Source organism: Cyclopterus lumpus, chromosome 11 (assembly GCF_009769545.1).
Source record: "Cyclopterus lumpus isolate fCycLum1 chromosome 11, fCycLum1.pri, whole genome shotgun sequence".
Lineage (NCBI taxonomy): Eukaryota > Metazoa > Chordata > Actinopteri > Perciformes > Cyclopteridae > Cyclopterus > Cyclopterus lumpus.
In genome coordinates this window covers 82,994-143,941 of record NC_046976.1, presented here as the reverse complement: position 1 = coordinate 143,941, position 60,948 = coordinate 82,994, and the positions used below count along the sequence as shown (strand labels likewise).

Sequence of the window (60,948 nt, the reverse complement as noted above, 5' to 3'; positions counted from 1 at the left end):
GAAGATCCCATGGAAAGTGGACAGCAAAAAACAAAACTCAAAGTTCTTCAGATGGGCTTTGTAGCCATCAGCACAGCGCACAGATTCATCGTCGTACTCATCATGGTGCTCCACAATGCGATCAAAAAGCTCCTGCAGGGCAGCTCTCTTTTCAAAGACTGTGTTGACCAGTCTGGAGCTATATTGCCACCGGGTTGGTGCCACACGAGGAAGACGCCACTGGCAGATGTCATTGAGCAGCTGTGTACGCTTTGGAGACCTGGAAAAAACGCAGCGAGGCCGCTGAAATGTGAAAAAAAAATTCTACATTCTTTCAGCTTTGAGACCCCTTGAGTCAGCACTAAATTCAGCCGATGGGCATAACAGTGTATAAATAAAGCATTAGGAGTCTTCTCTTTAACTTTTGCCTGCACTCCATTAAGCCCAGACGCCATGACTGCGGCGGCATCATAACACTGAGCCACGACTTTGTCCAGACAATTGTAGTTCTCCAGGAATCATATGAGAAGAGCAGCAATGTCGTTGGCTCTCTTGTGGCCGGTAACATCGTCAAATCTGACAAATCTTTCCTTGACGCTGGTATCCGTCACATAGCGGAGCACCAGTGACAGCTGCGCTGTGTTATTGACGTCCGTTGTTTCGACTACCATAACAGCGACAAGGGGCACTTGATTTACTTCACGGCGGATCTCCTCTCCCATTGCTTCAGCTACAGCACTGATCAGGTCATTTTGTATTTTGCCCGATGTCCCGGTAAACACTTTGTTCGTGGAAGTGCAAGTCTGTGTCGTGCGTGGCCACAAAGGAAAGGAACTCCACATAGTTCACCTTATTTGTAGACTCTCTAGGTTCGTCGTGTCCCCTGAATGAGAGTTCCTGTTTGCCTAAAAAGATGACGCAATCTATCAGTCTTTTTAGCATCTCCCTGTTCTTCTTAACTTTTGTGTTGTGAAGCTCCGTTTCCCTGCGAACTTGCTTGTTGATCTGAAGATCCACGCGGGTCTCTCCAAACGTGTTCAAGTGCACCATAGCTTGCAAGTGTCCTGCCGTTCTTTCGTGTCACGTAGCAGCCTTATCGTTCGTAGTTGGCGAACTGGAATTGACGCATACATGTTTTTCCTTGCTGGGTCAAGGCTGTTAGCTGTGGGGTGTCGTGGTAGTGAAATCAGGACTTGAGACGAGCTAATTAAAATCAATCAATTAACATTTATTCAATTGTAACAGGAGTATTCTGTCCAGCAGTTAAACATACATGCACGGTTCCAAATCTAGCTAAAATAGCAAGGAAAAGGGCAACTTAGCAGAGTGCGCACTCAGCCTATATCGTCCTTAAGGGCATTTTTGATTGGTCGACTATAAGGTGGAGGCGGCTCTTGGTTTAGACTTTCCGAGAGCCTCATTGGAGCACAGGATGGTCCCAGGATCATCTGACCTCCAGGTGGCGTAGCAGATCCATGTGTGTGTATGTTGTGCAATCCTATCATTGTCTCTCAGTTTCAAGGAGTAGGTCAGCAGGTGCGAGCAGCCTCCTGCCCTCTATCTGACTCCCTGAGAACTGTGCGGGGGAGAGTTCTCGTTGTGGTATTTATGGCGTGCATATCTATCTGTGTCCCTGAGAACTGTGTGGAGGAGAGTCTCCATCCATCCATCCATCCATTATCACCCGCTTATCCGGGGTCGGGTCGCGGTGGAAGCGGGTTCAGCAGGCCGACCCAGGCTTCCCTCTCACCCGCAACACTTTCCAGCTCATTCTGGGGGATCCCGAGGCGTTCCAAGGCCAGCCAGGAGATATAATCCCTCCAGCGTGTCCTCGGTCTTCCCCAGGGCCTCCTGCCAGTAGGACGTGCCCGGAAAACCTCTAATGGGAGGCGTCCAGGAGGCATCCTGACTAGATGCCCGAACCACCTCAGCTGACTCCTTTGGACACGAAGGAGCAGCGACTCGACTCCGAGCTCCCCCCTGATGTCCGAACTCCTTACCCTATCTCTAAGGCTGAGCCCGGCCACCCTACGGAGGAAGCTCATTTCGGCCGCTTGTATCCGAGATCTCGTTATTTCGGTCACGACCCAGAGTTCGTGACCATAGGTGAGGGTTGGAACTTAGACCGACCAGTAAATGGAGAGTTTTGCCTTCAGTCTCAGCTCCCTCTTCACCAAGACGGACCGGTACAGCGCCTGTTTTACTGCTGCAGCCGCACCGATCCGCCTGTTGATCTCCCGCTCCACCTTACCCTCACTCGTGAACAAGACCGCAAGATACTTGAACTCCTTCGCTTGGGGCAGGCAGTTTGCCCCCACCTGGAGGGAGCAATCCACCGGTTTCCGGCAGAGCACCATGGCCTCAGATTTGGAGGTGCTAACTCATCCCTGCCGCTTCGCACTCGGCTGCAAAACGGAGGAGAGTCTTCGTAGTATAATTTATACGTGTGCTATCTACCTAATTGGCATTTTAAGGCCTTCCTTGATGGTTTCTATCCTAGTTTCTAAGTATAACATTCTCATCAAAGTTTCAAGGCCTCCCTATGTGTCTGGTTTCCATCCTAGTTTTTAAGTATAATATTCTCAACAAATCCCCCTTTTCACACCTGCTAGGTGTGACCTAATATGAAGTGATAAATTGGGGCTCGTCGGTGTTGTCATTCTGTGGGTCGTTGTCCATGTCAAGTCTGTCAGAGTCATATGCTAGTAAGGGGCACTGCTCTTACGGGGGTGGAGGGCATTTTTCTTTGGTCAGGGCAGTGGTAATCAATCTGTTAGTCATGGTTCTTATACAGGGAATGCTATTGGATAATCATGGTCCCCAAAACATCTTCTAAGAGCTTGTTGCATCTTACAAATTAGTTCTGTCTTCTGTCAGAGTTCTCGTTGGAACTGGGGTACAATGTGTCAGGTGGTGCCAGGGCGTTCCTGATTTACCTTTGACCTGGACCGAGTGTGAAGTAACCTCCTTCACTTCGTACGGACCAGTCCACCTGGGGTCTGTCCACTTTCGTTTGTGAACCTTGACCCTGAACCAGTCACCTACTTTCACCTGTGGCAGCTTCGTCTCCGCCGGATCAATCGTCTGGGCACGAACAACCTGGTTGGAGAGAGCTTCAGTAAGGCATGTTAGCACCTTCACATATTCACTCATTTCTATTTTGTGTACGTCCAGGGCTGGCATATGACCTCCATCCCTGGGCGGACCTGGCATCACTCTACCAGTCAATAACTCATGTGGCGAAAGGTGCGTCTTACCACCTGGGGATGACCTCATTGCCATCAATACCAAAGGCAGGGCTTCAACCCATGTCATCCTTGTACCTGCGCACATCTTTGCCAGCTTTCCCTTAATTGTTTGATTGGCCCTTTCGACCAGACCTTGTGACTGTGGGTGATACACCAAACCAAACTTGTGGTTTATGCCCAGAGCTAGTTCCACTTTCTGTAGTAACTTGTTATTGAAATGTGTTCCGTTGTCGGACCTGATGCGTCTAGGTACCCCATATCTAGTTATGAGTTCTGTCTGTAGCCATTTGACTACTGTCTGAGCGTCTTCGCTCTTGGTGGGGATTGCTTCCACCCATTTTGAAAATCTGTCTACCATTACTAACACATATCTTTTCCCTTGCACTCTGTTCTCGGCTCCCATGTCTGTATAATCTATACTGATGTCTTGGAAACAGGCTGCAGGTACTGGATACGCTCCCATTGGCGTTTGATATGGTTTTCGTGGATTGTGGTTACCACAAGTGGAACATTCGTCACAGAAGAGGTTGGTCATACTTTCAAGGTGGGGGTGCCACCACAAGTAGGCAATTCTTTCGAGTGTTCGTTTCTTTCCTTCATGTGTTTTTCCGTGTGCTTCTTTCAATAGGACTTGGCATAGTTCGGCTGGTGCTACGAGACGTCCGTCATGAGCTCTCCATAGTCCTTTTCCATCCTTTGTGGCTCCTTTTCTTCTCCATTCTGACCATTCATATGGTCCTGCTTTCTGTTGGAGCTGTTGGATGTGTTCTTCTGTCAGTTCTGGTTGCTGAGTGACATCTTTCAGTGGTTTCATGATCATTTGGGTGGGGGTGTATCCTCCTGCTTGTTTTGCTGCTGCGTCTGCTGCTTCATTTCCAGAGCTCACTCTTGTTTTGATTTTGTCGTGTCCTTTGCACTTCATTACGGATAATGTGGCTGGGAGTAATATTGCATCGAGTAGTTTTATCATTGCAGCTTTGTGTCTGATGGGTTGATGATTAGATGTTGTGAAACCTCTTCTGATCCATGAGGGTCCATCTATGTGCACTGCTCCGTGCGCATAGGCTGAGTCTGAAAATGTTCACTCTTTTGTCTTTTGCCCATTCAAGTGCTTTTGTTAGGGCTGTTACTTCGGCCAATTGTGCTGAGGCAGGCTGTTCAATGATGCCTTCATCCAAGGTGATGTGTTGTCCGTCTGGTAGTTGCTGTACCACTGCATATGCTGCTATATTTCCTTCACTTCCTTTGTAGCAACATACGTCAGTGTAGAGCCAGGCATCCACTTCTGTTCCTGGTTCATTTTTCAGGTCCACTCTGATCTTTGTTTCTTTTATGGCCAGCTCTTCACACACATGCGGATCTCCATTTTGCATTTTGTTGGCCACATTGTTGCTTGATGGCTCAAACGTGATGTGAGTCTGAGTGCATTGTGCTTGCAGTTTTGTTTTTCTTGCCACACTGAACGCAAATTCTTTGCTTTGCAGGTACGCTGTGACTCCGTGGTTGGTGTGGATTTCGAGTGGATGACACATTACCACGTGACTGGTTTTTTCAATAGCTGTGGCCACTGCTGCAACGTATCTTGCACATGTTGGTTGGCCTGTTTCAACTGCATCAAGTTTTGAAGAGTGGTATAATAGCACTTGTCTCTCCCCCCCTTTTTTCTGATACAGCATAGCATTGACAAATGCTTTCTGTTCAGAAACATCCAAATGGAACGGGTGAGTGTAGTCAGGTGACATCAGTGCAGCAGCCTGTGACAGTGACTGTTTTGTTTTTATGAAGGCACTCTCAGCTTCAGGAGTCCAAGTCAGGGTTACTGAGAGGTTCCTGTTGCCAACCTCTTTGATCATGTCTCTTAGTCGCTGAGTGAGACCACTGTAGTCAGGGACATGTGCACGACTATATCCGGTGAGACCCAGGAAGGACAGCATGGTTGATACTGAAATTGGCTTGGGGTAATGCAGGATGTTGTGTCTGTGGGCACGGGACACTCCTAACCCATCAGAGGATGTTGCTCTTCCCAGGAAGACAACTTATCTTCTTCCACATTGTACTTTTTCTCTTTTGACTTTGTAGCTTTTGTCTGCCAGCAGGGTCAACAGAGCTGATGTGGTGTTGAGGCATAGGCTAGCTGTAGAGGCGGCCAGTAGAAGATCACCTGTAACCTTGGGGCAGGCACGAGTAGGTGTATTGCTGTCCGTTATATGTGAATGCGAACAAGTGTTGACTCTTTTCGTCAAGGGGAATGCTAAAGAAGGCATTTGCAAGATCAATCACTGTAAAATAGGTGAGACTTGGGGACAGATTGGTCAGTGAGATGTGAGGATCTGGCACTAGATGAGTGTCTGGAATGGTGACATTGTTTATGGGTTTGAAATCTTGCACCAATCTCTATCCTTTACCTCCTGTTTTTTGGACTGGCAAAATGGCTGTGTTGTAGTCAGATTCTGGGATATATTACTCCTGTTGATAACAATCCCTCGATCTAGTCTCAGGCGGTATTGTGGACGGTAGATGGGCCTCATCTGTGGGTCTGTCAGGGTGATCATGATAGGTTCAGTTCTGAGTCTTCCTACGTCATATGGAGATGTGGTCCATATGGTTGCTGGGACTGAATCCAGCATTCATTTTGTGTCTGGGTGATTTGTGCATGAGAGACCATGATGTCTGGGCAGGGGCAGATGTTCAGGAATGGCGGTGTCTTCTGTGTTGACGTTAGTAAATCTCGACATTCTTTCGCTCTTTGTAAGGCAGGGTCTGTGGTGGGGAGCCACGTGAGTGTAGCGGCTCTTTTTATCATGGGGCCAAGACTTCTAGCTTCATGACCAAATCCCACGGCAAGTATGACATGGGGTGCCGAATCTTCGGACAGTTTGTACCAGTCTTGGAGGAAAGGGGTTAGTTGGACGCTTGCAGCTACACCTTCTTTTCCACAATACAAGTGGTGACATTGCAGTTTTGGTTTCAAGTGGGACATGTTTTCATCCCAATCTTCCTGATATATTTCATCTGGGTTGGAGGCAACATGGAGGGTACAGTGTACATGATCAAGGGGTGTCTTGTATGGGTGGAGAGAGAAGATCCTTGATTTCAGAATGTTGAAACAATATTGAATGGCAGGTGTCAGTGGTACTGTGGGAATGAGTCTTAACCAGAACACTTCTTGATCCGTCGGCAGAGGAGGGGTGGACACACGTTTGTTACTTCAAGACTAGATTACTGCAACTCCTTATTATCAGGCTGCTCTAATAAGTCTCTTAAGTCCCTCCAGTTGATCCAGAATGCTGCAGCTTGTGTACTCACAAAAACTAAGAAAAGAGATCACATTACTCCTGTATTAGCTGCTCTGCACTGGCTCCCTGTAAAATCAAGAATCACATTTAAAATTCTTCTCCTCACCTACAAAGCCTTGATTGGTAATGCACCTTCATATCTTAAGGAGCTTGTAGTACCATATTGGATGGGAGCAAGAGCCTTCAGTTATCAAGCTCCTCTTTTATGGAACCAGCTTCCACTTTCAGTCCGGGAGGCAGACACAGTCACCTCATTCAAGAATAGACTTAAGATTTTCCTGTTTGATAGTGCCTATAGTTAGGGCTGAATCAGGTTTGCCCTGGTCGAGCCCCTTGATATGCTGCTATAGGCTTATAGGCTGCTGGGGGATGTTTTAGGACACACTGAGCACCTATCTCCTCTTCTCTCTCTCCTTATGGATGAATTTACATCTCTCCATTGCACCTTATTAACTCTGCTTCTTCCCCGGAGTCGTTGTGACTTCACGTCTCATAGGGTCCATTTATTTTGTACAGCCCAATATCGCAAATTACAAATTTGCCTCAGAGGGCTTTACAATCTGTACACATACGACATCCCTGTCCCAGGACCTCACATTGGATCAGGAAAAACTCCCCAAAAATAGCCTTTAACAGGGAAAAAAGGGAAGAAACCTTCAGGAGAGCAACAGAGGAGGATCCCTCTCCCCGGATGGACAGAAGCAATAGATGTCATGTGTACAGAATGAACAGCATTTACAAAGTTACATAAACACGTTACATGAATATGACAATGTATGAATGGAACTCCAATCCATGAAACAGAAGGAGGTAGAGAGGAGTGGGGGCGGGGCGCATCAGCAGGGCCAACGCGGGAGGCCGGCTCACCAGGCATCAGACACCTCCAGGTCCAATGGACCCTATGAGACGTGAAGTCACAACGACTCCGGGGAGGAAGCAGAGTTAATAAGGTGCAATGGAGAGATGTAAATTCATCCATAAGGAGAGAAAGAAGAGGAGATAGGTGCTCATTCTCCTCTGAGAAGTATTGAGAAGTGCATGGTCTGTGTCTCTGACGTCATCTGTGGCGGGCCCCGTCAATACTGCTGCTGATCGTACCACTGTCGTTGAGGGGCTTGGAGGGGGTATTCTCCGTTGGCAGGGTCGAAGGCTGGTGGTGGGGGAGGGTAAGCATCATGTTGATATGGAACTGGGTACGCTGCAGGAACTGGTGCGGTCTGGGGGGGGTCCTCTTCCTCTCCCTTGCTGCTGTTGTTGTTGTTGTTGTTGTTGTGGGGCTGCACGACAGTCTCGGGCATAGTGGCCTGGTCTTCCACAGTTGTAGCAGAAGTAGGCTGATCCTCTGCCTCCTCCTCCTCTTCTCTGTGGCCATTGGCTTTGTCTGGGCGGGTAGAAGGGTTGTGGCTGCTGGGGCTGATAGTAGGGCTGGGGAGGGGCCTGTGGCATCATGGGTTGGGGAGGGGGCTGTGCTTGCAGTGCGGCCATCTGTGTTTGAATCAGGGCTTCTACTTCTGCTGGTCCCATGGGAACAACGGCCATCTGGGCTGATGCTTTCTTTGCTGCTTTCTTCTCAGCCAGAGCATCTTCTTTCTATTTCAGTTGGCTGAGGAGAAGGCGTTTCTCCAACAGCTTGACTTCTTCGTCTTCATTTGATTCTTTGGTGATGTACCTGTTCATCTGGTGACGTACTTGAGCTGCCCAGGTCTCATCAGAGGCTTCATCCAGTTCTGCATAGTCAGCCAGCCAGCTTCTCTCTGACCGAGAAGAGCAGACCGTTCACTGCCATGCATCGCCACATGGAGATGGTGGAGTCTGAGGCATCATGTGGTTCTTTAAAAGCCTTTCTCCATTTTTCTTGGGTGCCTGCCAGGTATGCTGAGGGCGTTTCTTTTCCATCCCACTTGCAGCTTTTGACTGCACCTTTGTCCAATGGGGTGGGGAACTTGCGTCGTAGGACAGTCCATAGTCCATTCCTGTGGGGATTGAAGGGGGTCGGAGGTGTCATGGTACAGAAAATTCCTGCTTGTTCCAGGATCTTGGGGCCTCTGTATCCATCCAGGCATCTTGTGATGACAGCTCTGATGTCTCCTATGGCCAGCAGGTGGCCAGAAGTGACTGCTTTAAATCCTTCAATCCATGGTTCAGCTCCAGCTGTTAGTTGGGGCAGTGTCTGTAGCATTCCAGTCAGGTCTCCAAAGCTGAATGGGGAGAAGCTGCAGGTACCTGTCTGTGCTCCTGGTACTTGGCGCAGGGGCATGTTGTTGTGAAGATGCTGTAGTTCTTCCTCTTCCTCATTTTCTTGTTGGATTTGTTGTCTTTCTTGCTCCTTTTTCTTCTTCTGGTGTATTCTTGATGACCTGCGGGGAGCTACTAGTTGTGCAGAGCCTTTCAAGGTTCCTGAGAGAGACCACATACTCATCTTCTTCGCTGTCAGAGCGGCTTGAAGGGTCATTGTTGTTGTCTGCTTGTTGATCTTGTGTGGGCAAGGGGGAGGGTGGCACTGACTGAGGGAGTGGGTAGCCATATTGATCTATGTAGACGATGTGGTCACTTGGCTGGACGTAGACGTTTCCCAGAACGCTTGGACCGATGAAGGGGTTGGTGGATCTCATCGTTGTATTCAGGGGAGTGGGGGTTCTTGATCCTGCGGGAGGGGCTTGTGGAAAGGGCATGGGGGAGAGTGGAGAGGGTGTGGCTGTCATCAGTCTTGTTGTTCTGTGTTGGGACTTTCCTACTGTTTGGCCAGCAGGTGGCAGCATTTGTACTGCAGATGTCAATGATTGTTCACCAGGTGCGGGTGGAGATGTCATTGTTGTTTGCACGGTTGAGCCAGCAGGTGGCGGTGTTGGGGTCGGTCTTCCTTCTAGGATGGGCCGGCTGTCATTGTTTAACCGTGGTGTTCCACCAGGGGGCAGAGTTTGTTGCTCTTCGAGCTGCAGAGTCATCTCCTCCCATTCCATAGATGACCCCCCTTCTCCGAACAGCTGGAATTCTCCTGCTTCGAACGGGGGACGGGTATTTGGTCTGGTCTGTCCCTCCCATTGTTCTGCAGTCTCTAGTGTCAGGCTTCTTATGTGCAGGTTGACTTGTTGCATCTGCTCCTGGAGATCAGTGAGTTCATTTGTGAGAACCCCCACAATCCCCGCTAGTTGTGTGTCCTCCACTTCCAGTCTCCCATCCGTCACATCCATTGACATGGCTCCAATCAATTTTCCTTCTGTTACTTGCAATATTGGTGCCATCATGTGGGGAGCTGATGCTATTGCAGTTTCTGTGGAGTAAGGCGGGGAACCTCCCCGTACGTGCAACGATGGCTCCTCCATGTGGGGAGAAAGAGGTAGTGCGGGGTAAAGAGGGGCGTAGGCGGAGCTACTAAGAGGGGCGGATCTGCTGTCCCTCTCCCTGTCTTAGTTTTCTCTCTCAGTGTCTTTCTTGGTCTTGTTCGCTTCACATCCTGCTCTCTGTACAAACATTGGCGCTGCTGGGCACACCCGGTTTTCGTGACACCATTGGCCTGTTCAGATGGAGACGTATGATTTCATCCCATCCTTTCAAGCCCAGTCTTTCTTAATTTTCTGCTCTTTTTCTGTTAGCTTTAGCTTTAGAGAATGCTCCACATCTTGTTTCTTCCTCTTTTTTTATTGCACCTGCTGTGGCGTCCAGCAAGTCTTTCCTTATTTTAGCCGTATCAATCTTGTTCGGGACTTTTGGACCGGGGCGTATCCAACCATTCACCGTCCATCTCCCTAACACTGTCTCCCAAATCCTCCCATCTTTCGTCTCCTGTCCCTTCTCTGTTCTATCCTTTACTCTCTCCGTCAAAAAAATCCCTAAACTCCGTCATCTTGACACTACCACACGTGCTTCGCAACTTTGTTACTCTATTTATCTCACTCCCTCTTTTCCTGTTTCTTCTCCCTATCACCCAAAACAACTTTTACTCGTGGATATTAAAATTACAAGGGACGCTAAAACAATTGTGCAATCAACCAACGGATCTGTATCCGCTTAATTTTAAAACATGCAAGGTTTATCCGCTTTTAATTCAGATTGTATGTTATCAGTATACTCGCCACACGTTTTCCGACGAGGGTGTGTGTGTGAGTGTGTGTTATCAGGAACAGCTGACACGACGGACTCACACACAGCCACAAAGCTCAAACACTTATCAAACCAGCGTCATCAGATTCACTGCTCTTTATATTCTTTATTCATTTCTCTTCAATCTCTTTAATCTTTACTCTTTAACTTCTTTAATCTTTGTTCGGTGAGTGCCCACACACCAACCCAACGGGAGTGTTTTTACAGCGATGCGTCCTCACCCAAACGTTCTACTTTTATCTTTACCTCGTAAAATTCCTTTACATTAATTTCCGCGATTTCATGAGCACCCATGTAACAACCTCTGGGCTTGTTTTTACGCTACGCGTTCCCACACAAATCTGACCCCGGAGGGCGTACTCAAAATCTTTAAAATAAAACCTTCTACTGTCACATAACAATCCTGTCACAATCTTAACGTTATTTAAAAGTTACAATTACAATTATAATTTTATGCAATTCATACTCACACTCAGTACTACTGATCAATTTTAGACATCTATCGACAATATGCAGATTTTAATGAAATAGGCTCTGCTTACCTTTTAGTTGTACAGCGCTGTTTTGATCAGGTTCGTGAGGTGAGATGAATGGCTCTCGGTCAGATTGGTCGTCTTCTTCTCTATCTGTTTCACTTTACCACGTTAACTATAAATCGAGTGCAACCATCCTCTGCTACCAAATTTGTCGTGGTAGTGAAATCAGGAATCGCGACGAGCTAATTAAAATCAATCAATTAACATTTATTCAATTGTAACAGGAGTATTCTGGCCAGCAGTTAAACATATGTGCACAGTCCCAAATCTAGCTAAAATAGCAAGGAAAAGGGCAACTTAGCAGAGTGCGCACTCAGCCTATATCGTCCTTAAGGGCATTTTTGATTGGTCGACTATAAGGTGGAGGCGGCTCTTGGTTTAGACTTTCCGAGAGCCTCATTGGAGCACAGGATGGTCCCACCCTCTAGGCTAATAGATCATCTGGCCTCCAGGTGGCGTAGCAGATCCATGTGTGTGTATGTTGTGCAATCTTATCATTGTCTCTCAGTTTCAAGGAGTAGGTCAGCAGGTGATCTTTATCTGAGAGCAGCCTCCTGCCCTCTATCTGACTCCCTGAGAACTGTGCGGGGGAGAGTTCTCGTTGTGGTATTTATGGCGTGCATATCTATCTGTGTCCCTGAGAACTGTGTGGAGGAGAGTCTTCGTAGTATAATACGTGTGCTATCTACCTAATTGGCGTTTTAAGGGCTTCTTAAGTGTCTGGTTTCTATCCTAGTTTTTAAGTATAATATTCTCAACAGGGGTAGGGCGGCCATTTGCTACGATGTCCTCCTTTTCCACAAACATCCTCCTTGAGAATGGCGTTGCAAGTAAATCTGCCAATAAGTCCGATTCTACTAGTACTCCTCCTTCAGCCATAAATGAAATAACTCAAATATACTATAAATTAAATGAACTCTCGAAACAACAGTTTCAATAACATTAACCGTGCTAACGTTATAGTTTTCTGTTAGACGACGAGTCACGGTAGTGTAACAATTCTCCCTCCAAATAAACCTAAGGGGAAAAGTACAACGCTATTTTAAGGGAATGGGCGGATCTGATAGTGAGTGTTGTGTCCCTGCTTAATATGATGGAAAACCACCATGTACGAACGGATTACCATGTAATCCGTTCGTACAGATCCACCGCGAAGCAGACGCTCAGAATAACCCGCCGTCCTGAGTCCACCAAACGCCGACTGCCACCCGTCCGTGCGCTCTTCCGAGAAAAAACCCTTGCGTCTCCTCCCCCGTCGTCACGTTTTATACCAAATGACAAATAATAATAATAATAATAATAACAACAACAACAGACATGCAAGATCCTTTTTAAACCCGGGCTCACTCTTCAGGCCACTGATAATATTACAGGTGCAGCACTTTAAATGCGCAAAGGAAAATAAACAAACAGGTTTACCCTTTTCTGGTGCCGGACACAGAGACAGACATACCCGATCATTACATTAGCACGATTGACCAATCACAACGTCAAGGTATACAGAAGGCCCTCTCAAGTATTTTAAATGGGCATGTCTTCCATAGGAAAGATATGCCCATGACCATTAACATGCCCGCGTGACCATTAACATGCGATGTGATTGGATAACGATGCTGTTAAGCAGCTACCAAGCCAGAGGAATACCAGAGGCCTTAAGCAGAGGAACACATGAGACTCCTCTCTGTGCAATGAGAAAATAATCTATATATATTAGAAAATAATCTAATATATATATATATATATATATATATATATATATATATATATATATATATATATATATATAAAATTAAAAAAGCTATAATTGTGTGATTCTGTTTAGGCCTTCAGAGAAGGCTTTGAAGGCCCTGACGGCCCGCCAATGGGAAAATGCCACCAAAAAAGAAAAGAGATGCCCGAAGTTTGTTCACCCCCCCCCAGAGGGTCGTTGTTCGTTAGCTAGTAGCAGGCTAACACAGTGCAAACCTGCATCCTTTTGAGATGCATTCAGGAAACTCAGAAATCCAATTCAGATGCAGTGCAGGTTAAGGAAGCAGCAGCTGGACCACCAGTGCTCCAGTTGAGGTCTTACTCATGGCATTTTGTTAAGAATTACCATTTTACCATACATTAGCAAGGAAACTGAAGGACGTTTGGGGAATCTGAATCACTTTTGGATTGTGAATTATGTGATGTTGAATAAAAAAAACAAGGTTCCATAAAACCTGTACCTAAATATTCTAAATTGCTTTCAAAATAAATACATATACTACTCATATAAGGTCTACATTTATTCATTAAGGCATTATTTTGAAATGCATTCAGGAAACTCAGAAATCAGGTTGAGGAAGCAGCAGCTGTACCATCAGGGCTCCAGGTGAGGTCTTACATTAGGCTCGTTCGTTAGAGCTGCGCCTCACCTGGAATCCAGACGAGAGCAGGCGGCCGCTGCAGGGGGCGTGGCCAACAAACTGTGATCAAGTCAGACAGTTTTCAGCTGCCTTCAAAGAACACACAGGTGGTCAGTGTTCAGGAAGTCACAACAACAGTTGTTAGTTCTACTTTACAGACCAAATTTGTATAACTGGCGGAAGAAATAGTGTTTGCATTTTTGATCGCTGATGAAATTGAGGCAGAAGAGATCCCTCTACTTATGTCGTATACTAACGAGCAGTAGCTTTCAGCAGCTGAAGTTTTAGTAGTGGTTGTAGTAGAAGTATCAGTGGTTCCAAGAAGTAGCAGCAGTAGTATCAAAAAGATGAATCATACAGTAATAGTTGAAGATTGTGTCAACATTTAAAAGTTGAAATGTGTCTGAAATGTGTCTGGAGATGAAGTTCACTTCACAGCATTCCAACAAATACATTTAACAGAACTAATCATCTTAACGGGCATATTAAATAAGGTTTGGGATATCTAATATGTAATCTCCCAAATGGACCAAATGCATTTTCAATGTGTTGAGGTCACACAAATGGGATTTTCCAAAATAAAATAAATCTACTTTTCACAGTGGTCTAAATTTTGATATCTTTTTATTTATTTAACTGTTATTTTTGGAATTGAGGTCAAAAGATTGCCCATATTGTAGTTGTTGGATGTCATATTTATTTACATATATAAAATAAATACATATATGTGAAGATTTCTTTATAAATTATTTATTTACAGATGCTAAATAAATAACCTTATACATTATTATTATTATTAACACCCACATCTTTGCACTACATGAGACAAATAGCGAACAATTGAATGTTAAAATAAGGATTTTCTACAACACGTGGTATTTACTGTCAGATCTAAGAGCCAATCAGCTCTCTGATGTGGCGACAGCCAGGCGTTTCCCATCATGCACTGGACCACGCATACAGAGAGCTCCTGCGGCACCTGGCTCTAAAACCGACTGCCGCCTCGCTCTCGTGAGAGTATCGTTGACCACGTGTGCATGACGTCAGAGCAAGTCGGGAGCACGTCAGACTCAAATCTAACCGGCATGCATTGTGCGCCGATCGAATATGCGCAGAACTGGCTCATCTCGAACGAGCCTATTGACTCTGTGTTGAGGTGTATTATCATGGCTGACATTGTCTACCTGTTTATGTTAATTATTATTATGTTAAAACATGCATGTGCAGACTAGGCTAAGTTCTCTTTAGGCACTGTCTAATAAAAAGTATGATAGATTTATTTAAAATGTTCTAATTTCTTTTTTCACTACACAACTGGTAAAAGTTGTTTATATTTTGGATATAGAATATACTGTTACATGTAAAAGTTCAGAGAATCTCGAGCTACCTGGTGCTTGGAAGAAGAAGCTCCGAAGCCAGAGATATATAATAATCATTATTTAATCATAACAAACAAGAGTCATCAGTATGCATACATGCATACAGTCCAGGCCCGGACGCGCTCACATGGCTTCGCTTCCACAGTCTCCTGACGTAAGCCAGCAGTTTCTGTCTGGCGTCACCACGTAAGAGACGGAATTTGCGTCTCACAATTAGTTTTATTCGCAGTCCATTCGCTGAGCTAAGCTCCCATTGGTTAGTGGAGGTATTCATGCAGATACCTTTCAGAGACACAGCATGCTACGCTGACCAGCGAATAAGACATGAGGTTCACACCTGAGGTTTAGGTCCATTGGCCACTTCAAAGAATGCCTCAAATCGATAAGCTAGCGGGGTCAAAGCTCACACTTCCAGTCAAGGACAGGAAGTTCCCCTTCAGAATAAAACCCTATTATCCTGCCTTCAGAATAAAAGCAACATCTCAGGTTTCAATCGGCATCTCTTTTAACTATTGTCTAAACAATAAAACATTCATTCATTCTCATGCATCATACAATTAATCATTACATTTGTCATCAACAAACAGAATAATAAAACAGTGATCCTCTCTTATGCTACAATACATTCCTCAAATGAATTATCATAACTTTCTTTATGTATTAATTTAAAACATAACCTCTCTTATCTACATGTGCACGTGTATATAAAATCCACTACAACTCAACATACACTATGTTGGCATTTTAGCAGAACCCTTCTTACTCATTTATTTATTATTATTATTTATTTGGAGCAGAATACTGTTAACAAATGGTTTTGTAGAAAATCCACTCCCAGTGTTAAGATCTCATCTTTCCTTAACCCTGGTTTCTCCCTCTCTTTCAATTTTTCTTTCTCCCTCTGTCTCTCAATTTATTTATTTTTCTCTCTCTTCTGTCTTCAATAGGCAGAAGAAGACACTCAGCCAGCCGCTAGCCTGTACCGAAAGTTAAGGAGAAGTATTTAAAACGAAAAATATGAAGACGAAAGTGGTGATTAAAAAAAAAAAAAAAGTCTAAATGTACAATCTCGACTTCACTAAGTGTGTGTGTGTGTATAGAGGGATCCTCCTCTTGCTCTCCTGAAGGTTTCTTCCCTTTTTTCCCTGTGAAAGGTTATTTTTGGGGAGTTTTTCTTGATCCGATGTGAGGTCCTGGGACAGGGATGTCGTATGTGTACAGATTGTAAAGCCCTCTGAGGCAAATTTGTGATATTGGGCTATACAAAATAAACTGAATTGAATTGGTGTGGGCTAATGCTACCAACACAGCACTGAAGCCTCAAAACTAAAACGGCATCTCAAGACCAAACATCAGCACTCGTGGGAAAGCCAGTAGGATTTTTCAAGAGAAAGTAAAATGGCCTCCAGAAGCACAAAAGGTCTGTTGTGTCACTGACTGGCAACTCCAGCTGTTGCAGATAGGAAGAGCAACTTCCCGGTTCTGCCATGCAAATAAAAAGACTGCTGAATCATTCGCAGATTATATGGCTATATTTTATTTACAGTTTATTTAATTTAAAACGTATTATTTTGAATATATCCATTTTATTACCACATATTTTATTTATCAAATTTCAATTTCTCAGTTTCTTTATGTCCCTCCTTTTTTTTCTCTAGTAAAATCTATTTATTTGTTATTTTTGTGTTAATAAGCCTGACTTGAGCCTTTGAATTAGTTATTGTATTAGCTTGATTTGTTTCATGAATTGTTCGCCTGTTGGGCGTCTTGTATGTGCAGGTTTACATACACATGATGAACAAATGTCTTTGTGATGATCACATTGCATCATGCTTTTGCTTGTTCAACTGTAAGTGGATTTGATTTAGTTATTGAATACAAATCAAACCAAGAGGGAGATCAATTAGTTGAACCAATATGGTGTTGCAATTGGAATGGGCCCCCGGGCCATTTTGTACTTGAAAAGTTGGGCCCCGAGTTCAAAAAGGTTAAGAACCCCTGATTTAGATGATAGAGTTTTGCTTCCATCTTTTCCAGTTATACATAAGTATTTGCGGCACTTCAGGTCAATGTTTTTGTGCTTCAACACTTTTCAGCAGGAAGTTTCCCTTTTTGGTATTTTCAGGAGTTTTCAGCCATTTTCAGTTTTTTCTTTTTATATTTCAGCTTCAAACTTTCAGATTTTAGCATTCCAATGCTTTTTCAGAAGGAAATGCTCTTTCTAGTTGGACTGCTAACAATAGTTGGACTGCTTCTTCTGCACGTATTTTGGACCTCTTCTTTTCCTTCATATGTTCAGCTACCAAAACCGTTCAAATATTAAAACATTCAGCTCCTTCAATAATCAAGCGCTATGACCTTTCATATTTCTAACTTTTCAAATGTTGTTATTATAAATCTTTTATGGTTATTATTTTGAATGGGAAAACAATGGAGAAAGTCTTCAACTTTAAAAGCTTATAAGATCTGCATACTTTCAGCTAAAGACTTTTAAATGTTGACAAAACTTTTTTCATATTTTCATATATTTTGTATCCTTTCACATTTTCAAATTATTCTTTTTTAATGGAATACAAAATGAATGCGATCCTATGGAGTAAATCTTAAATTCCGCTTAAACTTTTTCAACTTTAAAAGCTTACAAGGTCGGCATACTTTGAGCTAAAGACAACATTTCATCTTTAAAATAGACTTCTTTACAACCAGAGGAGTCGTCCCCTGGTGGTCAGTAGAAAGAATGCAGGTCTTGACAAAAATATTTCCTTATAACTTTATAATTCAGGGTTTTTGGGATAAATGGCTTGATTCTCTGTTGTTTGCAGTGCGGGAGGTCCCCCAGGCAGCTGCGCCCGCAGATAGACAAAACCACCGCTATCGCAGCCTGCCCGCGGCCCAAGACTAAAAAAGGGGTAAGGTATTTTCTGGTGCAGGTGGGCTATTACAGACGATTCATCACAAACTTTGCGGAGCTGACCAGCCCCTTGACTGAGCTGACCCGGAAAGGTGGCTCAAATCCGGTCCAGTGGATGGAGCAGTGCCAGTTGGTGTTTGAGAAAGTAAAACAAGCTCTCTGTGAGGAGGGCTGGGGGCCGTTTTGTCCCAGCAGGTAGGGGGGGGGGGGGAGTAGGTTAGGCCGGATGGCACCCTGGCCTAAGTCGGGCGGTGGGGGTATGTGGTGGCTGGGGTGTGGTTAGGCTCAGCTGCGGAGGGGTGTGGGGGAGTGGTCCAGGGAACAGGTGCTCTATATAAGGTCCATACAGATGGGGGCACGAGAGAGGGGAACAGAGGCACAGTCTGGAGACAATAAAGAATATTCCTAAATATACTCTTGAGTATGCTCATCCTTTGGTGCTGGGGGGAAGGAACCTGTTAAAGTAACATTTCAAAAATCAGGCACATCTTGTTTCAAAAAGATTCAGAAAAACTGGTTCACGCGTTTGTTACTTCTAGACTGGATTACTGCAACTCCTTATTATCAGGCTGCTCTAATAAGTCTCTTAAGTCCCTCCAGTTATACCAGAATGCAGCAGCTCGTGTACTCACAACAACTAAGAAAAGAGATCACATCACTCCTGTATTAGCTGCTCTGCACTGGCTCCCTGTAAAATCATGAATCACATTTAAAATTCTCCTCACCTACAAAGCCTTGATTGGTGATGCACCATCATGTCTTAAGGAGCTTGTAGTACCATATTGCTCCACTAGAGAGCTGCGCTCACTAAATGCGGGCTACTCGTGGTTTCTAGAGTCTTAAAAATTAGGATGGGAGCCAGAGCCTTCAATTATCAAGCTCCTCTTTTATGGAACCAGCTTCCACTTTCAGTCCAGGAGGCAGACACAGTCACCTCATTTAAGAATAGACTTAAGACGTTCCTCTTTAACAGTGCTTATAGTTAGGGATGAATCAGGTTTGCCCTGGTCCAGCCCCTAGATATGCTGCATAAGCTTATAGGCTGCTGGGGATGTTTTAGGATACACTGAGCAGCTATCTCCTCTTCTCTTTCTACTTATGGATGAATTTACATCTCTCCATTGCACCTTACTAACTCTGCTTCCTCCCCGGAGTCTCATAGGGTCCATTGGACCTGGCTGTGTCTGATGCCTCCTGCTTGGTGAGCCGGCCTCCTGCCTTCGCCCTGCGATGCGCCATGGCCCCTGCTGATGCGCCCCCCCCTCTCTACCTCCTTCTGTTTCATGGACTGTGGAGGTCCATTCATGAAGTCTGTCATATTCATTGAATGTGTTTATGTAACTCTGTAATGCTGTTCATTCTGTACACATGACATCTATTGCATCTGTCCATCCGGGAAGGGGGATCCTCCTCTGTTGCTGTCCTGAAGGTTTCTTCCTTTTTCCCTGTAAAAGTTTTTTTTCTATTATTTGGGAGTTTTTCTGATCCGATGTGAGGTCCTGGGACATGTCGTATGTGTACAGATTGTAAAGCCCTCTGAGGCAAATTTGTAATTTGTGATATTGGGCTGTATAAAATAAACTGAATTGAATTGAATTAATTGGTCTATCAAACCCCTAACCCCCTAACCCTTCAATAGGGCTTTCACAGCTCAGCTTGGGTTGTAATAATAATAAAAAACAAGAATAGGTCCTTTGCTCTGACCATGTTGGTGCTTGTGTCCTTTCTTAATGCACACCTTTTAACACAAGCATATTGCCTTTGAAATTTGTCCTTGTTCATGCATTTTATAATGCCCCCTAGCAGTGGTGTGGTAAATAAAACCTAGAAAGAGAAACCGCTTTCAGTGGTGGAGCCAGACAATTTCCATAGGGATGGCCAGGCTAAGTAAAGCCATCATACTCACTATGGGGTGGCAAACTAATTTGTATCTTTTTCAGAGGTTATATTATGAGTTTATTTAATTATGTTGGACATGCAGGAAATGAGAGAGAAACAGTGCCATTTCATTTACTTTTAATTAAAAATATTATTAGCAGCTTTCAATGCTTTTGTAAGTTGTACATGAATCTCTGCTATATGTTTTACAATGCAAATGTTCACTTTGTTAAAATGGTTACAGAATTCAGCCACACATTGGTTGCACATGATCCTTATGAAAGATTCACAATATTAATTTGGTATGATTTTCTTGTTCCAATTTCTGCTTTATATAATCACATTACAAATGTTGCTGATGACTATAAGTATTCAAACTGCAAAGCAAAGCACACTGCATAACAAATGCAACAAACCAAAAAAACATAAAGAAGAAGTTATATCACTAGAACCCTGTGATATTACAGTGCACACGGTAGACTATTCATGGGAACTTCAATATTTGCACAGGCCAATCAGAGATCAAAAAGTCCACCATTTTAAATAGTTAAATCTTGCAGCAAAACAAGTTTTTTAATCATCTCAGTGATCGGTGAATTCGCTTTCAGGAGAATTTAATCTTCAATAAACCCTGATGAATAGCAGCCCACGGACTGAAGCTACCCTGCCCGAACAAGGGAAACCGGGGCACCCTCCCGGAGCCAGACCCAGGAGGGGAGCTCGTCGGCGAGCGTCTGGTGGCCGGGCTTTCGCACATGGGGCCCGGTCGGGCTCAGCCCGAAAAAACACTATGGAGCAGCAGTCACCCTGTGGACCCACTACCCGCAGGGAGAATTATCGGGGTTGGGTGCTATTTAGACCGGGCAGCGGGCCAGGCGGGAGACCTGGGCGGGCCGATCGCCGGCGGCATAGACTAGCTCTAGGGACGTGGAACCTCACCTCACTAGCGGGGAAAGAGCCGGAGCTGGTGCAGGAGGTGGAGCGGTACCAGCTAGATATAGTTGGGCTCACCTCCACGCAGAGCGTGGGCTCTGGAACCAAGCTCCTGGAGAAGGGTTGGACTTTGTCCTTTTCTGGAGTTGCCCAGGGTGAGAGGTGCCGGGCAGGAGTGGGGATACTCACGAGCCCCCGGCTGAGCGCCGCTGTGTTGGAGTTTTCCCCAGGGAACGAGAGGGTCACCTCCCTGCGCCTACGGGTTGCGAGGAGTAAGGCTCTGACTGTTGTTTGTTCATAGTTCTCCTGAGAGACTTCAACGCTCACGTGGGCAATGACAGAGAAACCTGGCGGGGCGTGATTGGGAGGAACGGCTTGCCCGATCTGAACCCGATCTGAACATAAGGTGGCTCATAAGTGTACCTGGTACCAGAACACCTTAGGCCGGAGATCAATACTTTGTAATCGTATCATCTGATCTGCGGCCGTATGTCTTGGACACTCGGGTGAAGAGAGGAGCAGAGCTGTCAACTGATCATCACCTGGTGGTGAGTTGGATCAGATAGCGGGGGAGTCGGCTAGAAAGACCTGGCAAGCCCAAACGTGTAGTGAGGGTGAACTGGGAACGTCTGGCAGAGGATCCTGTCCGGGAGGTCTTCAACTCCCACCTCCGGAAGAACTTCTCACAAATCCCGAGGGAGGCTGGGGACATGGAATCCAAGTGGACCTTGTTCAAAGCCTCTATTGTGGACACGGCTGCTCGGGGCTGTGGCCGGAAGGTCATCGGTGCCTGTCGTGGCGGCAACCCGAGAACCCGGTGGTGGACACAGACGGCTCAGGAAGGGAAAGCAGGGTCTACCCCAGGCTGTTCTCAGCAGGGGGGGGAACTGCTGACCCGGACTGGGGACATCGTCGGGCGGTGGAAAGAGCACTTTGAGGAACTCCTAAACCCGGCCAACATGTCCCCCGGAGAGGGGGCAGCGCCAGAAAGACTTTGGGGTGGTTTCACCCATATCCCTGGCAGAGGTCGCTAAGGTAGTCAAAAAGCTCCTTGGTGGCAAGGCGCCAGGGGTGGATGAGATCCGCCCTGAGATGCTGAAAGCGCTGGACATTGTTGGGCTGTCTTGGTTGACACGCCTTTTCAGTGTCGCATGGGGGTCGGGAACAGTGCCCATGGACTGGCAGACCGGGGTGGTAGTTCCCATCTGCAAGAAGGGGGACCGGACTATCGTGGTATCACACTGCTCAGCCTCACGGGAAAAGCTTATGCCAGGGTGCTGGAGAGGAGGCTCCAACCGCTTGTCGAACCTCGGATTCAAGACGAACAGTGCGGATTCCGTCCCGGTCGTTGAACAGTGGACCAGCTCTTTACCCTCGCAAGATTACTGGAGGGGTCCTGGGAGTTTGCCCAACCAGTTTACATGTGCTTTGTAGACCTGGAGAAGGCTTTTGACCGGGTCCCTCGGGGGTTTTTGTGGGGGGTTAGGGTTAGGCTCTCTGCTGTTCGCGGATGATGTGGTCCTGTTTGCCTCCTCGGACCGTGACCTCCAGCATTCACTGGGGCGTTTTGCAGACGAGTGCGAAGCGGCAGGGATGAGAGTTAGCACCTCCAAATCTGAGGCCATGGTGCTCTGCCGGAAACCGGCGGATTGCTCCCTCCAGGTGGGGGCAAACTGCCTGCCCCAAGCGAAGGAGTTCAAGTATCTCGGGGTCTTGTTCACGAGTGAGGGTAAGGTGGAGCGGGAGATCGACAGGCGGATCGGTGCGGCTGCAGCAGTAAAACAGGCGCTGTACCGGTCCGTCTTGGTGAAGAGGGAGCAGAGCCGGAAGGCAAAGCTCTCCATTTACTGGTCGGTCTACGTTCCAACCCTCACCTATGGTCACGAACTCTGGGTCGTGACCGAAAGAACGAGATCTCGGATACAAGCGGCCAAAATGAGCTTCCTCCGTAGGGTGGCCGGGCTCAGCCTTAGAGATAGGGTAAGGAGCTCGGACATCAGGGGGAGCTTGGAGTCGAGTCGCTGCTCCTTCGTGTCGAAAGGAGTCAGCTGAGGTGGTTCGGGCATCTAGTCAGGATGCCTCCTGGACGCCTCCCATTAGAGGTTTTCCGGGCACGTCCAACTGGTAGGAGGCCCCGGGGAAGACCGAGGACACGCTGGAGGGATTATATCTCCCAGCTGGCCTTGGAGCGCATCGGGATCCCCCAGAATGAGCTGGAAAGTGTTGCGGGTTAGAGGGAAGCCTGGGTCGGCCTGCTGAACCTGCTGCCACCGCGACCCGACCCCGGATAAGCGGGTGATAATGGATGGATGGATGGATGTAGAATTTAATCTATGTGACTTGAACTTTGGTGAACTTTGATACAGAAATGTGTGCCTGCAAACCATCCTGACAATGCTGAACTTTGAAAAAACCTAAAACCGGAGAGTCCACAATTGAGGAGGCTATCATAACTTATTAGCTGTGTAGCACCAGCCATTTTTATTTATGTTAACCCTCCTCTGTTTTTAGACAGGGGTTGATTGTACAAATACTTGTCTTATTGTAATGTTGCAAATGTGACATCATCACACCAATGACCACGGTAATGAGCTTGCTAGCAAGCCATGACATGATCCTGGATGGGCATGAACTCGGATCTTATGTCAAATCTGAGAACAAAATAATATTATGATTGAAGTGTTCGACCTTAGCTCAACAACTAGTCACCAACCATGTATTCTGCCTATTCCCTGCTAAATGGGCACTTGGTAACTACTCACAGGGACCACAGGATTGTTTTTGTGTCAACTATAAATGGTTGCTTTATTTGGGAATACATACCCTGTTGTCCTTCGGCAAGACACTTAAATGGGCAAATGATGACAAGTATTATTGAATCGCTTTTAGTGGTGAGAAGACTAGAAAAGCACTATAAAGGTCCATTTATCATTTACCATGAAAACCATAAGAAGGGTCTAGATTTTAATACAGGGCACATTTATCGGTCAGGGTATTGAGACCCATATGATTTAGCAGTTATATATGCACTTATATCATAAAATATACTAAAAGTCCCAACAAGCTAAAGGGGATCAGAATTGGCTTTCCTCCATGGTCTCCCCTAGTGTCATCTCCCCATCACTACTGGACAGGCGCTTCCTGTTGAGAAAGTCAAGCCCTGTTGTGTCACAGCCCTTCAAACCCTGACCTTTAACCTCTCCTAGTCCAAGTCTTGCAGCTGCTTCATGTATGGCCACCTGAAGCAGGTGTGGATGTGTTGTGGAGGTACCGCCCTCTTCATAGGAGTCACTCTGCCGAGAGCACTGTGGACGGCGCCCTCGAGTGCACTTCCACAGGTACTTGAGGGGTACGCACCAAAAACAGCTCCTGACCTGGAAATGGTTGCTAAACAGGAACAGTTGCCAGCGCTTCTTTAGTTCAGCTTGGACCTAAATTCCCGTACAAAGAGAATTGTCGCCAGTTATATGAATACATGTTAAAGGAACAGTGTGTAACATATAAGAGGTTAATTGGCAGAAACTAAAAATATATATATATATTTTAAACCTTTTCATTAGTGTATAATCATCTGAGCTATGACTCGTTATGTTGTTGATTGCTTAGAAAGCGCCATTTATATCTACATTGGGAGCAGGTCTTTTTTCATGGAGTCTGCCATCTTGCACCACCATGTTTCAACAGCATCCGAGAACGGACAAACTGAACACTGGCTCGAGAGAATCTTTCACGTTTTACTTCACTCAGGAATGTTATATATTCTATTGATATTTTAGAGTAGTTTCCAATGAGCTAGTAATTACTTTATATTCATTTTAACTATAACAGGATATTGTTTCTAGAACAGCTAAAGTAATGTTTACATCAAAGTAGCAACATTACTATTGCTGTTCTAGAAACAATAGGGTTCTAAAAGTAAATTAAATTCTAATCCTGTTCTGAATAAATGTGTTTTTAAAAGCAATTATTTAGTGAGTAAAAAGAACGAGTAATAATAAGAGTAGCTCCTTAATGTGTAGTCCTGGCAGCGGGGACGCTGGCGAAACTTAACGCCGCTCCGTCTAGGACTGTTTTTATTTGTTTTTTTTCTACCTTTTTTACAATTTAACATTCATTTAAATTATTTAAAATGTTATTTAACAGTGTAGCTATTCTTCTGACTTAATTATTCTCCAAATCTTGGATTATTTTTTATTTTGTGATTGCCGTTGGCTCCTGCTCTCCACCACTGCGATCTGGTCAACTGGCGTTGGCTGGCTAGCCGACAGTCTCTTGCTGGCCGGCGGCTACCAACGAGCCAGCCGACTCCCTGCTGGATGCTCTTCACCGCTGCCGCCTGGACAATCCTGGACAACTGGCGTTGGCTGGCTAGCCGACAGTCTCTTGCTGGCTGGCCGACGGTCTCTTGCTGGCCGGCTTTAGTGGCAACGAAATTAGGAACTGTTACAGCTCCCCCACCACCCTCTACTCTTCCTGCTGACTCCACTCCCCAAAACCGGACTGGTACACTCCAAGATGTCGTCCTTTTATGCAGTTCTTTGGGTCCCCTATTTTAGTTTGTCTGTTCTGCTTTATTTTGTATTTGTAATTTTCTATTCCTCTATTGTGTTCATTGCCTATATGGCATTGTCTCCTTTGCCTCATGTATTTTCTGAAATGTTTACTTGTATTGATGTTATGTTTTTACCTTGCTTCTATGTAGAGCACGTTGTAAACCCTGGTGCTATATAAATAAATGTATTATTATTATTAAGATATCTATCCCTTCCTGAATGTCATTGTGGTTCTCCGACACGCTTGTAAAGGGAGGGGTGTGCAAAAGGGTATTTAGCTGACTACAGTCTGCAACTCACCACAATACTGTATATCACTAAATATTAAACACTGTTCATGTAAGTCTATTTAACAGATAGACACCTAAACAAAATGGTCACCAAATGAATGAAGTATAATATTCCACTCTCCAACTCTGAAATAAAATGTTTAGCTGCTAAATGCTCTCTTCTTTTGCCTGTTGGTTTGCTGCTTGCTGCTTTGCTCATGAGAACAATATGTTAGTCTTTAGCTGCTAAATGCTCTAAAATTGTACCTAGCTAGTTGCTAACTCTATCTGTTTGCCATCTGGTGATGAGCGGGTACCATAAAGTTGGTTTATGTGAAGGTTTTTTCCAAAAACGACTCCCTGCCAGCTTAGCTTGAGGTCCAAAACCAACACATTTAGCTTAACAAGGCTAAAATGCTCTGAGGAGAAGCTCCTAGATAACTGATAACAATATCTGTTGATGTATTTTTGATTTCTGCGAACTGTCCCTTTTAATATAGAGAATATTAATATCCAGCTTCAAATTCCCAATCCAACAAATGATGACAAAACCAAAAATGACTGAGCTTCCAATTCATACAACATCTATGAAAAATACAGTAAATGCTGAAGAAATATACCTCTCCATTAGCAAAACAGTACAGCAGAGCAACCAAGAATCCCTAAAAAGGGATACAAATTATAGTTAATTTTGAATTTGAACAAAATAAACTTGCTATGTATGTAATTAACATTACAGGTGTTACCTGAAACGAGCTGAGAGTGAGGTTGATAAAGTTCCTGGCGTAGCGACTGCTGCCCTCCACACATTCATCTATCAGCACAGTGAAGACCACTTCGTGGATTCCCAGCAGAGGAATCAGTACCAATGTTGCTCTCGCCAAGCTGAAGGACATAACAAAAGTACAGCTGTGAATAATTATAGACTTTTAAGACGGTAGGGGTAGGGAGTTTGCTAAATATATAGTGGCACATAATTTAAAGGACAAAATAGAGAGCAAAGTAAGCCATATTATTCACAAGCTTTCTTTCTATGGTGACATTTATGTGACATACCTGAAATGTGTGACATTTGAATTTGTGCTATACATGGAATGATTGTCATTTAAATGTTTGACCAGAAACCTAATGTACTGTTTATATATACTAATTGGCACCCAAGGTCAAACATGTTTCCTAACATTTGAATTTGGAAGCATTTAGGGACAAGGCAGGGACAAATACCTGTATCTGTAGTCTGTAAATGTGACCTGATCTGCTTTCAGCTTGGACAACAGCAGCATAAGAATCTTGATGAATAGGAAGAAAATAACCTGCAACACAAATCTAGGTTAGATTTAAAGGAAATGCATTTACTTGATCGCTGGCACCAATAAAACAAGATTTACGGGATTAAAATGATGGATCTGTAACTAACGTGAACTTAAGGTTGAATAACTGTACATGGTTCTCATAAAGGCTTTCAAGATTAGGTTCAGAAATCACTTACAAGCACCGATAAAGTAATTGGGCCCCTTATTATCCACCAGAACCATCTGTTCACAATTGACCAGCATCTAAAGAATAAAATGATTGTAAAAAGTAAGTAAATGGGAAACATTTGAAATAATTTAGTTAATTTGTTTGTTGTGAAGTATGTAATAAAACACTTACTCTGTGTTTTCATATAAAACCTTGACCACTGTCCATGGTGTTACAAACAAAATAGGTGTCCCTGAAAAGTAAAAAAAGCACAAGATGCCCACATGTTTAATATACTCACACACACTTACACATAAAACAATTCCTTTATGCCTTATTTTGATAAAGCATAAAGTTGTTACTCCTAACTCGTCAAATAACGACACTTGGTCAGCGCCCTTCAGGGTCACAGTATACAGGACCTTCACCAAGAAGACTACTTTGGGTCCCGTGTAAAAACCAAGTCAACATTGGTAAAAAACATTATTTTATTTAACAAACAAACTCTCTTTAACCCATACCACAATCGTATTCTCTAAACCTACCCAAATAAAAGCTAAAATGAAGTAAACCTACATTTTAAGTTTATTTTAAACTATGTGCATATAACAAATGGAAACTGAAGGTTTTCTGTGAACAAACATTTTATTTTGAAAAGACACTAATAAGCAGAAAATGACACACCGTCTCCGACACATCCAAAACAGACACTAGAGCGTCATGGTTTGAAAGGTAAGGCCCAATGACCAAGCAGCGATGGAGTGAAAATGTGTTAAGTTACCCCATCCTAGCAGCATGTATTTCTTCAGGAGATGTCGCTTGGTCAGCACAGCTGTGAAGAGCAGCGTGTGGAGGAAAATGGCCTCCACCAAGAGCCAGAAGTAGTTACAGGCCACAAAGTATTCCATACAAACTTTGGAAAATTTACAAAGCAATGCTATCTGTTGAGAAATATTGTAAGTTAGTGTTGCTGATTCAAACTGCTTTGGTAAATTTACAAGTGCTGTTCTGTACACAGAATCAGTTCTGGTTAGAGAATCAGAAAGGCTCAGCACAAGCAAATATCTGCTAATATGTGAATAATAGGCCAGTATATTTTTTACCGCAGAGATTGAATAAAAGTTCCATCCCGGATCGTCCTTGGGTAGCTTGGAATACATGATGTATAATACAATTTCCTTGGAGATGACAGCCATGGCTCTCAGGATGAATGACACAAACAGATTCATGTGTATGTAGTTCCTGGTACAGTGGAGCTTCCTTGTAAGCAAAAATAGGTTAGTTTGAGAACGGCAATAATCCATATTTCCTGTGCAACTGTAAAGACATTACTGAAGGTATATGTCATGACATAAGAGGGAATGAAATGATCAACGTACACTAAACATGGACCAGGAAGCATTTCTTCTTTTTTATCATTTTATTTATAGGGATTTATCATCCTCGTAGTCTATATATGCCCCCTATTTCTAGTGGGTAATGTTCGGTACTGTGAGACCATGCATTATATTGTATTGTTAAAGCTAGCCTGTCTGTCCCATGCCTTATTGATTGTCCGTTAGAATGTCTAATAGAAGTAGCATCATGACAAGTGAAATAGCTGTTTAATTGTCATTGTAGCTTCCACAATAAATGCTTTAGTACTCCTTTCAAGTTTGTACATCTCCAATTTCAATATACTCGTAAGGGTTCGGGCTTGGCCGGACCCAAGTGCAGACACAGGGACGGTAAGGTTGGGTGAAGGTAATAGGTTTTATTGACAGAACACTAATGAAATGGTAGGCCAGGAGGTGAGTGCAGGCAGAGCGGTGAGGGGGACAAGGGACTGGAGGTCACCAGTTAGAGTAGGGAAACATGGGTGCACCTTTAATGAGGATGGGAGTTTGAGCCGGACCGCACAGGGATTGATGATTCTATCAACCTCATAGGTACCAATGAAGCGGGGTGCCAGTTTGCAGGACTCAACCTGAAAGGGTAAGTCCCGCAAAGAGAGCCGCACTTTCTGACCCGGGCGATAGATGGGTGCAGGGATTCGGCGCCAGTCGGCCAGGCGTGGGCAACCGAATGGAGGAGCGCAGACCGGACCTCCCCCCTAACCACAGGCACCTACGAAGGCCTGCTTGAACGGAGGGCACAGCCACTTCCTCCTCCTGGACTGGAAACAGGGGCGGTTGGTATCCCAAGGAGGCCATGAAGGGGGACATGCCTGTGGCGGCACTGGTCAGGAGGTTCTGGCCATACTCAACCCACGGCAAGTGTGTGGACCAGGAGGACAGGTGGCGAGCAGTGACACAATGTAATGCTGTCTCCAAATCCTGTTTTTTCCCGCTCCATCTGGCCATTAGCCTGGGGGTGGTATACCGAGGAAAGACTGGCGGTAGTAACCAGGGCTTGTCAGAAGGCTTTCAAGACCCGAGAAGAAAACGGTGGTCCTCGATCCGACACAATGTACTGGGGAATGTCGTGGAGTCAGAAGACAAGAAGGATCAGGAGACTAGCAGTTTCGGTGACAGAAGGCAATTTGGGGAGGGGAATGAAGTGGCAAAGGACGCAACAGACTGATCAGGATGAAATGAAGGCACGGGTGTCTTGGGACATGGAAGGCCACCAGAACTGTTGTCTTATGAAAGCGAGAGTGCAGTGGAACCCAGGGTGGCAGGCCAACCTAGTGGAATGCCCCCACTGTAAGACTTGTCGGACGGTGTCAGGCACAAACAGACGGTTAGGGGGACTGTTGCCTGAGTCTGGATGGGAGCACTGGGCCTCCTGGACGAGAGACTCAACTCCCCATGTGACCGCAACGACCACACGGGAGGGAGAGGGGATGGTTTCAGGCTCGAGGGTGAGCTTCTTTGTGGTGGACTGACGTAAAAGGGCATCGGGTTTGGTGTTACGTGAACCAGGGCGGTAGGTGAGGGTGAATTTGAACCTTCCAAGGAACAAAGCCCACCGAGCCTGGCGGAAGTTTAACCTCTTGGCAGAGCGAAGGTAAGACAGGTTTCTGTAGTCAGTCCAAACTATGAACGGTTGTTCTGCTCCCTCCAACCAGTCCCTCCACTCCTCCAAAGACAGAAACAACGGCAATAGCTCTCAGTTACCCACATCGTAGTTGTGATCCGCAGGTGAAAAACGCCGGGAAAAGAAAGCGCCGGGGTACAGCTTCTGATCCTGAGGGACCCGCTAAGAGAGGACAGCCCCGAATCCGAGGCATATTCCTCCACCACGAACTGTAGAGAGGGATCTGGGTGAAGTAACACCGGGGCAGAAGTGAATAGTCTCTTCAGGGTGGCAAAAGCAGAGTCTGCCTCCGTCCGTAGAAATTAGCAAACCCAAGGAACTGTCGTAGGGTGGGTCGGCTGTACCTCAGTGGGGAGAGTGGTTGTCCCGTAACCACAAGGTACCTTGTTCAATCCCCGCTCTTCCAATTTTTTGCATGTCAAAGTGTCCTTGAGCAAGACAATGAACCCCCAGTTGCTCCCTGGGCTTCACTGCAGCCCTCTGCTCCTTAATAACTAAGGATGGGTCAAATGCAAAGAAGAATTTCCCCACAGGAATCAATAAAAGTTTAAATGTCTTTCTGTCTTAGCTGTTTGCGAGTGGTGGGCATAGCCCACTCAACCACTGCCTTAACCGTTGCAGAATCTGCCCTCACCTCACCCTGCTGGATAATGAAGCCAAGAAGCTTGACACATGAAACTCACATTTCTCCGCCTTGACGGTTGAGCATGTCCCGGAGGGCATTATTGATCAAGATTTGGAAAACTGCAGGGGCATTGGTGAGACTGAAAAGCATGATGAGGTTTCCACAGTAACAGAGTGCTCCCGCTCAAGCAGAGCGCCAGCAGAGCGTCCACCGCTCAGACTGACTGAGTAGCCCACATCAATTAGTGGGAGACCCTCCAGAGTCCGTATCTAACTATCAATCTGTAGGACCTGTATGGTTCCTCTCCAGCCTGAAGACGGCCATGACCTTTGCCCTCCCCCCTTGTCTTGGCCTCGAGCACCCGAGAGAGAGCCCGTGCATGAACTGCGACATCATGCCTTGTGCAGTAAGGACCACTAGATTGGCAGAGGTGGAACACCTGAGGGGTGAGGTTGACCTCCCACTTCAGGGCTGCTGGATCCAGCCCAACCTACCCGTTTCAAATCCCGGCGCTCCCCTCAATAGGACTAGGTCCGACGTGCTGGCTTCTAGAGTGGATCTGCTGACCGCCGAACTGGCTCAGAGGAAGTCGCTTCTCCTGACCCTCTACCCTAGTGCAGGGAGGATTAAGGTATCAGATCCACCCACGGCTGAGCCGGTCCCAGAGGAGGACGTTATCTGGGACAGCCAATCTCTTTATCGAATACAGTAACGAGCGGCCCTCCCAGGCTTCTGGGCCTGCCTCTCGTTCCTCAGCTCATGGGCCTTTGGAGAAGGCAGTCGACTACTCCATGGGGTCCTTCATTCGGACACTGGCATGCCAGCAGTTGGACATAGGGCAGTCGGAACCCCTGCCTGCTAGTGCTTTCTTCAGACGTGTTCCCGCCCTTGCTATCTTTTCTATCCATCCCTCCTAAGAATATCTGAAGGAGTTGTACGCATGCTCTCTCGCATCTTAAGTTAGATGGCCGAACACTGGCACCTTCCATTTAGCCGACTATTGTGTCCCTCAGATTTTTTTCCCCAAAGAGACTGGATGCCAGGTGCCCTCAAGCCCAATCGGTACACAGCTTAACAGCCTTCACCTGGGCACCCTTGGCCACAGGCACAGGACAGTAGGTGTCACAGCGGTGCCTTCTTGCTTTATCCCCGTAGAGGATGAGAGCATACCTGTCAGAGGGTATCCCCATGGGTGTGGTCCACACCCCACCGGGAGGTAGTCACAACAGACTCCTTCCTCTCAGGGTGGGGCGCAGTGTGGCAGAACAGGACTTCCCAAAAGACAGTTCTATTCTCAATGCTGAATGTTCTGGAGCCACAGACCGTGCACCTAGCGCTCAAACAGTTCCTGCCATACTTGAGAGGGAAGTATGTACTTGTTCGGTCAGACAACATCTCAATCGCGTTTTCATATGAACCACCAGGGGGGGGGGGGGGACTAAGTCTGCAGATCTGCTACAGATGTCTCGTGCCCTTCTTAGCCCCTCGCCTGACCAGTTTTCGGGCGATGTATCAACCAGGAGAACGAAACCATGGCGCAGATTCACTCCGTCACAAGCCTCCATCGGGGGAGTAGCGGCTTCATCCATAGGTGGGGCATATCATCTGGGGTCTTTTCGGCAGGGCGGACGTGGATCTCTTGCCTAAGAGCAGAGGTGTTGGCCCACTGCCCCCATCGGTCCTCCTTGAGGGAGAGTACTGGTCCTCTTGGTCAAGAGGCCCTGGCTCACACATGGCCAGAAGGTCTTCTTTATGCACCCCCCCCCCCCACAACCCCCCATTTTCTCTGATCTTGCCAACTACTACTCTTCAGCAGGGCCACAGACTTTTGCTGGTGGCCCCCTTATGGCCAGGAAACAAACATCATATCCTGATGGGCAGGTGGCATATTGCACCAGTGCAAGTCCATTTACCATTAAACGGCATATTTGCTGCCTTGTCAGAAATTGTCAACACCATTTTCTCAGATCTTAGTATCTACTTTGGTGATGTTATTGCAAATCTGCCCCATCTCCAAATTATATTATGTTGATTGTCTGACCATCAAAAACAACTCTACCCCGTGCTACTGACCTTAACATGCCCATCAGAAGAGTAGCAATAAAGAGAGATGACAAGGACAAGGAATAGCCAATGACAGAGATGAGCCTGAGGACTGTCTGGCGAAGCATTTCATCCTCCTATACACACACACACACACACACACACACACACACACACACACACACACACACACACACACACACACACACACACACACACACACAAAGTAATAAGTAACTAATAAAGAAAGATATTTTCAGCCTCAAGGGGGGGAGCAGAAACTATGTATTTTACACTATCCTCCTCACCTTGTCTTTGAAATAATGGTCCTCCTTACATTCTAAGTCATCCCTCCAGGTCTCTGAGGAATTCTCCCTCTGTCGCCATCTCCCATTTACTAAGCATTCTCGATGTGCCCTCCTAGAGCCGTCTGTAGGTAATTGAAGGACATATTGATATGCATGGTTACTTCTGTGAGAATAATTCTTTCTGTTTTTTGTTGTCGCATTTACATTATTATACAGCTAAATCCTGAATTGAATAGGTATTGTCACTTCTTGTACATGATTGTTAAAACTTCATTGTGGTGTTAAATCTTTTTGGAAGGCTGCACTGATCATTAAGGAACCATTTGAAAGTGTCTGCTGTACTGAGCTAAATATGAATATCATTATACCAACATCCTGTCATATGCATTGTATGTGTTGTGTGTGTGTGTTATGTTGTTCATCCTGTACACATGACATCTATTCTGTCCATCCTGATAGAGGAATCCTCCTCTGTTGCTCTGCCGAAGGTTATCCATAGTCCATACATATCCAAATTCCATGGAAATCCATCCAATTGTTGCTGAGATGTTAAATTCTCGACCAAAGCATTTTCAAACACCAAAGCTTCAATAACATTCTTTTTTTTATTTGTGACTTCAATAAATGAGTGAAGTGGTAAAACATGACATTGTCCTCACTGATCCATGGTAAGTAAGAAGGACAGGGGACAGACACATTCCCAGGAGATGAAGAGGGCCAACACACAAACATGTCAAAGGATCCTTTACAGTGGAGTCCTGTAAAACAAGAATAAACAAGTTTTCACAAAAGGTAATAACAATCAAGATAATTAACATTAAAACACTTGACTGAAGGCTCACCAGTTTCTGGGAGTGCCCTTGTCGCCAAAGTTCTGTTGCATTCCTCCCAGTATTCAGTCCGTTTAGCTATTAGACTTTCAAGCACAGAGCCTGTTACCTGCATTAAGATTTAAAAAGTGAGATAAACTTATTTTAATAATCTGACCCTAATAATTTAAAAGAATGTTGAAATTAAAGTGTACATGTAATAACATTGAAGTTACTTTAATATAAATCACATTTTCAAAGATGAATATCTCGTTGTGGTGGTGGGATGTGGTTAGGCTCAGCTGCAGAGGGGGAAGGGTGAGGGAGTGATTCTGGTAACTGTGCTGGTAGGTGGTGTAATTAACCTCAGCTGCAATGGATGTTTTTGATTGTGTATCTCCCCAATATATATATGGAGGCGCAGACAGCAGCACTGGTGCTACCCCGGCACAACTACGCAGACGTGCGCATAGTCATCGTGGACCGACTGGGGCTGGGGTCCGCTTTGTGTTAGTCCTTGTGGATTACGCAACATGATACCCTTAACCCTCGACACACACACACAAGACAAATTATGCTTGTCTTTTACAACAATTAGGTTCAGGCAACAAAACCACCTGGTCAGGTTTAGGTTTTAGGAATAGGTCATAGACAACGTATTTATGTTTAGGAAACAACATTAGTTAGGTTGAGGAAAAGATTTGGGTTACAATTACGGAAGTGCCGTTACTGAAGTATGCAAGTTACGTGTCAACATTGACTTCTCGTTTGATATGGTAAGAGACAGCCGTCTCCAAGCTAAACGATGTCTGTTTGTTGAGTCACTCTTTTCATGCCAGCCTTTTGTGTGCTTTTGAGGTCTAAATACTTCCTCGTTCATGATTATTTACATACACAATTATTTTGTGGGATACCCACACATTACGGTGCTTACAGTTACTTTTTCGTAGGTATAGCTAGAAATGCTCAATAAAGATTATACAGATTATACTGAACTGATTTATACAGATTATACTGAACAAGATGGCGCCGCAGATGGCTGCCTCGGTACTGCGCTCTCTCGTACTTTTTCTGTTTTTGTTTGCTTGTCTCGTTTCCAGCTCTCCCTCTCTGATCACATTCAGTTACGTGTCTGTGTGTGTGTCTCGTGGGCGTGGCTTCCGGCAACTGGCAATCATCTCCACACCTGCACGTCATCTCCGGCACCTTACTCCAATCAAATCATCAAGTCCTCCCTATTAAAACACTCTGGCTTCCCTCTCTCCAGTTGCCAGATTATTGCACCATTTCCAGTGGTACTTCGACTCTCGGCTTCACTAAGAAACTTACTTTGCATTTTGCTTGTGTTTTCCTGCTAACCCCTGTTCCCTATGCCCAGGAATCCCGTACCTGCACTTCCGCTCAGCAGCCGCAGCTCAAGCCACCTCACCACTCCATCTACGCTCTCCCGGTTCTGTACAATAAAGTTTACCTCCACCCAACCTTGCCTCCCCGTGTCTGCGCTTGGGTCCAGAACAACCGAACCCTCACAGGGAGGAACTTTTAAACTTCTGTCAATCGACTGATCAAACTTTTTCACCGCTTTTCATTGAACCGGAAAGCTTCACAAAGATTCCGGTTGCAGGAGCACCGGCTCTTCTCGGAATTGGCCGGAGATTCCGACGGGAAAAGCGTGCAGGAGAGCTTGTTAAAACGAACTGCGCTCCCGTCCATCCACCTGGCGAATGTCCGCTCTCTGGAGAACAAGATGGATGAGCTGCTGCTCCTAAACAAAGCAAACATGGACTTTAGCAGATCTGCCGCTCTGTGCTTCACTGAAACCTGGCTCGGTGCGCATATCCCGGACAGCGCTCTACATCTGCTGGGCTTCCAACTCCTCCGAGCGGACCGCGTAACGAGGGGAGGCGGAATCTGCTTTTATATCAACGAAGGTTGGTGTACAGATGTCATAGGGCTAAAGGAATCATGCAGCCCTCACTTGGAAACACATTTAATAGACTGCAAACAATTGTATTCACCGCTGGAGTTTTCCTCATTCATTCTGGCAGTGTTTTTGAGGCTGCTGCTATAGACCTGGATGAGCTCACTGACACTGTGACATCATACATTAGTTTTTGTGAGGACATGTGTGTGCCGACTAAAGCCTTCTGCACATAGAACAACAATAAACCCTGGTTCACTGAAAGACTCAGGCAGCTTCGTCGGGCTAAAGACGAGGCCTACAGAGGTGGAGACAGGCCTCTGTACAACCAGGCCAGAAACACCCTGACGAGGGAGATCAAGGTAGCTAAGAAGAGCTACACTGGAAAACTGGAAAAAAGTTTTTCAGCCAACGACCCCTCGTCAGTTTGGAGAGGCCTGGAAGTACTCACGAACTACAGGAGACCCAGACGGTGTGTCCCCCTCCTGCCTGAAAGTCTGTGCCGACCAGCTGGCCCCCAGATCTTCAACTGATCACTGGAGCTGTGTGAAGTCCCATCATGCTTCAGGCGCTCCATGATCATCCCGGTCCTCAAGAAATCCTTCATCACAGGATTGAATGATTACAGGCCCGTCGCCCTGACGTCTGTGGTCATGAAATCCTTTGAGAGACTGGTGTTGACAGTTTGCCTACCGGGCAAACCAGTCGGTGGATGATGCAGTCAACATGGGACTGCACCATGTGCTGCAACACCTCGACTCCCCAGGGACATACGCAAGGGTACTGTTTGTGGACTTCAGCTCAGCGTTCAACACCATCATCCCGGAGGTACTTCACCATAAACTCTCCCAACTCAGGGTGCCTGCCTCCACCTGTCAGTGGATCACCAACTTTGAAAGACAGGACGCAGCAGGTGAGGCTGGGAAAAATCACATCCAGCACCGTCTATCAGCGTCTATCTCCCACTGCTCTTCTCCCTCTACACCAACGACTGCACCTTAGGGGACCCGTCTGTTAAACTCCTGAAGTTCGCAGACGACACAACGATCATTGGCCTCATCAGGAACGGTGATTACATGTCATTTAGCTGACGCTTTTATCCAAAGCGACTTACAATAAGTGCATTAGTCCAAACTCAGAACAACAAGAATCAAGCAAGTACAATTTCTTCACTAAAGTTAAACTACAAAGTGCTATCAGTAAGAGCCATTTAAGTGCTACTAAAGTGCTACTACGGCGCTACCTTCCCTATACAAGGTATAGTTGAAAAAGATGCGTTTTTAGTTTGTGACAGAAGATGTAGAGACTTTCTGCTGTCCTGATGTCAATGGGGAGCTCGTTCCACCAATGAGGAGCCAGCACGGCAAACAGTCGTGACTTTGAGTGTTTAGCTCGTAGTGACGGAGCTACAAGCCGATTGGCAGAAGCCGAGAGACGTGAACGAGCTGGGGTGTACGGTTCGACAATGTCCTGGATATAGACCGGACCCGATCTGTTCGCAGCACGGTACGCAAGTACCAATGTTTTGAAGCGGATGCGGGCGGCCACCGGTAACCAGTGAAGGTCGCGGAGGAGCGGAGTAGTGTGGGTAAATTTCGGGAGGTTGAAGACCAATCGAGCCGCTGCATTCTGGATGAGCTGTAGCGGTCGAATGGCATTAGCAGGTAGACCTGCCAGGAGGGAGTTATAGTAGGATGACCAGAGCCTGGACCAGAACCTGTGCCGCCTTCTGAGTGAGAAGAGGTCGTATTCTCCTGATGTTGTACAGCATGTAACTACAGGAGTGTGTTATTGCGGTAATGTAGGCAGTCAGGGAGAGTTGACTGTTGAGTGTCACACCGAGGTTCCTGGCAGTCGGAGTCGGAGCCAACACTGAGTTGTTGAAGGTAATTGTCAGGTTGTGGGCGGGAGAGCCTTTTCCTGGAAGGAAGAGAAGTTCAGTCTTGTCCGGGTTAATTTTCAGGTGGTGTGCGGACATCCACTGAGAGATGTCAGTCAGACAGGCAGAGATTTGTGCTGCTACCTGTGTTTCAGATTGGGGAAACGAGAGGATCAATTGGGTGTTGTCAGCGTAGCTGTGGTAGGTGAAGCCATGCGAGCGAATGACAGAGCCGAGAGAGTTGGTGTACAGAGAGAAGAGGACCCAGGACTGAGCCCTGAGGGACTCCAGTAGTCAGAGGACAAGGCTCAGACAGATACTCTCCAGGTTACCCGGTAAGTGAGGTAGGATGAGAAGAGTGAGAGCGCGGTGCCTGAGATACCCAGGTCCTGGAGGGAGGAAATAAGGATCTGGTGGTTCACTGTGTCCAAGGCAGTGGAAAGGTCTAGAAGGATAAGGACAGATGAGAGAGAGAGAGAGGCTGCTCTAGCAGTGTGAAGCTGCTCAGAGACAGCAAGGAGGGCAGTTTCTGTTGAGTGGCATGCCTTGAATCCAGACTGGTGAGGGTCTAGAAGGTTGTTACTGTGGAGATAGGAGGAGACTTGGTTAAAGATAGTTCGCTCTAGAGTTTTGGAAAGGAAGGAGAGAGACAGGTCTGTAGTTGTTGACTTCAGACGGGTCGAGAGTGGGTTTCTTCAGGAGAGGGTTGACTCTTGCCTCCTTTAGAGAGTTAGGGAAACAGCCGGTTGAGAGGGAGGTAATAATAAGATGGGTGAGAAAGGGAAGAAGGTCGGGAGAAATAGCCTGGAGAATGTGAGATGGGGTCAAGGGGGTAGGTGGTTCGGCGGGCAGAGGTTACCAAGGTAAGAACTTGATTGGGAGACAGGGGGATAAAAGAGGAAAATGAGGGGGAAGAAGATGAAGTTACTGGAGGTGTAGTTATAGAAGATGGATTAGTAAATGAGGAGCGTATGTCGTCTATCTTTTTTGTGAAGTAGTCAACAAAGTGGCTTGGTAGAAGGGTGGAGGGAGGGGGGGGGGGGACCAGGGGGGGTCAAGGAGGTTGGAAAAAATAAAGAGCTTTTTGGGGTTAGAAAAAGAGTTTTCGATTCTGGATTGGTAGAACAGGCTTTTGTCTGCAGAGATAGAGGCGGAGAAGGAGGAGAGAAGAGATTGATAGGCGAGCAGGTCGTCGCCATGTTTGGATTTTCGCCATTTCCTTTCCGATTCTCGCATAGTGGCTCTCACGGCGCGCACCGGTTCGGACAGCCATGGAGCCGGAGAGGACTTGCAGACCTTTCGAGTTGTAAGAGGACAGAGAGAATCAAGAGAGGAAGGCAGAGTAGAGAGTGTCAGTGGCAGAGTTAGACTGCATGAGTGAGAGAGTCAGTTGAAGGGAGGGCTGACAGAACAGACGAGGCCAGAGAGGAGGTGAGAGGGTGATGAGTCTGCATACAGACGGGAGGTTGAACAGCTGGTCCTCTGGTGTGGTCAGAACAACCTGGAGCTGAACAAGCCCAAAACTGTGGAGACGACAGTGGACTTCAGGAGGAGCCCCCCAACAGGAGCACTGTGTCTGCGGTGGAGACCTTCAGGTTTCTAGGATCCACAATCCCCCAGGACCTGAAGTGGGCCTCCAACATCAACACCATCCGGAAAAAGGCCCAGCAGAGGTTGTACTTCCTGCGCCAGCACAGAAAGTACAACCGGCCTCAGGAGCTGCTGATCCTGTTCTACTCCGCCATAATCCAGTATGTTCTCTGTTCTTCAATTACTGTGTGGTTGGGATCAGCCACCAAACAGGACAGAGACAGACTACAACGGATAGTCAGGTCTGCAGAGAGAACTATTGGTTCCAGCCTGCCCTCCATCCTGGACTTGTACACCTCCAGAGTCAGGAAGCGGGCTGGAAAGATCACTGCAGACCCTTCACACCCTGGACACAAGCTGTTCCAACTCCTCCCCATCTGGTAGGCACTACAGAGCACTGTACGCCAAAACCACCAGACACAGGAACAGCTTCTTCCCACTGGTCGTCACTCTGATGAACAATTAATCAGACACCTCCATCTGCACTATCACCACTTTCTGCACTACATCCCCAATTCACTGTTGTTGTTCTTGTTTATATTGTACATACATGTTGCTATTGTTGTCTTTAATGTCTTTATATTTATCCTGTCATTTGTAATTTAAATATGTATGTACGTTGAGAGCGTACGTGTACCCGGAGTCAAATTCCATGTATGTACAACCCATTTCCATGCATTTGCAGCTTCTGAATGGATTTGGTGAGTGGAAGGGATGTTGCAGTATTTGTATTTACCCACTTGGTGGGTAAACTACCTTCACTTACAAAGGGGACATTTTCTTTGGAATCTGCAATTGATACAGGTCAACCTGGCTTTCTGCATTAGTGCAATGCGAAAACGTCTCACTCTTTACTCTTTATCAGTCAATAGACAAACGATTGCTGTACTTGACAGTTTTCATATTTTAATTAATGCTGGAATTATGATTATTCCTTAATTCACTTTCATTAGTCAAATAAATTACAATTTTCTTTATTTAAATGGAAAAACTTCAGATCACATTTACCAGCTCTTTTATTTATAATTCAGTGTCAGAACCAATGACCGTAGCTTTCCTTTCTTTCCCAAAAATGACCAATCATCACACACCAGTGATTGAGTAGTTGCACTCTGCAAACCCTTGTGTTCGTTTAGCTGCTGGTGGCTCATCCACCACCTGTGTCAAGGCTGACAGAACAGACCCTGTAAAGACCAGTACCACCAATGAAGGAAAGACAAGAACCATATCTTCTCTGTTGTCTCCTTGCTTCAAATCCAGCCTCAGACTCTCAACACTGGTAATTCACTGAATTATAATGTTACAGATTAAAGATAATTTACACAAAACCTAAGTGTTCTGTGATCTAATGTGTTGTGTTGTTCCACTTTCAGAAGTAAATACTGTCAAATACATATGAGCAATGGGACCTCCTGTAACCCAAACTCCATACGAGAAAAGAAAAATGTAAAATAAAAAGAATCTGCTACAATTTTTGTATTCCTACACATTCATCTGACATCAGGGTCTTTGCAATGTTTCATGAGAAATATGATATTGCCTCGATAAATTTAAATGAAGAATTATTTTGGACTATACAATACAAATGATGTGATTTACTGCAAAGGTCAACGCTAAATAAGACTTCAATGCACATTAATTTAAAGGCCTAATTTGTCTTTGAACGTTAAAAACAACAGTTACCTGAAGGTTGAAGATGGCAAAGAATAAGAGCAGGAATGTCTGTCCTGCTGAAGTCTGGGTCCTCTTGTGCCAGGTTGGCAGCAGGGTTGGCATGATGCTTTGTTTGGTAGCAGCAGGTTTCTGGGTTCTCAGCTGTTTCGCCACCTCATACCACACCCCTGCACATGCAAAGCCTCTCAATCCTCGTTGTTATCTTGCTAAGATCTCTTAGCTTTCCTTGCCTCACCACACCAGGTAGCTTGGGAATATTGAGGATAATTTGCACAAACATACATTTTTCGTCTCCAGATTGTAATGCTTGTTGTTGTTTACATCCCACAATTTCCCTAAAATTCCTTTATCTCTTCAAAATCTTCTTGCTCTTCTTGAACTATGTTCAACGATTCCAAGTCTTCACTTCTTTAATAAACTGATCTTTGATTTGTTAACAGCTAATACATTTCATTTGGTATGTTATCTTGGCTGAAGAAGTCCTTGGCTGCAGTTCGAGTCCTCCTGTCCATGAAGAACTCTCAGGCTTTGAAGGAGGTGGATCTGTCTGTACTCCCTATAGACACAGCGCATTTGAGAGTGTCTGGGGATCCTCACTAAGAGATGCCTTGTACCGCCTCATCCGCCCCCAACCAATCAGAAACCAGCTGCATAACTGGCCTAACTTTGTTCTCTGAAAAAAAGTGATCACACAGAAGCAAATGGGCAGGTTGGCTAGGTTCAATTTACCAACAGCAATTATGAGCACATACACACACTTAATATACAAGCATACACCACACACACCAGAAAATACCTCTTGTACTGTAGACACAGACACTGACTCCTCCCTTCTGTTTATCTCAGTAACTGAGCATCACCCAGCATTTCTGACACTAATGGGGACCTAGTGTAAACTATCAGCACTGAAGCATAACACAGGAAAGCAAATGGGAGAGCAGAGAGCCAAAGCTGCAGAAGGCTTGTGCACTGCATGATGCTTGTCTCACTACATTTTTCTTGCAAAACTATCTAATTTAAAAGTTTGTTTGTCAGGAATGGAAGTGTTGGAATAATAACTGCAACATTAGTTAATTGTTTAATGTATTCACTTTTAAAGCAATCATTTTTTAGAATTACCTTGCCAGCAAACAGTTGCCAATTTACACAAACAGATAGAATCATGTTGCATACTGCTTTCAAAATTCAATCGCCAGCTACTTTCAAACCTTGTCTTTTTAGCTTCTTTTTTTTTGTTTAAAACTGCTTTGATTGATAGGAGTTAGTTTGCCTGCTGGAAAACTACTAAAACTAGCTAGCCAGAGTTTGCAAGCAGGAACGCCAAAACTATGAGATAAAAGAGCCTCAAGAGGTAAAAAAGCTTCACAGTTGGGTGATCATATTCAAACAACATGATGTGACATTACACATAGTACATTTGATTCAATGTTGATATAAAATGCAAGAGACTTCTTATACTGGGTGAGAGGGGAGGGGGATTGATCAAACAAACAGGTCTTTCAACCACAAGACCGTTGTTTGGGACAAGTGTTTGTTTCCCAGAGGGTTGTTGAGTTACATTCATGACACGTTTACCTATTTTTCTAGGTTTAAGTATTATTTTAAGCCCAACCTAACCTTGTTGCATTAACCTTATGTTAGTTGCCTTAATGTCAAAATATTATTTGTGGTGGCAGCACATATTTTACACATTAAGTGCCACCATCATGTAATGCCCTGTTAAAAGGTTGTGGTTATTTTATGTATTTCTGTGAGATCACATCGACCAGAATGGGATAAAACAGCTTGAACACAGGGCATGTACAGTGGAGTTTAATGAAAAACAGATTAAAAAAAAAAAATAGTCTATTAGTGAAAAGTAAATAGTATCAAATATTCAAATCCACATTAAATCATTATTATTGCCAATGAAATAAGGGAAACAAGACAAAAGCGGTATGCAATATGAAAAGCCTGGTCAAATATAAAGATATCCTTTTGAACTGAAGGAACAACAATGCATCATATAGATTTTGTTATTGTTTATTATATGGTGATATAGTTTTCAAATGTCCCTCTGGTATGAATGTGACATAATCCATTGCATTTAATATCAACAATATTATTGTTTCATGGCCTCATAGCACACCAGCCATGCCATTATTTGTGACTGTGATGTGCAAAAGAACGAGTGAAATATTGATTCTTTCCAGCTCCATAAGCATGAGAATAGCTGACAGGGCCACACATACTAATTGTGTCCATAACTAACTGAGAGACAGTAAAGATCAGGTTAAGGGCAGAGGGAAAATACATATATCAAACATTTTCATTGTACTTTGAAAAGACATAAATGGCACTAAACCAGTTGGAAGCAGACATGGCCTTAGGGTGTTATGGTGGGATTCTCATTTAAAGCTGTGCAGGAAGGGAAGAGGCTGAAAAGGCTGTTGAGGAGGTAATGTGAGGATGTTTTGATATTTGAAACCTCTCCCATGGTTCATGGTTTGTTAGGAAAGGGTATATTCATGGGATTCATTAGATGGAAAGACAAAAAACATTTTTCAAAATTCACTACCGAAGTGTCCCGTTTTAAACAATATTTAAAAAAAAATGTTCAATGCTTATGAAGAGGTTCTGTCATGCTCTGTCCCACTCCTTATTACCTAACCTTTAAACCCTAAACTTCATAAAACATCAACGATGCATGTACGTGATGAATTCAACACTGATTTGTCTGTCTCTGTGTCAATCAACCAATGTGCAGTTATCAAAGCTGATACTATGATTTCTGAAAGAAAGTAATGGTGCTTTCATTCAATTATACCATGAAACTTTATTTCAATCATCATACAGGTTTATACACTAAATCTGACCATTTAGGAACAATGGACTGTAAAGCACCAGGGGAATAAATTAAGGTTCAGTGTCTTGTTAAAGGTCACTTCAGAATGCAGACAGTATGAGCCCGGAATCAATCTGCCAACCTTATGGTTTTAGGATGACCTGCTCCACTGAGTTACAACACTGTATTACCACAGGAATGACAGTTCATACTAGCTCTATCAGACCATGATTTGTATCGCCTGTCATTAATTTAAACATACTATTAAAAGTATCACAGTGCATCTGAAATTTTGAACAAATAGAAGATTTCAAAGACCACATCACCATTCAACATAGGACACCAGTGCAATGTGCAAGGGCTTGTGATAGATTGGCGAGATAGTCTTAAAACATAAGAAGGCCCTCTGTAATGCCAGAGCAGCCTATTACTCAGTAATACTCTACTACACTTAGACCTCAGTAGTAGAAGTAGTAGTAGTAGCTCTGTGGAACCGTGTATTCCTATAGACCTCAGTAGTAATGACTTTCAATGATAAGATCCTAACTATTAGAGAAAAGATTAATAATATCCTGCCTTCAATCAGTACCGATCTATCCTCAATAGAGTAGCCTTAGACGCAGCTGTAAAACCTGATATATATTTAGATGGATTTTCTCCCATCAACTTTGACCAATTGTCTTTAACGGTTTTTACTTCTAAACTTTCTACCTGTCTCTTAGACGGAGTTGCTTAAAACAAAAAAGTTTTACCTTTTAATTATTTTTATTTATTTATTTTCACAATTCAAACAATAAAATCCCAACAGAGATAAATGAATATCACAGTGCAGGAAGAGACAAAAAGCCAACTGGGCTTATTTGAAGCCTCCACCTATATAATATTTAAAATTTTACAAAATTACAAACATAAAATGAAAAATGCACAAGATAGACAACAAATGAAAAAAGAAATAAAGAAAGAAAAGAAAGAAAAAGAATGTAATTATATCGAGTCTGAGTAGGCATGTGTGTGCATGTGTGAGCGTGTGTGTGCATGTGAAAGTGAGCATGGCTTGCGTTTGTTCAGGGATATTGGATTATACCCCTGTGGCATTTCCTAAGCAATGGTAATGCTACAAGTCCCCATGAGTGAAACAGCTACAATGTTGATACAACAGCTGAAACAAGAAAGACATGAACACTAATCCATAAAAAAACTCTTACAAAACAGCAATTAGACTTTCTTTTAGGCAATTTTTGAAACATTTTTTGGCGACATAACATATTAACAATGCAATGTCATGAAATCCATATTTATGCAGCTTTTCCAATAGAATATTATGGTTTACTGTGTCGAAGGCTTTGGAAAGGTCTATGAAAATAAATTCATTGTTGTCAAGTGCAGAGATAACTTTATCAACAAGGTAAAGTAAAGCCATATATGTTGAATGATTTTTACGGAAACCATACTGTTTGTAAAGAATTGAATTAGACTCTATATGAAACAATATCCTTTTTTGTATAATCTTTTCTAGTATTTTTGAAAGACAAGGCAATATAGATATGGGTCTATGGTTGTTAAAACAACATGGGTTTTCTGCTTTAAACAAAAGGAATAACTTTCGCAATATTTAAATCTTCTGGCACAACACCTGTTTTCAAAGACAAGGTGAAGATGTGAACAAGTGGCTGCAGTAATGACTGTTTCACCTTTTCGACAAGAAATGCAGAAATGTTGTCATGGCCAGCCGAAGAGGTTTTGAGATCATCAATTATATCACTTATTTCTTGAATATCTGGAGGCATATATATATAAAAGGGATATTTGTTGGAATAAAATCCAGTGGATTCCCATGACAAGCCGAAATATTGTTAGCTAAAACCTGACCAATGTTTACAAAGAATTCATTACATTTTTGAGCGATGTCAAATGGCTTGTCAAGAGAATTGCCACCATCCAAAAAGACTGAAGGAAGCTCTTTGGTAGTCTTTTCTCTTTGCAACACCTGATTTATTACTGTCCACGTGTTTTTTTTATATCATTTGAACACTTCAGAAATGTTTTACTGAAATATTTATTTTTTGCAGATCTAATGGTATGGGCATAATTATTTCTACAGGATTTATAAGCACCATGAGTAGGAGTTAAATGATATTTTCTGTACAGTTTATTTTTTGTCTTCAGTAGCTTCAGTAAATGTATTGTGAACCAGGGTTTACTAAATTGATTGCTATTCTTGGTGGAACTACAAATTGGAAAACAATCATTGAAACTAAGGTTAATAACTTTCATAAACTTCTGATATGCCAAATCAGCGTTATTTTCCACATATAAATCTTCCCATGAAATACTGGTAAGAATATCATTACATTTTGAAATATTTAAATTGCTCATAATTCTTTTCTGCATCATTTTCTTAGTATGTTTAGCTCTCTTAATTTCAATCAAAGAGTATTGAAAAATGATCAGACAAGTCGGAATACAAGACTCCAGATTTAGTTCCTTCACTCAAAGAATTGGTTAAGATGTTATCAATCAAAGTCACTGACTTTTCTGTAACTCGTGTTGCTTTATGAATTAGAGGGAAAAGTAACTAGAGTAAAGGATATTAAGAAAATCCCCAGTAGGAGTATGTAGTCGATTTTAGAAGATTTATTTTGAAATCGTCTAAAATATAACAAAGTTTATCCTCAATCAGGTCAAGAGAACAGCCCACTGTCATTAAAAACTTTGATGACAGTCAGGTGGGTAAACACAATAACATTCTTTCCACCAGAGACACCAGAGAGCTCCAAAAAAAACGGATTCCACCTCATCCTTCTCTGACTTCAAAGTGAGATCATCCCTAATTTTGAAATCCTAGTCACTATAAATAAACTGAGATACTCCACCTCCAGATCTATTTCCTCTTACATGATGAACTGAGTTGTGTTTTGGTATTTTAAAGAAGTCTCTTGAGTCCTCAGTAAGCCATGTTTCTGACAGGGCAAAAACTGAAAAATCATGCTTCAGTAAAGACAAATAATTAATTAATTTGTCATAATTGTTCGGAAGACTTCTTATATTCAGATAAAAGGTAGAGCATGTATTCCGTGGCAGAGAAACACATAAGTCATTAAACTGAGTTTCATCATAAAAACTACAGAGGTTAGAAACATCAATTAATGAAAAAAAATGTAAATCTGGGTTAACATCAAAATTACAAGAGTCACTGGTAAAGGAATCAAAAAGGTGTAAAGGTCTGGCCTTCCAGATCAGATGTGTTGTAGATCATAGTGTATGTAAAGAATCACGTATACTGATAAAAACAAAATAAAAAGTATTTAATATATTCCTACGGTTGGAGACTAAGGAGCCTGACTCTGAACATTTATTTGTTGATGTGGGCTTTGAGTAGGTGGATGGACAATAAGTTTGTCGTATCTCAAATATGCAATGTCACCTTTTTCTCGAGCTGCCTTCATTGCTGGGAGTAGTTATTTTCTTCTTTGGCGGATGGATTCAGGGAAGTCCTCGTTGATAAAGATGCCTGAGCCCTTCAGATGTTTAGCTTTATGTAGAACAGGGAGTTTATCCTGCAGCCTGTGTGCAGATGGAATCTGCTTTCCAACCCGATGGGTCCCATCCAACTCGATTTTCAGATGATCCAGTTGTAGTTTTTCATTGAAGAGTTTTCTCACCTTTTCTTCACAGTCAGTCGGGTTTTCTTTACCAGACTCTTTAATGCCACCACCACAATATTATGGCGTTTGGACTGGCCCTCTAGATAGTCTGATTTGTCTGAGATTGAGATCAAACCTTTGTAGATTGTGTCCAAATCTGTCTTGGTTTCATTACAATTTTTCAAACCAGTTTTACAAGACATTTTGAAATCATCAAAATCTTTTCAGTCATTTCTAGACTCACTTTAAGATCATAGGGCTGTTTCGACAGATCCTCCTGTTTGAAGAATCAACTATGATCTGTACACATGTTTTGAAGCTTTTTTCCTGTTGTTCAAGCAGAGATTTATAGAAGTCTTTTTGTTGATCCAACAATTCACGCATTTTAGCCATGGTAACATATTCCTCAGTGGCATTGTTAGAAGCTTTGGGTGGCATGGAACCGTCCTTAGGCTTCACGGCCTACCAGACCCAAAGATCAGCAGAATGAAGCCAGAAACCTCCACAAGACAGCAATGTCCACAGTTTTGCTGTAAAAGGTGAACTGCACTGGGATTGGTCTATAACAGCATCCAGTGTGAAGAAATTACTCTGAATGGTCCGAACAGTTTGTGAACTCTCAGTTTCCATAGTTGGTAACTTTCCCCACCGTGCCAGCTCCTTCTCCAGTGTCCGTTCCCTGTCAGTCAATTACTTTTTAAAGAGCTTATGATTTTGTTAATTTGTGCCTCGTTCGTCTGTACCAGCTCGAAAATCTGACCTGTAGCATCTATTGGAACAATTTCCAACTTCCCTTTTGTAAAGGATTTTCCTAGCTCATATACAGACTCCAGAAAAATAATAATTAAAAACAGAAGCAACAGCAAGATGATCATTAATTAACTCTTCCTGTACTTTAAGTTTAAAATCTCCTAAAAAAAATGTGGGAGATTGTCTATATTTTTCCAAATCAGTTTGCTGTTGGCTCTTTCAGTATATTGAGATAAAAATGGGATTTAGCTAATCTTAGATCATGGGTAACTTTTTTCCTTAAACCTTTATAAATTAGCATGTCAGTGTCTCTTGTAGTTTTAATTGCCTTCCTTAGTGCAGCATCTCTAGTCTTCATCAGCTTCCAGAGATTTTCATTGAACCAGGGTAGATTGTTTTGTTTTTTTGATTTGATCTGAACCCTCACATTAAAACTTTCCCTTACAGAGTTAATTATAGCTTTTGGTTGTTCTTTCTGGTTTGTTGGTAAATATCAGATCAATTTGTGTACTGGATCGTTTGGCAATCCTTGTTGGGCCTTTTACTAATTGTACTAGGTGAAATCTGTTAGTGATCATTTAAAGTTTTTTCCTCTTTGATTTATCTTCCCAGTTCACATTTAAATCGCCCATAAGAATGAATTCTTTCTTCTGATTGCATTCTTTCAAGATTTCTGTGAGTTGATCATAGAAAGTGTCATTTGCAGCAGGGGGCCTATAAACACCTAGAATGTCAAATGATATTTGTTGGGACAAGGTTATTCTTATCACAACATACTCTAACTTGTTACCCGCCTTGAAAGTCACACGTTCACATTTTATGTAATCTCTCACATAGAAAGGCACCCCTCACTTCGGTTCAATCCCGCCTAAAACAATGATATCCAGGCATCGTGAACACACTCACGGGTCAGACAGAGAAAGTCCAGATTTGAGTCAGAGAGAAGATGAATTAACTGATTGCTCTTTGCAGCAATGCTTCTGATGTTGAAATGTCCACCAAATAGGCCCCTCGGTTTCAGCTTTGTGTCCCATAATACCTTTGCATGGTTGACCGTTTGGAAAGTTTTGAGTAGTCGCTGCTTCGCCACTGCAGGGTTTTGACCCACAGCGGGGTCTGCAGCCGGTTTCGTGAGGACAGTAGATCTGTTAAGGTCTCCACAGTCCAGCAGCAGAAGGTTATCCATTAAGACATTATGCCCGTTGTTAACAAAGTCTAGTCTGTTAGGGGAGAAGCCTGACTCACTTACCACTGACGGCACCGGAGGAGTCCCGGACACACTCGGGCATACATCGGCACCAAAGTTATGCGGCGTTCCAGGAGTTAGTGGTCCAGGATTTAGCTGTACATCACCGGAGAGCATGAGTAGCATGAGTAGGAGAGCTGTTATCCTCTGCAACGGGGTGGAAGATGAGCGGTCTGCTGGACGAGTGATTCACTCCTGTACCTGGGCACGTCTGTGCCGCAGTACAGATGAATATATAGCAAAATAGCCCATCAAATTGCGGTGGAAAGACTTTGTAGGGGCGTCAGCTGGGCGGAAGCCCACGTTTGTCCGGTGCTCAGCCGCCAGGAGTGCGCGGTGGTCCAGCTGATTTCAGTCAGCACTGAACACTCTGGCCAGACAGACGCGAACAGGCATTACTGCAGTTGAGAGCAGCAGTAGTCCAAAAAACGCACCATGAAACCCAGTACATACTTTTTTGGTGTTGATCCGGGCGCCAGACAAGTTGGTAGCTGGCATGTTGATATTAAATGTTTGTTTGCCACATAGCTTATTTTCTCCAAAGTTCAAACCCATGTTTGGTGATTTGTGCTAAAAAAGTTCCGTAGTTAAGTTAATTAAGTCAGCGGATACGGCAGCTCAATGTTTAATTCTACCTGGGCGTCTTGTATTACGAGAGCAGTGCGAGCCTCAAGCGCCTGTAGTTCTGACACCTGACTGACGCCTCACACCTGACTGACGCCATCAGGGGACGACGATACATCGACAATATCCAACAGAGACATTTTGCCTTTAATTGGCACCTCTCTGTTGGATATTGTCAATGTGTCTTTGCTAACAGGCCATGTACCACATTCCTTCAAAGTGGCTGTAATTAAACCTGTCCTGAAGAAATCCACTCTTGATCCAGAGGTGTTGGCTAACTACAAAACAATCTCTAACCATCCTCTCTAAGATCTTTGAGAAAGTAGTCGCAAATCAGTTGTGTGACTTTCTACATCACAATAGTTTATTTGAGGAGTTTCAGTCAGGATTTAGAAAACACCACAGCACAGAGACAGCACTGGTGAAAATTACAAATGACCTCATAATTGCATCAGATAAAGGACTCATCTCTGTACTTGTTTTGTTAGACCTTAGTGCTGATAAAGGAGTCATCTCTGTACTGGTCTTGTTAGACCTTAGTGCTGATAAAGGAGTCATCTCTGTACTGGTCTTGTTAGACCTTAGTGCTGCGTTCGACACCATTGACCATGTCATCCTATTAGAGAGACTGGATCAGTCGATTGGCATTTCAGGTACCGCACTAAGTTGCCCTAAAATTCAAGCATGTCTGCTGATGCAGGGCCACATGAAAGTTTTTTTTTCTCTTTTTTTGGGGAGTTTTTCCTGATCTGATGTGAGGTCATGGGACAGGGATGTCATATGTGTACAAATTGTAAAGCCCTCTAAAGCAAATTTGTAATTGGGGATTTTGGGCTTTACAAAATGAACTGAATCGAATTGTGACTCCCCCATCAACACTGTGGAGTCTTTCCGCTTCCTGGTCTCCACCATAACCCAGAACCTAAAACATCAGCCACATCAACAGGAAGGCTCAGCAGAGCACATAGTCACACTTTATTTGGAGTTATTGTTGGTATCAGTGCATCTTCTACTTGTATACACAAGTAGAAGATGCACTGATACCAACAATAACTATCAGTGCAAAAAAGGGAAAAAGTCAAGTCCAAGTACTCAACATGACTGGTCGTCTGCATTTTATTAAAGTATTTCGATTTCATCTTTAAATGCCAGGTTATAATGGACTTTAAACAAGTTGAAAAAGTTCATGAATTTGAAATATATGTATGTAATCTCTTCTTTTTCCTCACCAGTCAAATTGAATATTAGGTAGGAATGGTCACCTCACCTTATTAATTCAAGGAGTACATTTAATGTGAAAGTTGAGCCAACATAGGGGATAGTGTTATTTTATGTATTAGATAAACACAGTGCTGCAAATATTTACAATGTTGTGCAAATGGCTTAGAAAGTGTTTAGCAGATCAGACAGGTGCTCTGTGAAAGGTTAAACTGATGTCTGTGGCCGACATATAAACAGTTTGGGTCTCTGGGTGCTCTGTTTGGGTGTTTAGCTTTAAAATTTTTCAGGTGAAGAGTACAAACATTTCTTAGTAAAGAGGTGATCTGGTGCCAAGCTGTAAAAGCATTTGTTGGCGGGGATGTCAAGAAAATATTTGTGAATACTGGATAGTTCATGACTTTGCAGTTTATGAATTTACGAACATTACATTACATCATTACTAATTAGTACACCAAACTTTCATCTCGGTGAAGCAGGATACCAAGAAAATCACAATTACTTTTTCTGACATGCACTTGTGTTGTGCAAACTGTACTGTGTACATTTGTTTGTACATGTACAAATGCATATATAGCACATAGGGGACATGTGCATGTATCCTCCATGTGTTTACATTCTTGCTGAATGGGGGGCAGATAGCTGCTCTCAACCAGAAAAATAAACAGGCTGAGGGCTGCAGAGAGCCCAGAGCCAAGGGATGCTCAGGAACATCCTGTCCACCAGTCAGCCTGGGTCAACACCAGATACAGCTCCAGGCACGGCATCGCTCCGTAGCCAAACAACATCATCAGAACAATTTCAAGGTGGTGAGCAATCCCAAGGGCCAAGATTGTGTAAACTTGCTGTTTTTTCTCATTCCAAGAAAACAGTAGCAAAGAGGAGAAAGAAATCAAAGTGACATGATCTCAGGTTAGCTGCATACTTTATTTTATATCTCGTTTTCCCAGGCTGTCACCATTAACTTTGACCACTTGTGACCATTATGATTCACAAAGTAGGCTTCTACACAGATTCAATTAGAAAATAACAAACAATAACAAACTGTGCGAACATATAAAACAATAAAGACCCGGGTATTTCTTAAAGTCTTGGTAAGAGTCACACTTCTCACTCCAACCCCGATGTGAGACCGGTATGAGGAAAGGTGTATATATTGTCTCCAGAGGGTGTATGTTTGTACAGTTCATCCTACCACACTTGACGTCGGTATTCTCTAATTCATAGCCTTCTTACTACAGGCTTGTGAGCTGGGCTCGTCATCCAGTACTGGAAAAGAGATTCTGTGGAATCTCTGATTTCGTCAAACAAATCTCCACAAGGGGCTTTGTGATCTCCGCTGAAGTCCCAGAATTTCTCAAGAGGTTTCCAACTAAAACAATTGAATAAGGTCAAGATAAAAATATCTTAATGCTGATTCTATGAGTATTCCTGACCATAAAGTAAAGCTTATGAAATCAGCTTAATGCTCAAATTCACACACATGCCTTCAACATAGGCAGTTTGAGCTCACAACCAGAATTTTCATCCAAAACCATTCAAAATAATAGTATTTCAGAGAACCTATACTCTTAGTAAAAACTAAATTTCATTAAAGTACATAATCGGAAACACAAATAAGCTACACCGCGGCACCCATACAATATTCTTTAATTCAATTCTCAAAAATACACAACAGGAACAGTGAAATTCACTAACAAGCTGGAAAATGGCATCAGGCTGCTGTGCACCAACTGGAATGGAAAGGCATACTCTTTATCCACACTATGATTGTATAGTAGATATGGGTCAAATCAGTAGATGCTGACATCATCGTCATATCCGAAACTTGGCTGACAAAATCTTATTCTTATAAGTTATTGATGATGACATTAACATAGATGGTTACAATGTTTATCGTGCTGACAGGGCAAAGAAAGGTGGCGTAGTTGCCTGTTATGTGAAGTCTAAATTTCTTGTAAAGGTTGTTCTGTCTAAATCGATTTGCAAGCATTTAGAATTTCTGGCAGTGGATGTTGACATTTCTAAGGGTCTTTGCATGACCGTTGTTGGGTGTTATCGGCCTCCATCTGCTTCCAACGAGGCATTACAGTCACTGATACACCTTATATCCAGACTAACCTATGGTGAACTTGTTTTAGCTGGAGATCTTAACTGGGACTGGCTTAATAATAATCCATTTAATTTATATAGCGCTTTTTAAGATACTCAAAGACACTTTACAATATACACCGTAGACACAGCTACGGGGAGCAACGCAGGGTTAAGTGTCTTGCTCAAGGACACATCGACTAGGGTGGGGATTGAACTGCCAACCTTCTGATTGAAAGACGGACATGCTAACCACTGACCCACAGTCGCCCCAAGCCTGGGTCTAATGATTTTAAATCTTTTTGTGATTCTATCAAGCTTACCCAGTTAATAAATTCACCAACTCGTCCGAATCTTTAGTGCTCTGAGAAGTCAACATTAATTGACTTGATTTTAACTAATATTCCTCATAAATTCTCAGCTTGGTGTTCTCTGTAATGACCTGAGTGATCATTGTGTTGTTGCTGCAAACAGGAACACTAAGGTCCCTAAATTAAAACCACGTATCATTTATAAGAGGAATCTTAAACATTTTAATGAACAATCATGATTTGTTTCATTTTAATTGGAGGAGAATAGAGCTAATCCCTGATGTGGAAACAGCCCGGTCTTTTTTTAATGATGGTTTTACACAATCATTAATACACACGCCCCTTTCAGGAGATCCAGAGTACAGGGACATGATAATCCCTGGTTCTCCTCTGATCTAGACAGTCTTCATGAGCGAAACCTGGCTTGGGCTAAGGCAAGAACAACAGGTTCTGCCACTGACTGGCTTGTGTTTAGGCAATTAAGAAACAAATGTTCCTCTTTGATCAAGAAATCAAAATCTGAATATTATTTGTTACTGCGGAAAATTTAAATGATCCGAGGAAATTTTGGAAAAATATAAAATCCCTCTCTGTGAGCAAGAACTCACAAGCTTTACCTGCTTTTATTGTGAAAGATTATGTCACTGTTCATGACAAATTGGAGATACAGAATTTTTTTAACAAACACTTCATATCTTTTGGCTCTCTGTTTGACTCTTGTTGTCCAAGGTCTGGGAAACCTTGTACTGGTGTGCCAAACTATACTGGTCAGCCTTTTAATTTTACCACACTTCCTGTGCAGGAGGTTCATAAAGCCCTAACAAGTCTAGATTATAGGAAACCTTCAGGGCCTGACTGTATAGCCCTTACTTTTTGAAACTGGCTACTGACTTTGTTGCAGAGCCACTTGCATATATTTTTAATCTGACAGTGAAAAATAATAAAATACCATTGAAATGGAAATCTGCTTTTGTTCTCCCACTGTTTAAAAGTGGAGACCCAACGATTTTTAATAACTATAGGCCAATATCAAATGTATCTGTACTTGCTAAAATCCTTGAAGCTCTTGTGGGCAAACAACTGAAGGAGTTCTTATACACCAATGCCATTTCATCAACCTATCAGTCAGGCTTCAGGAAAAAACATAGCACTACTACAGCTGCACTGAAAGTGGTAAATGACATTATTGTTGCTCTTGACAAGAAGCAACATTGTGCGTCACTGTTTATTGATCTGTCAAAGGCATTTGACACAGTTGACCATGATGTTTTAAGGCTGAGGCTCCTCAGCTCAGGGCTCTCCGAACAAGTGGTCGCTTGGTTCACGAGTTACCTGGAAAATAGGTCTCAGTGCATCAGGTATGAGGGTCTATCCTCTGATATTGCAACCGCCTGTAAAGGTGTGGCACAAGGCTCTGTATTAGGTCCACTTTTATTTATTGTGTATATAAATGATCTGAACCAAAATGTGGTGGATGAAAATTGTCACTTTTATGCTGATGACACTGTGATATATTGCTGTGCGTCAACTCTTGAGCAGGCAATTGATCTTTTGCAAAAAGCTTTTAATGTTGTTCAAAATATTTCAACTGAAACTTGTTTTAAATACAGATAAGACTAAACTTATGTTGTTTTCAAAATGTTGGAGTAGGCCACAGAATATCACTTCGGTGGTCACACTTGAAGGAAGTGAAATAGAGGTGGTTGACTCTTATCAATATCTGGGTATTTTGATTGATGACTTCCTCACTTTTAAGCCACATGTACAGTACCTGGTGAAAAAGTTGAGGTTAAAACTGGGTTTTTATTTTCGAAATAAGCTGTACTTTTCAACTAATGTAAAAAAGCGATTAGTTGCTGCTACTTTTTTACCTGTGTTGGACTATGGCGATCTTCTTTACATGCATGCCTCTGCTATCTGCCTTGATATGGTGGACACAGCTTACCATGCTTCACTGCGGTTCATTACCAACTGCAAAGCTCTGACTCACCACTGTGAGTTATACTCTCGGGTAGGATGGCCTGCTTTGGCCACCCGTAGGCGCTGTCATCGGTACACCTTCATTTACAAGGCGATCCTTGGTCTGCTCCCAAATTACCTGTGTCCTCATCATGAAGAAAAGTGTGGGACAATACTCCTTGCGTTCTCAGGACTTCCTGATGTTCACTGTCCCAAAAACCAGAACGTAAATTGGGAAAAGGGCTTTTGTGTACTCTGCACCCTCAACCTGGAATATGTTGCAGTATACTTTGAAAATCAAAGAACTGATTCCACTTACTGGTTTTAAATATAAAATGAAATAAATGGAGGCAGGTTCCCAAAAATGTCAATGTTTCTTAAATTAATTCTGTTATGTTACTGTCTCTTAACTTGTAGTTATTTTAACTTGTCTTGTTCTGTGTTTTTTGTTTGTAACTATCTGTTTCTTATGCTGCTGTCTGTCTTGGCCAGGTCACCCTCGAAAAAGAGATTTTTAATCTCAATGGGACTCACCTGGTTAAATAAAGGTTTAAATAAAAAGAAATAAATTGTATAATGTCAACATAAAGTATAAATAAATGGCACTTTGCCCTTTCACCTTCACTGACGTGACCAGGCAGTGGACAATTGGGAGGTGGGCTGAAGCATTTTATTGTCTGAAGTTAAAGTAACTTAGACTTATTGGGTATTTGTCAAGCTTGTTAAAAAAAACATTGTCTTTCAATTCATTATTTATTGAGAACATAAACATGTGCCATATGAATTGATTCATTTTAAATGGAATTGTATACTTCAATACATATTTATGTACTACTGGTTTAGCTACACACTCCAAACCATTTACAATAAGTTGAGTTTGACGCACTTAAGGGCGATCCAGCAATTTTGTATTGCATTTTTATAAAGTTTGGGAACAGAGAGACATTAAAGAGAGAGTGTGTCGGAGACATGGACAACATGAAAGGTTTAAAAGGCAGCAAAACAAAACATTAAGTTAGGTTTGGGAAAAACATTGGACTTGAAATAAGTACTTAAACATAGGTTTCGGCAACAAAACCACTTAATTAGGTTGATGAAAACATAATTAAAGTGTCATTAATGTCACTTCCCAAAATCCCAACAACACTTTTGATACAAACATCAGTCTCAAAATATCTGTTGTATTTTACACTAGCTAACGGTGTATAACGTTAGCCTACATATTTAGCTAAATATTGTATGTAAAGCGTGCTAATGAAACGATAAAGTCACGGAAGTGAAAGCTAAATTTAGGGGTTTTACACTTCGGTGAGTCTTTGCTACTCCTGTGTATTTAGTTAATTAATGACTAGTGCCATTGTAACAGAAAGTCTTTTCAACACAACACACTGCCATAGTTAATGTCACATGCACGCGATCAGCCATCGGCTTCATGCAACATTCAAAACATGCAAAAGTCTCTGTCAAAGCTGCAGTTGCGCGCAGACCGCTCTTTAGCCTCAGAATGCGCACATTTGACCTTCTCTATTCGCCTCTCGAGCTGTCAGCTACATTAAGCTGTCTTTAAAAGATAAGGAGAAATAATGTTCAGTCATTCTCATGTTAATTTGGTGAACATATTACACTAACATGAAGCAGCAAATATGGGGAAGAATCCCATATATCACTTTAATAGTTCCTTTGCCAAATACCCATATCAACTTAGTTTTTACCTACAAAATGAACAGTGTAATGACATAGCTCTTTGCAGATTGGTTTTCAAAAATGTCTAAAATGATCCAAGCTGATTTATTCACTGTATGTTTTTTTGCTGTGTTCTAGGTGTTTGCAGAGTTTAACAGGATATCCACCACAAACCTGCAGAATGACTTCTTTGATGATCTGGACCGCTACACATCCAGCTTTGTCACAATCTTCAAGTCAAAGAAAGGAAGTGTTGGAGAGACATTGGCTGAGTTATGCAGCAAATTGATTCACGGGTAATTTCTATTGAATTCAGGTTATTTTGTAGAGCCCAATATCACAAATTACAAATTTGCCTCAGAGGGCTTTACAATCTGTACACATACGACATCACTGTCCCAGGACCTCACATCGGATCAGGAAAAACTCCCCCAAAAAAACCTTTCACAGGGAAAAAAGGGAAGAAACCTTCAGGAGAGCAACAGAGGAGGATCCCTCTCCCCGGATGAACAGATGCAATAGATGTCATGTGTACAGAATGAACAGCATTACAAAGTTCCATTCATACATTACATGAATATGATAATGTATGAATGGAACTCCAATCCATGAAACAGAAGGAGGTAGAGAGGAGGGGGGGCAGGGCGCATCAGCAGGGCCAGCGCGGGAGGCCGGCTCACCAGGCAGGAGGCATCAGACACAGCCAGGTCCAATGGACCCTATGAGATGTGAAGTCACAAAGAATCCGGGGGGGAAGCAGAGTTAATAAGGTGCAATGGAGAGATGTAAATTCATCCATAAGGAGAGAGAGAAGAGGAGATAGGTGCTCAGTGTATCCTAAAACATCCCCCAGCAGCTTATAAGCCTATAACAGCATATCTAGGAGCTCGACCAGGGCAAACCTGATTCAGCCCTAACTATAAGCACTATTAAAGAGGAAAGTCTTAAGTCTGTTCTTGAATGAGGTGACTGTGTCTGCCTCCCGGACTGAAAGTGGAAGCTGGTTCCATAAAAGAGGAGCTTGATAACTGAAGGCTCTTGCTCCCATCCTACTTTTTAGGACTCTAGGAACCACGAGTAGCCCCGCATTTAGTGAGCGCAGCTCTCTAGTGGGGCAATATGGTACTACAAGCTCCTTAAGATATGATGGTGCATCACCAATCAAGGCTTTGTAGGTGAGGAGAAGAATTTTAAATGTGATTCTTGATTTTACAGGGAGCCAGTGCAGAACAGCTAATACAGGAGTAATGTGATCTCTTTTCTTAGTTTTTGTGAGTACACGAGGTGCAGCATTCTGGATCAACTGGAGGGACTTAAGAGACTTATTAGAGCAGCCTGATAATAAGGAGTTGCAGTAATCTAGTCTGGAAGTAACAAATGTGTGAACCAGCTTTTCTGCATTCTGATAATGTTGCCCAAAGGAAGCATATATAAGGTAAATACAATTGGTCCAAGCACAGAACCTTGTGGAACTCCGTAATTAACGTTGGTTTTCATTGAGGCTTCATCGTTTACAAATACAAATTGAGATTGATCTGATAAATAGGATTTAAACCAACTTAGTGCGGTACCTGAAATGCCAATCAACTGATCCAGTCTCTGTAATCGGACGTCATGGTCAATGGTGTCGAACGCAGCACTAAGGTCTAATAATACCAGTACGGAGATGAGTTCCTTTATCTGATGCAATTTGGAGGTCATTTGTAATTTTTACCAGTGCTGTCTCTGTGCTGTGGTGTTTTCTAAATCCTGACTGAAACTCCTCAAATAAACTATTATGATGTAGAAAGTCACACAACTGATTTGCGACTACTTTCTCAAGGATCTTAGAGAGGAAGGGAAGGTTAGAGATTGGTCTGTAGTTAGCCAACACCTCTGGATTAAGAGTGGGCTTTTTCAGGAGAGGTTTAATTACAGCTACTTTGAAGGAATGTGGTACATGGCCTGTTAGCAAAGACACATTAACAATATCCAACAGAGAGGTGCAAATTAAAGGCGACACGTCTTTAAGCAGCCTCGTTGGGATGGGGTCTAAGAGACAGGTAGATGGTTTAGAAGTAGAAACCGTTGAGGACAATTGGTCTAGGTTAATGGGAGAAAAGCTATCCAAATATACACCAGGGCATACATCCATTTCCAAGGCCACTCCTCTTGATGACAGATCGGCAGTGGTTGAGGGCAAGAGATCATCAATCTTGCCTCCAATAGTTCAAATCTTTTCATTGAAGAAGTTCATGAAGTCATTACTACTGAGGTCTATTGGAATACACGGCTCCACAGAGCTGTGACTCTCTGTCAGCCTGGCTACAGTGCTAAAGAGAACCCTGGGGTTGTTCTTATTGTTCTCTATTACTGATGAGTAATAGGCTGCTCTGGCATTACGGAGAGCCTTTTTATATGTTTTAAGACTATCTCGCCAAACTAAGTGTAATTCTTCCAGATTGGTGGAACGCCATATGCTTTCGAGCTTTTGGGAAGTTTGCTTTAGTTTGTGGGTCCGAGGGTTATACCAGGGAGCAAACCCCTTTGCCTCACTGTCTTTTTCTTCAGTGGGGCTATCGAGTCTAGTGTCATTCTCAGTGAGCCTGTAGCACTATCGACAATATGATCAATCTGGGACGGCCTAAAGTTAGCACATGAGTCATCAATCACATTGAGACGTGGTATTGAATCAAATGCAGAAGGAATGGCTTCTTTAAATTTAGCTACAGCACTGTCAGTTAGACATCTGGTGTAGACACTTTTGACTAACGGTGTATACTCCGGGAGTATAAACTCAAAAGTTATGAGGTAATGGTCTGACAGAAGAGGGTTCTGTGGGAAGACCTCCAAATGCTCAATGTCAATGCCATATGCAAGAACAAGGTCGAGGGTGTGCCCAAAGCAGTGAGTGGGTTTCTGTACTCTCTGACAGCAGCTAATCGAGTCCAACAATGAGATAAATGCAGCACTAAGGCAATCATTATCAACATCCACATGAATATTAAAATCTCCTACAATAATAACCTTATCAGTTTTAAGGACTAAACTTGATACAAACTCTGAAAATTCAGATATAAATTCTGAATATGGACCTGGTGGCCGGTACAGTATAACAAATATAATTGGCTATAATGTTTTCCAGGTTGGATGTGAAAGACTAAGAACAAGGCTTTCAAATGAGTTGTAGTTTAGTTTAGGTTTAGGATTCATTAATAGGCTTGAGTCAAAGATGGCTGCTACTCCACCTCCTCGGCCGGTGCCTCGAGGAATGTGAGTATTAATATGACTTGGAGGAGTTGATTCATTTAGGCTGACATATCTCAGCCAGGTTTAAGTAAGACACGATAAATCAATGTGATTGTCTGATATTAAATCATTTACAGCTTTAAATGACAGAGATCTAATATTTAGGAGTCCACCTTTAATTATCCTGTTTCGTTGCACTAGTGTTGTTAACCTGTATGAGGTTTTTTTGTATGACTCCTCTTCTGGTTACTTTTGATTTAATTAATTTTAGTGGCCGTGGGACAGACACAGTCTCTATAGAGTTAAGGTTAAGGGTGGGTAACTATTTGGATGGAAGTGCAGAGAAGGGTGGAAGACTACAACTCTGCTTCTGCTTCCTGATCTGAAATCTGGGTCATGGATTTTAATAAATTTCCCCCAAGGTGCTGAGATATTGTGTTCACTAGAATGGACCGGAATGACTTAATGACGGATAACCCAAAAACATAATGCCTCAAGCCAGGGTTGATGCCATCTTTACATGAGCTAGGCTAGTAGCATCACCCATAAGGTGAAGCAGCCTTAGAACT

The 60,948-nt window shown here is 43.5% G+C and overlaps 1 protein-coding gene across 1 annotated transcript; it reads right to left on the bottom strand.

Moving 5' to 3' along the window:
- Positions 1 to 23,725: 23,725 nt before the first annotated feature.
- Positions 23,726 to 40,903, bottom strand: LOC117739175 (glucagon-like peptide 2 receptor). The gene is made up of 13 exons (XM_034545471.1): positions 40,811 to 40,903; positions 33,771 to 33,867; positions 33,572 to 33,686; positions 32,929 to 33,040; positions 32,651 to 32,757; positions 28,038 to 28,194; positions 27,716 to 27,875; positions 27,127 to 27,187; positions 26,963 to 27,029; positions 26,698 to 26,786; positions 26,220 to 26,358; positions 26,094 to 26,135; positions 23,726 to 24,082 (listed from the first exon to the last, which is right to left on the bottom strand). The coding sequence occupies exons 1-13, from the start codon at positions 40,901 to 40,903 to the stop codon at positions 23,726 to 23,728; spliced, it is 1,596 nt and encodes a 531-aa protein (XP_034401362.1).
- Positions 40,904 to 60,948: the final 20,045 nt, after the last annotated feature.

Excerpts from the sequence above, each read along its gene's own strand:
- LOC117739175 (XM_034545471.1), bottom strand. The coding sequence starts at position 40,903 with ATGCCAACCCTGCTGCCAACCTGGCACAAGAGGACCCAGACTTCAGCA. Across the intron at positions 33,868-40,810 it reads TTGCCATCTTCAACCTTCAG|GTAACAGGCTCTGTGCTTGA; the intron begins GTAACTGTTGTT and ends ATCTTAATGCAG. Across the intron at positions 33,041-33,571 it reads ATCAGTGAGGACAATGTCAT|GAGGGCACATCGAGAATGCT; the intron begins GTTTTACCACTT and ends AGACGGCTCTAG.